Source organism: Podarcis tiliguerta (assembly GCF_965153285.1).
Source record: "Podarcis tiliguerta genome assembly, chromosome: 3".
In the NCBI taxonomy this organism is placed as follows: Eukaryota; Metazoa; Chordata; class Lepidosauria; order Squamata; family Lacertidae; genus Podarcis; species Podarcis tiliguerta.
In genome coordinates this window covers 561,722-630,381 of record NC_139536.1, presented here as the reverse complement: position 1 = coordinate 630,381, position 68,660 = coordinate 561,722, and the positions used below count along the sequence as shown (strand labels likewise).

Here is a 68,660-nt window from a genome sequence, read left to right as displayed (position 1 = left end):
CAGCAGTCTGATTGGTCCACAGGAGCCACCCAATCCACAACCTGATTGGCCTACAAGTGAATCCCAGAATTAGCCAATCACGTGGGGCCCATTGTGTAGGACCAATCAGACTGCTGCCTTTTGGATCCTATTCAACTCAGTGCATAACAGTGGGGGGGGGGTGGAGGGCATCCCTAGCAGGAAGGAGATGCAGGGGGAGAGCTGGCACCCTGGTGAGGAGGGGGGTATTGCTGGCATTGACCTGCTCAGCCCCAACCACTTGGCATTCCATGGGGGGGTCACCCTGGGTTGCTGTCGGTCCCAGAAGGCAGATGTAGGGCTTGTGTTGGGGCATCACACACAATGCCCCCTTTGTTCTACAGGACGCAGTCAGCCCCACACAAGGTTCTCCTCCCTGGTGGTGCTCGTGGGGGGTCTCGGGGTCAGAGTCATGTGACACCTGTGGGGCAGAACTTTAGCTGTCCAAGTCGGGTCACAGAGGAAGGGGGCAGCAGGGCCGTAGTTAGGGGGTGGTGAGGAAGGCCCCTGCCAGGGGTGTAGACGAGGCCCCCCAGCAAAATTGGCTTAAAAATATGTCCATAAATAAAAATATTGATAATTGCCTCGTAAGAAAAGGTTTTAAATAGAGGGTCTTTATATGACATGCGGGGGCCCTGTTTTCCCCTATTTTTTGGACGGTTCTGCCAGGAGTGCAAGATCACCTAGCTACGGCTCTGGGGGGCAGCTGCACTTTCTTCAAGACCCCCCCCCTCACTGCAAAGCCACTCTGCCCTCCTCGCCTTCCCCTCCCCCAGACCCACCTTCCCTTCTGAACTTCTCCCCACAGCATGCAAAGAAATGAACTTCCAAGCTCTGGTGGTGGGGCAGGCGGGGGGGGGCAGGGAAGAGAGCCTCATGAGTTGGAGGCATAATGTAACACATGTGACCGAGGGGTCTTCAAGGGGACGCTGGCGGAGGAGAGAGGGGCCCCCACCCACCACAGCTCTTGGCTGTAGTGCAGAAGGAGTGGTTTTTTTGAGGTGGGGGGGGGTCTCTGCTTGCTGGTTCCTCTGAGCTCAGGGCTAACCCTGCTTCACACCACCAGGAAACAGACTTGGATTCCTGCGTGATGCTGTTTTCAATGCTCCAAACTAAAAGGATGCACTTGAGCATGCAAAGAGTATATTTCTCCGTCTCTCTCACTCTTTCTCTGTTAGTCCCCTGAGATCATAGAATCATAGAAGAGTTGGAAGAGACCCCAAGGGCCATCGAGTCCAACCCCCTGTCAAGCAGGAAACACCATCAGAGCACTCCTGACATATGGTTGTCAAGCCTCTGCTTCAAGACCTCCAAAGAAGGAGACTCCACCACACTCCTTGGCAGCAAATTCCACTGTCGAACAGCTCTTACTGTCAGGAAGTTCTTCCTAATGTTTAGGTGGAATCTTCTTTCTTGTAGTTTGGATCCATTGCTCCGGGTCCGCTTCTCTGGAGCAGCAGAAAACAACCTTTCTCCCTCCTCTATGTGACATCCTTTTATATATTTGAACATGGCTATCATATCCCCCCTTAACCTCCTCTTCTCCAGGCTAAACATGCCCAGCTCCCTTAGCCGTTCCTCATAAGGCATCGTTTCCAGGCCTTTGACCATTTTGGTTGCCCTCCTCTGGACACGTTCCAGTTTGTCAGTGTCCTTCTTGAACTGTGGTGCCCAGAACTGGACACAGTACTCCAGGTGAGGTCTGACCAGAGCAGAATACAGTGGCACTATAACTTCCCTTGATCTAGACGCTATACTCCTATTGATGCAGCCCAGAATTGCATTGGCTTTTTTAGCTGCCGCGTCACACTGTTGGCTCATGCCAAGTTTGTGGTCAACCAAGACTCCTAGATCCTTTTCACATGTACTGCTCTCAAGCCAGGTGTCACCCATCTTGTATTTGTGCCTCTCATTTTTTTTGCCCAAGTGCAATACTTTACATTTCTCCCTGTTAAAATTCATCTTGTTTGTTTTGGCCCAGTTCTCTAATCTGTCAAGGTCGTTTTGAAGTGTAATCCTGTCCTCTGGGGTGTTAGCCACCCCTCCCAGTTTGGTGTCATCTGCAAATTTGATCAGGATGCCCTTGAGTCCATCATCCAAGTCGTTGATAAAGATGTTGAATAAGACCGGGCCCAAGACAGAACCCTGTGGCACCCCACTAGTCACTCTTCTCCAGGATGAAGAGGAACCATTGATGAGCACCCTTTGGGTCCGGTCAGTCAGCCAGTTGCAAATCCACTGAGTGGTAGCATAGTCAAGACCGCATTTTACCAGCTTCTTTACAAGAATATCATGGGGCACCTTGTCAAATGCCTTGCTGAAATCAAGGTAGGCTACATCAGGGATCAGGGAGCGATCCTGCGACTGCCACTTTTGACAGCATTGCAAGTCTCTTGCATGGTTATCAGGGCAGAAATGTAAAAGGTGCACACACACACACACACACCCTCCCCCAGCATGGAAGCACACTGATGCTGGCAGGGCCTGCCCAATACTTTGTGCTGCCTGAGGCAAAGGACAAGATGGCGTCTCCACAGCCCCTGTGTAGAATTCAACCAGCTCTGTCAATGGGGCAACTTCCTCCACCACACCTGTTGCCTGCAGGTGAAGGATGAGGGGGAGACTGCTGCCACCCCTTAGGAACTGCCGCCTGAAGCAACTGCCTCACTTTGCCTAATGGTAGGGTCAGCCCCACATTGAGGGAACAGCAGCACCCACCAAACCTCCTGCTGGCTGATGAAAAGTCCTTTGTCCAAGAGAAAAGGCAAGACTTGGTGTGGTTTGATAAGGGGGGGGGTTCATCTGGGAGATCATTTTAGCCCCTCACCCAAAAAACTCATGCACAATAAAATTATGGGGGTGGGGAGGAAACGGGGCCCACAACCCCCGCCCCACCTCGGCTCCTCCTCACTTCTGATCATCCCTTCTGCTACTCTGCAAACAGTAGCTGAGGGGCCTAAAAGCTATTAGGAGGGCGGAGGTATTTTATGGCAAGCCCCACCAGAGATTGAAGCCCTGCTCCCTGCGCAATAACAGCCCAAGCAGGGCGCGCAACACACACACACACACCCCTCTCCTGCTTCCTCCCTTGAGGCCAAACATCACATCGCCCCACAATAAAAGTCAAACATTGAAGTCGTGTCCACTGGCAAATCCCAGCTGGCAGAGCAGAGCGAGTGGTGTGTGGCTTGTCTATGGCCTGCACATTCTCTCCCCCCCCCCGCCTCCCCCCCCCCCAGCTCCAGAGGCCAGAGGAAGTGGGGGCCACTGGCTCTGCCGGGCCTTCTCCTGCTCTCCCCCTGAACTTTTGCAGCAAGACAGGCCAGCGAGAGCCAAGAGCTGATTGCGGCCAAGGAGGAGCCAAGCAGAAAGTGGGCCGGGGGGGGCTGTTTGGGGCAAGGGAAAGAGCCCCCTCCATCAGAGAGAGAGAGAGAGAGAGAGAGAGAGAGAGAGAGAGAGAGAGAAGCTTGACTCCGCTGGTCCCTGGGACTTTCTTCTCAAAACAACCCATTTCCCAAGACTGGGCCTGCAATCCCAGAATGGCGGACTTGGAAGGGGCCTCAAGACTTGACTATAAATGGCTCGGATGCTCCAACAGAACAGCACACACTGCTCCACTCTGCCCAGTGTGACCCTTTGACCTCTGGTCAGGGCCTGGCATGCGCAGGAACACAGGCAGCTGCCCTTTTGCCCAGTCAGCCCATTGGTTCTCCTGGCCCAGCCTTGCCCACACTGACCAGGCGGGGAGCCTATTCCTAGCGCTGTGAACTGCCCGGAGACCTCTGGGTATAGGGGGGGTATGACAACAACAACAACAACAACGGCTGCTGCTGCTGGAGAGGGAGGGCAGGGAGAGGCCTGGGTCCTCTTGCCAGCTCCCCAGAGGCATTGGGCATTGGGTGGGCAGGATGCTGGACCTTCTTTGGTTCATTGGCTCTCCATATCGACTGCAGAACCTCCATGCCCAGAGGCAGTCTACCTCGGAATGCCAGACAGTGGGGAACACAATTGTTCTTATCTCTCAATTTGTGACTGGCTGTCTACACGCCATACTTCTAAAGGACATGGCTTCCTCCCCGCTGCAAGAACCCAGGGAACCATAGTTCTCTAAGGGCACTGGGACTTGTAGCTCCAGAGGGCTGCCTCACCTCACAGGCAGAAGACTGGCCTTCCTGGGGAATGGGGCAGGGGGGTCGCTTAGCCTCCTGGCAGCCTGAGCTAGGTCAGCCTCTCCCGCAGGCCTCCGAGGTCCCCCGTGGGATGACCCCCGCCTTCCCGCCTCGTGGTCTTCGCGCCTGGTGGGTCTGGGGTCCCGGGAGAGCCTGGCGGGACAGGCGTGGGACGGACGGAGGGTCTTGTCCCCGAGGGATCGATGGGGATGAAAGAGATCCCAGAAGCGATCTTGGCGGGCAGGAGCCAGCCGGGGGAGGTCTAAGAAACAAAGGCTTCCCTGTCTCAGACGTGACACACACCCCTTGGGACCGTCCAGACGGATTGCTGCCTGGCAACTCTCCTGGCCAGTGACGTGGGACGGCTGGGGTGGGACGGGGGCCAGGAATCCCCCCGGAGCAGCGGCGGCGGCGGCGGGGCTGCCCCGACGGGGCCCCCGCGGCGTGGTGGGTCGTGTCCAGCCGCCCCGTGGCAGGCACCTCGCTCGGTAGCCGCGCCGCGCGTCCTCCCGGGGGCCGTGCGGGCTGGCTGCCGGCCCGCGCCCGCCCCCTCCCCGCGCCTCCTCCCCACCCCTCCTCCTCCTCCCGGCCCCGACAGTAACGAGAAGCAGATGTCGGCAGCCGCAGCGAGGAGGGCGCGGAGCGGAGGGGGCGGCCCGAAGGAGCGGTGGCCGGGCGCTGGCTGCTGGCGAGGCGAGGGGGCGAGCTGGGGGGCTAGCCGAGGCCAGCCCGGGCCGAGGGAGCGGGGAAGCCCGCGATGGGCGGCGGCGGCGGCGGGGCGGGGGGGCCCAGGCCGGCCAGGCAGGAAGTCGGGGGGGAGTGAGCCAGCCCGCTAGCAGTGCGAAGTTTGCAAAACTGTCCTTGCGCGCCCAGGCGGAGCCCAGAGCCAGCGCAGCACCAGAAGGGAGTCCCGGGCTGGCGTCGGGGGCCCCGCCATGCGCAGCTGACCACCCTCGCCGGGACCCCCAAGCACCAGGATGGCCGGCCCCGGGGCCGCCGCCGCCGCCTCGTGGCTCTGCCTCTGGTGGGGCCTGCTGGCCGGACCCGCGGGCACCATGAACTACCCGCCCCGCTACAGCCTCTACACGGGCGCAGGGCTGCCCTTCGCCGCGCACGTCCAGGGCGGCGGGCAGGCGGCCAACGGAGGGGCGCGCGTGGCCAGTCGCCACAGGTAAGCCGGCGCGCGGGGGGGCAGAAACCGAGAGAGGGAGGGAGAAGCGGGCCGGGGGGGGGGCATCCAGCCCCGCGGTGCCTGCACTGGCTGGCAGCCGCGCTCGCCTCGGAATTCGCGCATGGCTCTCCCTCGCGGGGTTCATGCCAAGCAGCCGCCAAGAGAGCGAGGGGCGCCGGAGGCTGGAAGTCCCGGACCAGCTCGAAGGGGAGGGAAGACCGAGCAGGACTCGGGGCTTCTTGAACATCCTACGCCCCCCCCCTCCCAGGTCCTGCCAGGGGTTCTGGAGGGCCTTGTGCTGCCAAGGGGATGGTGGGGGGCTCTATGGGGTCGTGCCAACAGGCCTTAGAACCCGTCGCCATGAAGAGATGCCCCCCCCAGCCCCGAGCCAGGCTCCTCCCGGGCGGTGGGGGATGGGCTGCGGGTGCTGAGCCGGGGCGTGTCCGCGGGGACTTGGGACGTGGCTGCTTCGGAGTCCGGGCAGGGGACGGTGCGCCCCGGGGGGGGGGGGGGTGAGACTCCCTGAAGGACTCTGCGGGAGAGGCGAGGCGAAGGTTTGGGTGGGTGCTAGGTTTGGGAGAAGGGGGGCTGTCGGGAAAGCCAGTCGGTGGGGCGGGGGGCACGGGGGGCACGTTGCAAGTCTGAGGCTGCAACCCCAACAGCCGGAGTGGGAGGCGGCGGCAGCATCGCCTCCGGGGAGACAGGAGAAGCGACAAGGGAGGGGGCGGGATGCCGCCAAAGGGGCTCTTCTCTGTAGGCCACCTTCACCCCCCCCCCCTCGGTCTTTCTTAGTACTCCGGGAGATTCCCAGACCAACCCAGGAGCGGGGGAGGGGGAGGGTCTTTCCCAGATTTCTCCTCGCCAGGCCCCTCCTCGTGGGCAGGTTTGGGGGCTCCCGAGATTAGGGATTCGCGACGGGATGCAAAGCAGCTATTCAGACCCTCCAAATAGCGCTGCTGCAGCAACAGGTAAAACCAGCCAGGAATAGGACCAGGAGGAGCACCCGATCCCTCGCTCCCCTGCCGAATCACTGGGGTCTCCAGGGGAGTCACTGCTAGACCCCACCCCCTTGGGTTTGTGTTCACCGGGAATTGTATTCCAGTTGAGGTCAGACTCTCCCTGTTGAACTTCTGCCACCTATTGAAGACTTCTAAAAAATAAAATAAAAAATCCAGCAGGCATTTTAATTGAAGCCTGCTTTTATAGTTTTACCTTTTTCGTGTCTCGTTTCTTGCGCTCTGCTTCGAGACAGTTTCAGCCAAGCAGTATAAATTGTTTAAAAGGAATGAAGCGAGGAGGTTGTGCGCAGACTTGAAACCAAAATAGCAGCTAGACGGAAGTCGAACTGTCTCGGACCTCAAAGGTTTGGCAGAGCCGAGGGGCTTGAACCGTCCTCCAGAAATCCCCAAAGGATGAGGGCGATACCTCCGGGGGCGCCTCTGAGACTCCCCCACCCCAATGGAGAAAGAGAGTCAGAGACACAGGCTGGGTTGAGGCTTGCGAGGGGCTGCCCCACCCACGAAATTAACCCCACCCCCGTTTTGGCTGCGGTGCAGGAAGAGCACTCTGCACACCCTCAGAGGCGCCCCCTGTGATTATTCCACGCGGAAAGCCTTCTGGGGCTCACCCAGCAAAAAATGCTGGAAAGGGGACTTCCTGTGAGGCAGCAGTCGGGAAGGTGAGGAGGTGAGGCCGGCAAATATTAACCAGCTGCCGGGAAGCCTTAATGTTGGCTCAGATCAGGGTCAGCTCGGAAGGCCTGGAGGCAATTTCTCTGGCCTCTTCCCAGCTGCGTGTGTCCCCCCCCCGCCCATCCCAGCCAGGCCACCCCTCCCTGATCAAAGGTCCCTGGACAAGGGAGACCAAGGCAGGCCGGAAATGTCTCCTGGAGGCAACAGCCCCAATTCTGCCAGCACCCAGCCGTGACCAGGTGGTGACTGGTGCCCATTGGGACTGGGGGGGGGGGAGGTGGAGAGGCCAGGTGGGCAGAGCCTGGACCAGTGAGAGGCGGGGCTAACTCATCATAGCTTTGACCCCATCCTCTTCCCCCATGCTGATTTTTAGGAGGGCCAAAAGGAGGCAGAGGAGGACGCTGAGAGGCCGGGGCTTGTGAGAGCCATTGTGGTGCGTGGTTAGAGTGTCAAACTAGGACCTTCGGCCACGGATCTCGCCGGGTGTGACCTTGTGGGCCGGTCCCTTCCTTTCTCAGCCTCACCTTCCTCACAGGGTTCTCGTGGGGATTAATTGAGAAGAGATCTTGAGATCCTTCGAGGAAAGAAGATGATATATCTAAGTGCAGAAGGAAAGAGCAGGCAGGGGCTGGTGGGGAGGGGCCCCATTCCCCCTATGGACCAGCCCCCAATGGCTGCAAGTGCGCATGGATGGAGGGGGTGGCCGTGGAGCAATGCCCCCCCTTTATGCGTCCTCTGCCAGAAAAGAGCCGCCTTCATCCCGTGGAGAGAAGCAAGGGAGATTCCCAGCTGAAGCCACATCCTCTGTTGCCCAAGATCCTGATCATCTCCGAGAAACGGCTTGGAGACGCCTTCCCTGCTCCTGTGGGACAACCCCTTCTAAGCGAAGTCCCAGGCTGCATCGGTGGGGCCTGCTCCCTGAAGAACTTCCACTCCGATGCCTCTGCCCCATCCTTGCCCCATCTCCCCTCTGCTCAGGACCCTTCTCGTTAGGACAATGGGCCAGCTAGGCCAGCATCCTGTTCTCACAGTGGCCAGCCAGATGCCTGTAGGAAACCTGTAAGCAGGATTTGAGCACAAGAGAGGCATTGTGGACCTCAGGGTCCATAAATAGCAGCACCCTAGAGGTCCCAGTCCTTAAGGAAGTCAGATTAGCCTCAACCAGGGCCAGGGCCTTCTCAGTGGTGGCTCCGGCCTGGTGGAATGCTCTGCCTCATAAGACCCCTGCAGGATCTGATTTCTTTCCGCAGGGCCGGTAAGCCAGAGTTGTTCCGCCTGCCCTTTGGCTTGGAATCAATTTACGGTAATCCCCTTCCCCTCTTTCCTTTTTCCTTCTGTGATGGAACTACTATTTGGGGACTTCCCTGGCTTTTTTCTGGCCCAGGTAGGACCAGTCTGGATAGTTGGCCTTGGTGAAGATTTGACATTTTCATCCCCAAAAAGTTTTGATTTGAGTTTCTACTGAAATGAGGCTGCATTTTAATCTTGTACTTAATTTTGTTTTTAAGTTGTATTTTAATCAATTGTTTTTATACCTGGTGTTAGCCGCCCTGAGCCTAGTCTTGGCTGGGGAGGGCGGGGTATAAATACAATTATTATTATTATTATTATTATTATTATTATTATTATTATTATTCTCCCCTCTTGCGGTTTCCAGCAACTGGGATTCAGAAGCATTGCTGCTTTTGACTGTGGCTGGTAGCGCTTAATAGTCCTCTCCTACTCCATGAGTTTGTCTAATCCTCTTTTAAAGCCATCCAAGCTGGTCGCCACCTCTGCTTCCTGTGGCAGGGAGTTCCACAGTCTAACTCAGTACTGCATGAAGAAGGACTTTATTTGGCCTGTCCTGAACCTTCCAACCTTCAGTTTCATTGACCATCTAGGAGTTCTAGTGTTATGAAAGAGGGAGGAAAAACCTTTCTCTTTCTAATTAATTAATTTAGTAAATCACTAAGCAGAAGAAGGAGTGGAGTTAATCTGGGATTGGGGAGGGCTTGATCCAGAGTGCAGGACCAAGAAGTCATTTTTTGCCATGAACCAGCTGGTTGGTTCCCAAGCCTTCACGTCTGGCTTGAGTTTAGCAAGTTAAAAGAGACGTGGTGTAGTGCATTTGGTACATCTTCTTTAGAATGAGCCTGTTGCATGTGGTCAGATAGATTTGCAGGTTTTGGAATTAAGACCAGAACCTCCTGGAACTCTTTGGCCACAGGCAATGTTGGGAAGAGAGTCCTGCGCGTGAGACACCAACCTTCTTCCATGATCCCTTCAGCTCTCTAAAAAACTGTCGCTTATTTTCATCCTAGCAGCAACTAGGAACTTCTGAAGTTTAAGTCACTGTGTGGTGGGAATTAAGAGCCACCTAATTAAACAGTAGTGATGTATAGAAGTGAGAGCTGGAAGGCATAAAGAAGGCTGATCGCCGAAGAATTGATGCTTTTGAATTCTGGTGCTGGAGGAGACTCTTGAGAGTCCCATGGACTGCGAGAAGATCAAACCTCTCCATTCTGAAGGAAATCAGCACTGAGTGCTCACTGGAAGGACAGATCGTGAAGCTGAAGCTCCAAGACTTTGGCCACCTCATGAGAAGAGAAGACTCCCTGGAAAAGACCCTGATGTTGGGAAAGAGGGAGGGCACAAGGAGAAGGGGGCGACAGAGGATGAGATGGTGGGACAGTGTTCTCCTAGCTACCAGCATGAGTCTGACCAAACTGCAGGAGGCAGTGGAAGACAGGAGTGCCTGGCGTGCTCTGGTCCAGGGGGTCACAAAGAGGCGGACACGACTAAATGACTCAACAACAAGAACAATAATGAACCAGTTCTCATGTCCTTGTCCAATGGGGGGGGGGAGGTTTCAGCCAGATGTCCCTTGGGGTCTCTTCCAACTCTACAATTCCATAATTAGTGTTGAAGCAACAGAAGATGGCAAAAGTAGGTTGAGAGAAAGATCCTTTTCAGACTTTCCCACCCAATTGTCTCTTGCCCATTTGCAGAAAAAGCCACAGCAATCAGCTCTTGGCCTTTCAGATGCAAAAGAATGGGGGGGGGGGTTAGATGTGGGATTTATTGAAGGAAAGGAAGGCAGGTCTAGTCCACCTCCACTGGACCCTGGAGAGGACTTGGGCGAAAACAGGGAGGGAGGGGGGACAACAGGTTATCCTGGACCACATCAAGGCCAAGGTCTCTCTCCACTGATGTCTCTGAATACTAGTTGCTGAGGGTCACAGTTGGGGGCTGCTGTTGCTGCGCTTGCATCCTGCTTGAGGCTGTGGTCCAAACCACTGAGCCTCTTGGGCTTGCCGATCAGAAGGTCGGCAGTTCGAATCCCCATGACTGAGCTCCTGTCACTCTGTCCCAACTTCTGCCAACCTGGCAGTTCGAAAGCACACCAGTGCAAGTAGATAAATAGGTACCGCTCCAGCGGGAAGGTAAACGGCGTTTCCGTGCGTTCTGGTTTCCATCACAGTGTCCCGTTGCACCAGAAGCGGTTTAGTGCTGCTGGCCACATGACCCGGAAAGCTGTCTGTGGACAAAGGCCAGCTCCCTTAGCCTGAAAGTGAGATGAGCGCCGCAACCCCACAGTCACCTTTGACTGTGCCTAACCGTCCAGGTGGCCTTTACCATACCTTTATACTTAGGGCTTTGGAAGTTTGGGTGTCCCATCTGTCAGGGTTGTGATTCCTGCATTGCAGGGGTTGGACTAGATGGCCCTTGGGGGTCCCTTCCAACTCTGCAATTCTATGATTCTGCTGTGTTCTAAGCTTGGAGGCGCCTCTGAAGCCCTGGATGCCAATGTTGGTGGGTGTGGAGACTAGCTGAGCATGGGAACAGGGAGGGGCCAGAGGTGGGTTTTCATGGCCAGGATGCGGCTCTGCTGAGGTGTTTCCTAGTCCAGGAGAGAGCACCACCAAGGCACAAGCCTTTGGCTGACCTCCCTTCCCTCCCGGCCTGAGCCACTGGAATTCAATTTCCGAAAAAGAGCTTGTGGTTCTTTGCCTCCAAGCCTCCAGGAGCAGCTCAGCTCTTCCATCCCAAGTGGGTTGGAGTCAAAGGGTTAGCCTATGGAACTCCCTCCCACAGGAGACACCAACTTGGATGGCTTTAAAAGAGGATTAGACATGTTTATGGAGGAGAGGGGCTATGCTCTGCCTCCAGAGGATTCTGAATGCCTGGGAACCACAGGAGGGGGAAAGTGATGCCCTTGTGCTCAGATCCTGCTGAAGGGTTGGCCACTGTGAGAAGAGGACGCTGGGCTCAATGGGCCATGGGCCTGATCCACCAGAGCAACACTTCTGTTCCTCTGTTCTTCAGCTCTCTGTGGTCAGGGTGGGGTCTGGGAGCAGAGCACACTCTGCATGTGTGCAGAGAACCTTGGCACTGAACCCAGGGCTTCTGGCACCTTGGCTCCTTTTCATCGCTGCCTTCCGTGTCCGCCTGCAACAGAGGCCTTCCTGGAATGTGGAGGTCTGGCGTGGGGCTTGCTCTGGGTCTGCTGCTGCCGGCTGGACCGAAACCAGTGTGGGGCAGGGGGGTCTTCCCAGTGCCAGCTGCAACCAGTCTCTCTCTCTGGCTCTCTCCCTGCTGCAGGAACTGGTGTGCCTACGTGGTCTCTCGCAGTGTGAGCTGCGTGGTGGAGGATGGCGTGGACACCTACGTCAAGCCAGATTACCAGCCGTGTGTCTGGGGGCAGCTCCAGTGCCCCCGCGTCATCACGTGAGTGTGGGGAAGCAGAACTGGAGGGGGGCACCGAGGGCTGCTGGTGGGCTGTGCTGCTGCTGGCTGCCTGGGTGGGGCACTGTGGGGTCACGGCCTCCGTGGGCAGATGGGGTGGGGTGGCGGATGCCTGTGGCTGCTGCCTGGCGCGTGCCCAGCCCATCAAGGAAGAGGCTCCCAGCAGGAGCCAGATGGCCCAGGCCTGCGGGGAGGGGGTCGCCTGCCCCCTGGTGGGCATCTTCAAGACTGCAGAAGGACGCGGCTCCTTCAGCTGCCCAGGAGAGGCAGGTGCGTCTGCCAGTCAGTGCCTGCAGAGGGACTCTCTGGCCTTCTCCTCTGCTGTGCTGATTTGGAGGGCAGAGTGTCCAGCCCCTCCAGTGTTGCGTTCCCAAAGCAAGGAAGGATTGGACTCTGATTAATAAAATACACACGAGGCTTGACCAGCAAGACTCTGGGAGGGGTGCGCGTAATAATTCTCTCCCCACCCTCCGGCCCAGGTCATTTTATTCAAAAAAGAACTTTTTACACAGTGTTCGTAAGAACCAATCAGATTTCCTCTGAGCATTTCAGAAAAACCCATGTGGGGACAAAGTCAGATCAGAAGAAATCCTGTTAACTACAAAGACTACTCTGAGCATGCTTACATAAAGGTAAAGGGACCCCTTACCATGAGGTCCAGTCGTGGCCGACTCTGGGGTTGTGGCACTCATCTGGCTTTACTGGCCGAGGAAACCGGCGTACAGCTTCCGGGTCATGTGGCCAGCAGGACTAAGCTGCTTCTGGCGAACCAGAGCAGTGCACGGAAACGCCGTTTACCTTCCCACCGGAGTGGTACCTATTTATCTACTTGCACTTTGAGGTGCTTTGAGAGTAAATAAAACAGGACTAGAGGAGGAATGCATTCAGCAAAACCCCGGAGGTCATAAACAGGCAGGAAAGGAAAGAGTATTTCCTTGTGAACTCTCTTCCTGGCCCTTAAGATCTACCTAAAGATTAACAAACTACATTAGAGCTACCTTCTATTTTTATGGCCCAGGATGCCTGATGAAGCAACTGGCCTGTGTGTAGAATGCTTATACATGCCTGTCAGGCAGAGAAATAGGACAGAGACGCAGAGGCGTGGATTGATCAGAAATCATATCCAAATGGCTCAAACCCAGTCAACGCAATGCTTTCATTGCTGACACAAATGGCTTGCTGCATATTTTTTATAATTCCTCATAGCAATCCCACCTGATCACTACACTCCAGTCACCTTCTCAATGGGACCAGCTCTCCAGAGACTCTTCCTCTTGAACCGGCAGGGCTACTGGGAAGGAAAGCTCTGATCCTAAACCTCCACTGCCTTGTGAGATATCTTTGGGAGGAGAAAAGGCTCAGGAGCGAAACCCTACAGAAATCCAGTCCCTGAGGCAGCTGGATGTTGTCTTGCGAGCCTCTTTCCAGCAACTCCTGCAGCCAAGCCCAGCCTCTCCCTCTGCTTTCCTTTGGCCCCCATCAGTGAGGCCGAGGGGGGGGGAGGGTCTTGTCATCTGGGCAGCCCAGGACCTCCAGACACAATGCCCAGGCTTGCATCCTAGTGCTCCCAATGCAGGGATTTTACTTCATCCCCAGAGGTATACTCCATTGTCTCTCAAGACAGATGGAGGCCCACTAGACCAGACCAAAAGCCTTTTTCAAAGAGGGCCAGATTTAATGAAGTGAACATGCGTGAGGGCCGACCAAAGTTGTTGAGCTGTTTTTAGGATTGAAGTTGTTTTTTAGGATTTCACCCCAGGACATATACTGCCATGGGGCCTGGATTAAATGGACTGATGGGCCAGAATAGGCCCCCAAAACGGACTTTGGACATGCCTGGAGTAATCGAACTGTAGAACTGGAAGGTGTGGTAATGTTGTAGATAGTAGGAGAGGATATATTGATTTAATATAATCCTTTCTCTCTCATGCTAGTGAGCTGGTAGCAGAGTAGATTCCCCTGTATATTGCAGGAAACTAGTTGGTAGATTCATTAGAATCTCTTGGGTTAAGCAATCCAGTCTGGCTTATCCAGGATGGATTTGTTCCTGGTAAATTCCCCTTTTATTCCCTCTTAAAAAGAATAAAGACACAACAGTCTTCTCTTAAAAGTAACAAGAAGTTTACTTACATCCAGTTCACAGTATGATCCTGAAGGCAGACTTTAGTTTGTAATTACAGAAGAGAGGATTGAGCCCATGTGCTGCTGGCTGAGGGCCAGCAGACAGCAAAAGAGCATCAAGAGAGCAGCATCAAGATCAGCCCTTTTATGGGGTCTCCCAGGGTCACACCCATCTACCTGGTCACACGCAGGGGGAGGTTGCTCCAGACCAGGTGTGACAGGAAGTCCTCCTGGCTGGAGCAACATCCCCCTGTGGGTCCACTCTGGCCAAACAGGAAATGTTGTAATTGACTGCTTTCTGTGATGTCACATCCCACAGAAGGAACCCCCAAAGGTCATGCAGCCCAACCCCCTGCAATGCAGGAACCACCGTTAAAGCATCTGTGGCAGAAGGCCACTCAACCTCTGCTTTAAAACCTCCAATGCTTTCTAGAATTGTAGAGTTGGAAGGGAATCACACCTGAAGAATCCCTAACTGGCAGCTATCTGACACACTTGCTCCTTGCCCTGGGCATGTGGCTGGCACCCAGGGCACCCCTTGCCCCCAGTCCCAGTCCGGACAACAGGTGCTTTTCTTTCTCCCAACCAGCAGGTATCGAAGCTTCGTCCGCCCTCGCTACAAAGTGGCCTACAAGACTGTCTCGGACATGGAGTGGCGCTGCTGCCCCGGCTACTCGGGTGACGACTGCGCCGAAGGTGGGGTGCCACCCACCACCCCCCGCCCACGAACTCAGCCCGTCCGTCCCAACCTCTCCGGCTTCAGCAACACGCTCAGCGGTCTTGGCGGAGAAGGTACCCCGGGCAGGATATATATGTGTGTGAATTCCTGGGTGCAGAGCTCTAAGTTTGGGGCATGTACTCTTTGGTGAGAGAACCCCAGCTCTTAGACCTCTAAAATATGCCCTTTAATGTGAGTTCCAAAGTTTCCCTCTCCCCCCAGCAAAGGAAAAAGACCACACACTTGTTAAGTTAAAAATGGTCAGGTTCATGTGCTTCAGAGAAGTTGCACAGGCAGTAAAAATTAGCTGTTAGAAAGTAGTGAAAGTTCCTAAATTATTGCCATAGGAACTCAAGAGTGGCTTGTGAGAGCCATGCGGTCTGAGCCGGAGCAACCAACTCAAACCTCTTCACTAGCAGACTGGCAGAACAATAAGTTTGATTAGCCACAAGGGAAGTGGAGCTAGCTAAGCCTGGCAGGACAGCTTACTCTATGGTATTAACACCTTCATGCCTTAATTAGACTCAAGCATGTTGGTTATGTGAGGCTGACCAACTCTTGGGAGATTTAAGCTCATAACCTCAGCTTGGAGGTTCGCTTTGAAAGAGGCATTTAGCAAATTCGGTCTGTGGAGCTGAGCCCAATTTTGTCTCTCCTGATCCAGGTGTTTCCATTCCTGCACATTCTCAAAGCATCTTTGCAAGACCTTAGATGGGAGCTCACCAGCAGCTCAGGATCAGCACAGTGTAGCTTAGTTCCCTTGCCTAGAGGGTCTGATTCCCTGCTGGGTGGAGCAGCTGCTTTGCCAGGTGCCAGATCTGAGAGGAGGTGTCCTAATGTGGCTCTCCTCTCTCTCTCTCTCTCTCTCTCTCTCTCTCTCTCTCTCTCTCTCTCTCTCTCCCTCTCTCTCCCTCTCTCTCTCTCCCCTCTCCCAGGGCACAGGGACTCTGAGAAGGTCCGGCAGCTGGAAGAGAAAGTCCAGCACTTGAGCAAACAGCTGCAGGACCTGCAGTCCACCATGGAGACCAGCAACACCAAACTGGCCGAGGACGTCCGCCGGGCCGTCGAGTCCTCCTTGAACGGCAAGCAGCCGGCGGACGCAGCCGCCCACCCGGAAATGAAGGAGACCCTCAACGAGATCCAGCGCCACCTGCAGCGCCTCGACAACCGCATCTCCAACCATGAGAACGGGCAGGGGGTGGCCCAGGGAGGCGGGACAGACGTCCACGGCGAGGTCCTGCGGGAGGTGGAGCGCACCATCCACGAAACCTGCTCCTCCTGCGTGACGGGCATCTTCGACCTGCGGCAGCAGCGGGAGGAAGACCAGGACCGCATGCGGGCTCTGGAGAAGCTGGTGGCCTCCGTGGACCAGCGGAACCGGGATGCTGTGGACACCGTCCGGCAACACGTCAGCCGCCTGGCCTCTCAGCCGCCCGAGGATTGCTGCGCCCGGGCTGAGAGCAGGGTGAGTGGGATGGAGCGGCGCCTCGACAGCATGACGGAGGCCCTCTCTGCCCTCAGTGAGCACCTGGCCGGGCGGAGGACACCCCCGCCGCCTCCGTGGAGCGTGGACCGGCGCATGTCGGAGGTGGAGAGCAGGGTCAACACCACGCAGCGCAGCCTGGAGGAGCACTTTGGGGACCTCCAGATCATGCTGGAAGGGGCGGACGAGCGGCTGCGCCGGGCGGAGGGCCAGCTGGACTCGGCGTTCTCCCGCCTGAACGACTTCCAGAGCCACGTGGGGCGGGCGCTGGCCAACCTGTCGAGGGACGTGGGCGCCCTGAAGGACAGCAGCCTGCAGCAGCAGGGGGCCCTGGAGCGGGTGCACAGCACGGCCCACGCCTGCACACAGATCTGCGCCCCTGCGGGCAACCAGGACTCTCAGATCAGCACCATCCTGAGCGAGCTGGAGCGGAGGCTGCTGGACACGGAGGGGCAGCTGCGCGTCCTGGGCAGCAGCCTCCACCAGCTGGACGTCTCGGGGAAGCTGCGCAGCCTGCAGGGTCTGGTGGGCTCCCACAGCGACGCCCTCAGCCGACTGGCAGGGGAGGTGGGCGAGCTGGAGAACCGCATGGTGGTCTCCGTCAGCGCCGGCCCCCCCGAGCTGGTTCTCCAGGCCAACCGGACCCGCCAGCGTCTGGAGGAGCTGGAGAAGGAGGTCCGGGGGCTGGAGCAGCTCTCCTGCGGACAGGAGTGCGCCGAGTTGCGCGAGGAGGTGGGCCAGCTGCGGTCCGAGGTGGAGGTCTGCCAGGCCGCCTGCCAGCCTCCCGGGCGGCGCCCTGACCTGGGCAGCGGTGGCGGCAAGGAGGCAGGGGACGCCTCCCGGCCGCTGGACGGCTTCAGCGTGATCGGGGGCAGCTCCAGCGTCCACCTGCAGTCCTTGCAGGGCGAGCTGTCGGAGGTCATCCTGGGCTTCAGCTCCCTGAACGAGACGCTGGCCGGGCTGCAGGCCACCGTGGAGAAGCACCAGACGGACATCCACGAACTGGGCACCACCAAGGACCACATCATCGCCGAGATCAACCGGGTGCAGCAGGAGGTGACGGAGCACGTCAGCGAGAGCGAGGAGCGCTTCCAGGTGCTGGGGCGCGAGGTGCAGCGCTTTGGGGGCGCCCTGCGCGTGGAGGCCTCCGACTGCCGGCGGGCTTCCGGGGGACTGGCGGAGAGGCTGGCCAAGCTGGAGGGGGCCTGCGAGAGGCTGGAGACCGTCTCCGGGAGCCTGCGCAAGATCAAGGAGGGGCTGGACAAGCACGTCTCGGCCCTGTGGGGCTGCCTGCGGGAGGTGAACGGGACGCTGCAGACCCACGGAGCCCTCCTGGACAAGATCCACGGCAGCCAGCTGGGCACCATCCACCGCCGGCTCAGCACCCTCAACGGCTCCCTCCAGACCTTGCAGGGGCAGCTGCATGGCCTCACCCTGCAGGATTTCACAGGTACAGACTCCGGGGCGGACGGCAGGGGGCAGGGGGGTCCTCTCGCCTCTGTCTCTGCCTAGACAGCTCATGTTCTTCTCCATCCGCAGGACCTCCAGGGCCCCCTGGACTGGAGGGCCCCATGGGGAGGCAGGGGCCCGTAGGCCCAGTTGGGCCCCCTGGCAAGGACGGACGGACCGGCTCTGTCGGGCCTCCAGGTGAGCAGCTGGCCAGGCTGAGTTTTTGCATCATGGTGTCTGACAGTGGAGCAGCAAGATGACCTTCTGGGTCCCTTCCTATGGTTCTGGGCCTCCCTCGAAAGGGGGTTGGGCTAGATGACCTTTGGGAATCCCTTTCAACTCTACAATTTGGGGGTTGCTTGGCTTCCCAGAGCCCATTGTGTCCCAACACGCCCCCTTTCCTTGCCCTGGGAGCACCAGGGGATCGGGGCCTTTGGAAGGTCACAAGAGTCTCCCCAGAACAATTCACCCTCCATGTGCTGCAGTGGGCTGCTGCCCTCTCCTGGACAGAGGGGGAGGTGCACTGGGAGGGGGTCCATGCTGGGTTGCTCTGCCCCGTCTGAGACTGTGAGCTGCATGAGTGGCAGCTGCTAACCCCACAGCCCCCCCCCCTCCACCAGAGGCCTTCTCCACCACCTCAGGTGTGCACACCTGCCTGGTTGACCACACATGCCCCCCCCAGCCTCCCTTCTGGAGAGCACCCAGTCTTGTCTCTAGGGGGTTGGGGGCTCCATTCACTAATAGCTCCAGGCCTGCTTGTTGCAGAAGCAGGAGAGGGGCTTCTTGGTGGTGGCTCCTGGCATCTTGGGAACTCCCTGCCTTGAGAAGGTCAACTGGCTCACTCCTTGCTGTCTTTCCACCAGCAGCTAAAGACTCCCTTATTCCAACAGGCATTTGGGAGCTGACTATTTTATTTTATTTTTAAAGGAAAGGGCTTGTAATACTGCCGGACTGTTTTTACCGTATTGGCCTAAATATAAGCCTCACTTTTCCCCCAAGTTCCAACCGTGAAAAGTTAAAGTACGGCTTATATTTACAACCTTACAGTATGCAGCTAAGAGCACAGGGCAAACAGCTCCAGGAGTGCCGCAAAGCGGCGCCCGCCCCACGCATAGCCCCCCGTCTTCTTTCCCCGGGAAGGGAGAGAGCGAGGAAGGGAAAAGGCTGCTGGCAAGGCAGCCCAACTCCTGCCCCCCCCCGCCCCCCAGTACGCAGCCGGGAGCAGCGAGGAAGGGAGCAGCTTATATTGGGGGGCTTTTTCTTTTTTTCTCCCCCCTCCAATTTTAAAGCTGCAGCTTATATTCGGGTGCAGCTTATATTCTGGCCAATATGGTAGTATCTGTATCTTAAGAGATTTGTTTTCATTCTGTTAAGGTTTAATTACTTTTTAACAATGATCCGTGATATGTTTTTAGCTTTGCATCTCTTACCTGTGACTTAATTTGTGCAAGCCGCCTTGAATCCTGGCCTGGGATCAAAGGCGGGATCAGAATGAATATAATAACAATAGCAATTAATGAATTAACAAGTGGGATGGGGATGACCCCTCCCACCTCTCCCTTGTCCCCTGTGAGTCTCACCCGTCTTCCCTTGTCTCTTGCAGGTCTCCCCGGAGAACAAGGTAATGACAGATGTGGGGGCTGGAGGTGGGGCAGGGGTGTGTGGAAGTGCTGCTGCTCCTGTCCACTGCAGGGGCGGGGGGAGAGATAACTGGTGTCCTCTCAATGCCACTGGGTTCCAGCAGCCAGCACAGCCAGTCATCTCTGTTGGGATACTGCTGGGGAGACGGGGGCATCAGGCAGGCCCCCAGCTGGCTCCAGCCACCGGCCAGCAGCCGGACGATCGCCGGTCTCCCTTGGAACAGCATCAATGAGTGACAAGAGCCTCAGATACGTTTAGAGCCCCTTGCACGCTCTGTCAGCAGAGAGAATAAATCTTCTCACAGCAGATGAGGCGGACAGAGAAATGTGCAAGCCTAATTACAGCATTTTATTCAGCATAGTTCAGGAACAAAGAAAAAACATGTCTGCTTCCCTTCGTCTCCAGCAAAACAGCAGGAACACAAAAGCTATATACAAATGGAAGTTCCCAGCAAGTGCTGGAAGTAAACAGGCAGGTGACACACAAGAGTCATGCCTGTTCCCTTTTAAAGTGGAACGCAACTATATCCTAACAATCTCACCAGGCCTCCACATACCCTGTTCCCTCCTCTGTGAAGAAGCTGCATGCCAGGCAGCGTCTGGGTGGGGGGGTGAGCCTTGGGACTTCAGGCAGAGCCTTAGAGTGAGCTCAGGGCTACCTAGCAATAGCTCCCCAGGGAGGCGAACGGGGGTCTGAACACAGCTGCCCTCCCCAAGAGCTTGCAAAATGGGCCCCGGGGTGAATCTACACACAGAAAAAAACACACTACAAATAAAAGCCAGAATTTCAATCGTTAAAACAAAAGAAAGAAAGAAAACGCTATGGAAGATTCGCTTTGAATTTTTTTGCTCTCCAGCGCCATCTGGTGTTGCAGGTTTATAACACATTCAAAATGCTGTTTTTTTGACTAATGTGGCTGAGTCCCCAGGTCCCTGCTGTGAGGAGTGGCTGGACAGATGGACAGGCCTGGCTGCCAGTGTCCTGATTTATTTAGTTGTTTATTTCATAAAATTATAAATTTCTTGATTGTAAAAGAAGAAGAAAATCACATCAAATAGGCTTACAAAAAAGACAAAGCAATAAAATTACCATAAGGAAAATAAACGGCAGTAATTTAAGACATCTGAAAAGTTAAAAACAGATTAAAAACAGGGTTGCATCAACTTTCTAAACACCTGGGCAGGCTTGTCTAAGCAAGGATGTTTTTAGCCGGTGCCAAAAAGAGTCCTGCCAGGGTGCCAACCTGATCAAGAGGCAGGGAGTTCCGAAGTGCAGGTGGTGCCCACTAAGAGACTGAATTCGTACAAAGGCAGAACAGGTGTTATGAGGGAAGCAGGCGCATGCAGAGTGAGTTGCCAGCACAGAAACCAGCCAGTTCTTGAGAGCCAGTTCTTGGGTGGTCAATGCAGGGAGAAAGGGAGAAGTCCCTGAAAGTTTTTCTGTCCCCCCTCCCCCCCCTCCCCGTCCACTTGCAGGCCTGCCTGGTCCACCCGGAACGACGCCCAAGGTCTCCTTCACTGCAGCACTGACCGCCCGCCACGTGGAGACGGGGACCATCGCCTTCGACCGGGTGCTGCTGAACGACGGGGACGCCTACGACCCAAAATCTGGTCAGTGAGGGGCTGGGAAATGCAGGAAGAAGATGGGGCTTGGGGTTGGAGGGCCTCAGAAAGACAGGTGTGTGGGAAAGTTGATGGTGGCAGGAGAGGATGTGTTGTTTATTAATATCCTTCCTAACTTAGAGTTACATTCCCCTTTTTACATGCACAGCAGATAGGTGGTTGCAGGCTCGTGATAGCTGGTTGCAGGCTTGTGTGAGCCTCTCACTATTATACAATTCGGTCTGCCTCAGATTGAATTGTACAATCTTGTTAAGTTTCCTTGAATTCCTCTTTAAAGAATAAAGATGCCACAATCTTGTTTAAAGTCAATAAAAAGAAGTTTACTTACATCAGTTCACAGTTGGATCCCTGAAGGCAGACTTAGTTACAAATATATACACGTGGCTCTATCCCATAGGGAGAAATGATCCCAGTGAGGAGCTAGCAGGGCAGTCCTAGCTAGAAGCTGGTCAAACGTAGAAGGGAAATGAAAAAGAGAGAGAGTGGCAGCGTGCCTTGTCCTTTTGTTACCTGGACAGGTGAGGTCACTTCCAACTCTAAGCTAAAGGTAAAGGTACCCCTGCCCGTACGAGCCAGTCGTGTCCGACTCTAGGGTTGTGCGCCCATCTCACTTAAGAGGCCGGGGCCCAACGCTGTCCAAAGACACTTCCGGGTCATGTGGCCAGCGTGACAAGCTGCATCTGGCGAGCCAGCACCAGCGCAACGCACGGAAACGCCAGTTACCTTCCCGCTAGTAAGCGGCCCCTATTTATCTACTTGGACCCGGGAGTGCTTTCGAACTGCTAGGTTGGCAGGCGCTGGGACCGAGCAACGGGAGCGCACCCCGCCGCGGGGATTCGAACCGCCAACCATGCGATCGGCAAGTCCTAGGTGCTGAGGTTTTACCCACAGCGCCACCCGCGTCCCGCTTTCCACCTCTAGTCACATGCAAAAGGAAGGATGCTCCAGCCCAGGAGGAACAGGAAGTTTTGACTGGCTGGACCAAACATTCCCTCGCATGTCTTCTCTAGCATTACAAGGAATGTTGTACTTGGCTGCTCCCAGCTTCCTGCAATGAACTAGCAGCTCACTAGTGTGAGTGAGGAAGGATAATAGTGAATCAACATATCCTCTCTTACTATCCTCAACATTCCCACATTCCCGCACCCACAGGTGCTCTGGTGTGACTCTGCTGACTTGCACCAGGGTGTCAGTCTTAAACGGGTCGTTCTGGGATCCAAACGGAAGCTGCCATCGCCTTCTGTGATCTGGGATGGTAAAAGAGGGCAGGTGGGGAGGGATGGGCATTTGGCTGGACACCCAGAGAGGAGGATGCTGGACTTGATGGACCCCTGGCCTGATCCAGTGGCCTTTCCTAAAGTTCTGATGTTCTCAGGGGTTGAAGAACTAGAGCTCCCAAAGCCAGGGAGGGTGCTTGGGGTGGGGGGCAAGGCAGGTGGGAGGACCAATGCCAGGCACCCATAACGAACCTCTCCCCCCCCCCAGGAATTTTCACCGCTCCGTTTCCTGGCCGCTACCTGGTCAGCGCCATCCTGACCGGCCACCGGGGGGAGAAGATCGAGGCGGTCCTCTCCCGCTCCAACCAGGCCATTGCCCGCAGCGACTCGGCCGGCTACCAGCCCGAAGGCCTGGAGAACAAGCCGGTGGCCGAGAGGCAGCCCAGCACCGGAGCGCTGGCCGTCTTCACCCTCGTCGTCCCCATGGAGGCCGGAGAAACGCTCTGCGTGGACCTGGTCTCCGGCCGGCTGGCCCGCTCCTCGGACGAGCCACTGACTGTCTTCAGCGCAGCCCTGCTCTATGAGGATGACTTGGGGGTCTAGGCGGCTTCTGGGCTGGGGAAGGGGGCTGCCTGAAGCAGCGCCTCCCTCCAGCCTGGGAAGGGAGAGCTGAGGACCCCTCCACACTGCCCTCTTGCAGCCCCGGCCAAGCCTCCCCTCCTCCCACCTCTGGGCCAACACCGCAGGGAGGGTGTCCCTTGCAGCCGCCAGGCTCTCCTCTTGCTGGCACCCCCTGCCCCTTGGCCTCCCTGCCCCCCATGGGGCGCCACAAAGCTTGCAAGACTCTCTCTCTTCCCAAGGCAGTGTGGGGAGCAGCGAGTGAGTCCAGAAGGCAGAATTCTGCCCTCTGCCCACTCAGCTCCCCAGGCCTGGCGGGGGTGGTGTGCCGCTGCCCAGGCCAACAGAAAGTGCCACCTCAATGCCAGCTGCCTCCGTGGCCCAGCGGGAATGAAAAAGTCCCCTTTGTTATTTATCTGTGTCTGTCGTACCCCAGAGAAAGGACCCCTCCGTCCTCACGCCACTGCCCCCCCCACCAGCCGGCTTGCCCCCTTGGCTCTCTGTCACAGCTTTGCCACCGCTGGGGCTGCCTCTTCTCGCCACGTCCACTGCAGAGCTGCTCAGATGCCAATGTTATGCCAGGCTTGCCATGGATGGGCCAGACACGGGAGCCCCACCCCAAGGAGCCAACACCGCCATTTACGTGAGACGAGGAGGCGAGGCCCCTTCGCAGGACTGCGGGGAGGGAGGAGGGGGGCGGGCGGAGGAGGAGGAGGAGGAAGGGGCCTCACTCCAGCCCCGTCTCCTGTGTGGGTCACCCTTCATGTATATGCTGTGTAAAGGCCCAACTCAGCTATCAATATAATTATTGAATAAAGAAACACAACTTTTTTAAAAAAACCACAACACCAACCACGGCCCTGTGCTTTCTCTGTCATCTGGGGACCATTCATTCACTCGCTGTTTTTATTTATATGCTGTTTTTCCACACACAAAAATATGTCACGCTTAAACAAAGAAAGCAGGAATGCATTTCAAAGCCAAACGATGCAAACATCCGTTTCATAACAACATAGCAAAACAACACACTGCCAAATGTAATATGAAAAAAGGCATTTCAGTACCAGAAAGATAACAAGATTGCATAAACCACACACCCAAGAGCAAAAATAACAAGGAGGCTTTGCAGTTCTGCGTTGGGCCTTGGAATGAACAGCAGCCACTGGCACAGAGGCTTCCAAGGACAAGGGGGACGTTGGTGGGTGTCTCCCTTGCACCCCAAAAGGGCACCACCTCCCTCAGCCACTGCTGCCACCGTCCTCCCATCTGGAACCATCCGTGCCACGTGGCGTTTTAACAGAGCAACACAGAGTCGAAACCCGGGACTCGGCTACATTAGTAAAGAAAAAACATTCTATGTGCGTTAAAACACTGTGACACCAGATGGCGCCGTAGAGCAGAAAACTTTTCTGCACAATTTTACATAGATCATGATAAAACAAAAAATAAACGAACCCTAATTTCTGACTTATTTTTAGCCCACAGTCAGAATTTCAACCAGAGCAGGAGGGGGATATTAGCAGATGCCACACTCTGGGCTTAGGTCTCAGGTATTTTGGCTGCAGGCGGGCAGAGGTCTTTACTGAATGAGGCTGGACTTCGCTGGGGGGGGGTCACAAGAACAGCTTAAGTGGCCATCTTTTGACAGCTGGTGGGATGGCTGGGCAGGGGAAGAGGTGTTGTGTTGCGAAGGATTGGACCCTGATTAAAACAAAACACACAAGGCTTGGCCAGCAAGGCTCTGGGAGGAAGTGCCAATAATAATTCCTCTCCACCCCTTGGCCCAGGTCGTTTTATTCACAAAAGAACTTTTAGCACAGCGCTTGTAATAACCAATCAGATTTCCTCTGAGCATTTCAAAAACCCCAGGTGAGACAAAGATCAGAAGAAAACCTTTTAACTACAAAAGACTACTTTGAGCATGCATCTGAGAGTATATAAAACAGGACTAGAGGAGGAATGCATTCAGCAAAACCCCAGAGGTCATAAACAGGCAGGAAAGGAAAGAAGGATGGCAAGGAAAGAGTATTTCCTTGTGAACTCTCTTCCTGGCCCTTAAGATCTACCTAAAGATTAACAAACTACATCAGAGTTACCTACTAACTTTATGACTCAGGATGCCTGATGAAGCAACTGGCCTGTGTTCCAGAATGCTTATATGTGCCTGTCAGGTGTAGAGAAAGCAAAGGGCAGAGGTGGAGAGGCTTGTGGGATTCGATCAGAAACTATTGTCACTGAATCAAACCCAGTCAACGCCATGCTTTCATTGCTGACACAATGGCTTATAATTTCATAATTCCTCATAGCAATCCCACCTGACCCCCACAAAGAGGGAGGGGCATTTGGCTTCCTCTGGGCACAGTGGGGTGAGCCTGCATGTGGGTCACTTGGCTCCAGGGGGTCTCCCTCACAGGGGCTGAGGGAGCAATGGACGGATGGCTGCTCTCCTCTGGGATTGGGCTGGACCCCCAGGCTGAGATTTACGGCCCAGAACCAGTGCTAGAAACTCAGATAGATAAGCGAGGCACCAAATGGCTCCCTAAACCAGGGTTACAGACGCCAAAACAAAACGTCCCTAGTTGCCATTTGGGGGCCGGACGGCTCAAAAGTCATGTTTTTCGATAAGACTTTTCCACCCCTGAAATTCATTCTGATTGTGCAGATAAAATACAACTGCTGGAATTCTTCAGGATGTGCTGAGTCTGTGTGTGAAAACGGTCACGAACCAAGGATTGCCAGGGATGCACCTCCAGGTGGTGGAGACGTCGGGCATCATCCTGGCACCTGGACATCTTCACTGGGTCGCAAGAGGCCGATAGCCAGGTGCAAAATGTGCCTGGCGAATTTCAGACACTGCCCAGGACCCTCTGATGATGATGTCAGACACCAACCACTTGTTCATGAGTCACAGAAAGAGACAGAGGCAGGATTCAATCTCTTTCCTCAGTGAATATGCCGTATTTTTCATTTTATAGGACGCACCAGACGATAAGACGCACCTAGTTTGGGGGGGAGGAAACAAGAAGAAAAAAATTCTGAACCCCAGAAGCCAGAACAGCAAGAGGGATCTGGCTTCTGGAATAGCCTCTTGCTGTGCTGGCTTCAGGGACAGCCTGTGAAGCCTCTGCAGGGGAGTGGGGTGAAGGCACCCCGCTGTCCTGCGGAGGCTTTGCGCAGTGCTCCGTCTCCCTGTTCTGGCTTTGGACTTAGCCGCGCAGCCTGCATTCGCTCCATAACATGCTCACACATTTTCCCTTACCTTTTAGAAGGGAAAAAGTGCGTCCTATAGAGTGAAAAATACGGTATATCTGAAGGTGGCCTTCCACTCCAGTCTTCTGGCCATGGAAGGATTGAGAATCAGCCTTTTGGAAGTTGATGCCCAACTTAAAACAGTTAATTTTAAACTGCTATTTCACCAACTACCCACCTCTTGCGTTTCTGCTCTTTCCACCGGCGAACAAGGCAGCACCTCCCTCAGCCGGCCTCCAGGACATTTAAATGCCATCGCAGCCTTGGCCTGATGCAAAGGATCCTTATTTCTTCCCTTCCCTACCTTCACAGCCCACCTTCCTTCTGGGGGTGGAACCCAGGGAGGCGCAGACCGGGGTGGGGGGCTTGGTGGGCGTCTCCCATCCAGGCACTGACCAGACTCAGACCTGCTTAGCTTCAGAGAGGTGCTGGCTCTCCCTTCAGAAAAACAAGTGGTCCTTTGACTGTCCTTTATTGGAGCTTTTTATACAGAGGTTGGGGGGGGGCAAATATCAGGGATTCGTTAGCTGTGGTACCTGCATTGCAGGGGGTTGGGCTGAATGACCTTTGGGGGTCCCTTCCACCTCTGCCGTTCTGATTCAAACATGCGACTCTCTCCCCTATTCACAACCCCACATATATAACCCTCAAAGCCCTCTGGGGCCTTGCCTGCCCACACCTGACTTTTTTCTCTGCCCTTTGACCCTGAGGATACCAGCCCCCTTTGACTTCCCCCCTTACCCCCCCATGCCACCCTAAGCACCTGTGTCAAGTCCTCTTCTCCCCTCCAAGCTCCCCTTTTCTGTGAAGTCCTTGCCCCAAGGCCCCTATCCATGCACTGGCTCCCGGTGGAGTACAGGATCAGGTTCAAGGTGCTGGTTTTATCCTTCAAAGCCCTATACGGCCCAGGACCCTCGTACCTATGGGACCGCCTCTCCTGATATGTCCCACGGAGGACCTTACAGTCTTCAAACAAAAACATCTTGGAGGTCCCAGGCCACAGGGAGGTTAGGCTGGCCTCAACCAGAGCCAGTGTGGTGTAGTGGTTAAGAGCAGAGGACTCGTAATCTGGGGAACGGGGTTCGCTTCCCCGCTCCTCCACATGCAGCTGCTGGGTGACCTTGGACTAGTCCCACTTCTGTGAAGTCTCTCAGCCCCACTCACCTCACAGAGTGTTTATTGTGGGGGGAGAAAGGGAAAGGAGATTGTGAGCTGCTTTGAGACTCCTTAGGGTAGTGATAAAGCGGGATATCAAATCCAAACTCTTCAGGGCTTTTTCGGCCGTGGCCCCGATCTGGTGGAATGCTCTGTCCCAAGAGACTAGGGCCCTGCGGGACTTGACATCTTTCCTCAGGGCCTGCAAGACAGAGCTGTTCCACCAAGCCTTTGGCCAGGGCACGGCCTGACTCCCTCTCTCCTTCTGTAACCCTAATAGAACTCTAGCCCAATGGCTGCCATTATTTTGATTTTGAATTGATTTTAGAATGAATTGATTTTAGAATGCTTTGTTACTTTTATTGTTGTTAGAGCTCTGAGCCCGGCTTCGGCTGGGGAGGGTGGGATATAAATTGTTGTTGTTGTTGTTGTTGTTGTTGTTGTTGTTGTTGTTGTTGTTGTTGTTGTTGTTGTTATCCAGAACGCGGCCGATCCTTCCCTCCCCGGCTCCCGACACCCCTTCCACTTGGCACCTCAAGAGTTGCGCCCGCGTGGCTTTCAGGCCCCTTCCCGGACACGACCCACGGAAGGGGGCACCCAGGAAGAGAAAGCCTTGCTGCCCAGCCAGGACAAAGACACCCCCCCCCCATCTCTTGGTGCGGGTCCTGCGTCCGCAAGAGGCGGCGGGGCAGAGATGGAGGGGGCTGGGGGGGCGCTGCAGCCAGGCTTCCCTGTCAGGCGTCAGGAGGCGCCCCCCCCCCCAGCCCTGCCGACACGATTCAGAGTTTACCTTGGAAACCAGGAGTGACTAAGATGCTAAATCTTTTCAGAGGCGCTGCAGCCCTTGTCGTCTCTCTTTCAGAGCAGGCGGAACATGCATTGTTCGTTCCCCGAGGCAATTTCAGCTCCGCAAAAGCTATTCTTCTCGGGGGTTTTTATTTAATGTTTGATTGAAGTGCTTTGCTTTCAGGCTGTGTTTGAAGTCGTGGTTTCCCAAGCAGCCGGAACGGAGCCGGAACGGAGGAGGCAGGAGTGGCCGCCGGCTTGGCACGGAGAGGGATTAGCGCGCCCCGGATGGCACGCAACGCGGCACCCACCCAGCAGCCCAGCTTGGGGGGCTCCTCAGTTGGTCCCCCCCCTTCCATAGCTGTCAACTTTTCCCTTTTCTTGCGAGGAATCCTATTCGGAATAAGGGAATTTCCCTTAAAAAAAGGGAAACGTGGACAGCTATGCCCTTCCCCGCCTGTCCTGGAGGGGTGAATCTTGGGCCGCAATGCAGCCCTTTCTGATTGAGTCATTAGGCGCGTTTCAAAACCAGTGTCTTACTTCATCTATTTTTCTTCAGGTGAGAGTCCGGGGCAGGAGGAGGGCAGAGGCCCCCTTAAAAAGAAAAAGGAAGAACTAGACTAAAAGCTCCCCCCCCCCCCGCAACCCGTTTTGTGGAGCATAAGTTATGTTATTTATTTATATTCTTTACATGGTTCTTGTAAGAGGATCAGGGCTACTTACACCTGAGAAAAAGATCATCATCATCTATTATTTGTATCCCAACCATCTGGCTGGGTTTCCCCAGCCACTCTGGGCAGCTTCCAAAGAAGAAGAAATGGTCTCTTATGACCAGTGCTTTTGTGGGGGATGGGGTGGATCTTTGTTCATTTACTGTATTTATTTTTCCTGATTTGAACTATAAAATGGTGATTTTCTTGAGTCAAAATGAGAGTACCCTAAACATTTTTTTACTAGAAAAAAAGCACTGCTTATGACCAGATGGAACCTGAAGCCACAGCAGAGTCTAAGTTGGGGGACCTGGTGTGCACCCTCCAACATTTCTCTGGTGCTTTTTCTCTAGCAAAAGAGGTGCTGGAACTCGCCATGAAAGCCTCCCTCATTCCCCTAGAGCAGGGGTAGGCAACCTAAGGCCCAGGGGCCGGATCCGGCCCAATCGCCTTCTAAATCTGGCCCGCAGGCGGTCTGGGAATCAGCGTGTTTTTACGTGAGTAGAATGTGTGCTTTTATTTAAAATGCACCTCTGGGTTATTTGTGGGGCATAGGAATTCGTTCATTTTCCTTCTTCAAAATATAGTCCTGCCCCCCACCAGGTCTGGGGGGCAGTGGACTGGCCAATGGCTGAAAAAGGTTGCAGACCCTGGCTTAGAGGAGGTGCTGCAACAGAGCACCTGTGAGCTCTGGCTGGGGGAAAATGCCCTGGGAACGTCCTATTCCACACCCTCCAACGTTTCTCCCATGAAAATAGGGACATCCTAAGGGGGGGGGGGGCAGAGACATCACTTTGCAAACAAAGGTCTGTATAGTTCAAGCTCTAATTTTCCCAGTAGTGATGTATGGAAATGAGAGCTGGACTATAAAGAAGGCTGATCGCCGAAGAATGGATGCTTTTGAATTATGGTGCTGGAGGAGACTCTTGAGAGTCCCATGGACTGCAAGAAGATCAAACGCATCCATTCTGAAGGAAATCAGCCCTGAGTGTTCACTGGAAGGACAGATCCTGAGGCTGAGGCTCCAAGACTTTGGCCACTCATGAGAAGAGAAGACTCACTGGAAAAGACCCTGATGTTGGGAAAGATGGAGGGCGCAAGGAGAAGGGGACGACAGAGGACGAGATGGTTAGACAGTGTTCTCGAAGCTACCAGCATGAGTCTGACCCAACTGCGGGAGGCAGTGGAAGACAGAAGTGCCTGGCGTGCTCTGGTCCAGGGGGTCACGAAGAGGCGGACACGACTAAACGACTAAACAACAACAACCGAAAAATGGGAGAATCTGGGATCAAACCAGAAACTGGGACATTTTCTGTAAATCTGGGGTGGTGGGGAGAGACACACTTGGGGGAGGGGCCTGCTGGTGCCCCTGTGGCATTGCTGGGCTCCAATTGCCATCAGCCCTAATCACTGGCCTGCTGGCTGCAGAGACTTCTGGGAGTTGGAGTCCATCAACATCTGGAAGGCCCCACGATCCTGCCTTAGCTGGAGAACGTAAGAACGTAAGAAGAGCCTTTAGCTGGATCAGGCCAGCGGATCATCTAGTCTGGCACCCTCTTCCCACAGTGCCAGCCAGATGCCCTTTGTGGGAAACCAGCAAGCAGGATTCAAACTCTGTGCTGCGTGACGAAGGGCTTCCTTCTCTCTCTCCTGAATCTCCCCTCCTTCAGCTTCACTCAATATCCACATGTTCCAGCATTATGAGAGGGGAAGAAAAACATTTCTGCAGCCACTTTCTCCAGGCCTAATTTTATATCACGTCACCTCTTCCTGGCCTTTTCTCTAAACCGAAAAGTCCCAAACGCTGCAGCTTTTGCTCTCTCCCCTTGGTCACTTTGAACCTTTTGTGAATCTACAATCTCCTGTTTGAGGTGAGGTGACCAGAACGGCACACTGTCGCCGCACCTGGAGAGCTGGAGGAGACAGAATAGGGACCAGCAGCAGCCGCCCCCCGCATGCCCAAATCGCAGAGGAGGAGGCAGGGGCACACTGTTCCCTGAACTAATTTTATTTTCCACATTGAGCAGGACGAGACAAGGCAGATTGGGGGGTGTCCCCCTTTCACAGTGACTCTGCCCACTGCAGCCATCAGCTCCCAGAGAAGGCAGTTGTGGGGGGAGAGGAAGGGGCACACGAGAGCCTTGGCCAAGCACTGGGGGCAGGGGGCTGAGGACATCCAGGCTGGGGGGCCCCTGCTGAAAAGCATTTCGAGGGGGGAGAGAGGCTGCGGGGGCTCCCTCTCAGCTGCGGCTCCAGTCTTTGGGGTCAAAGGGAGGGTCTTCCTCCGCGGTGCCAGGAGCTTAGAAGTCTTCGTCCCAGCCAGAAAACTCCTCTTCGGGCTGCTGCTGCCGGGAGACCGAGAAGCGCTTGAAGTTGACGTAGGGGGAGCCCTGGAGGAGGGGGGGGAAGGAGGCAGTGGTGAGGGTGGACGGCAGCAGGAGGGGAGTCCTTGCTGCCCCAAAAGAGCCCCTTGCCCCCACCCAATACCTGCTTGAGCAGAATGGTGGTGGGGGCCTCGATCTGACGCAGCGCCAGCTTTTTCCAGGAGAGGGAGCTGAACCACCTGCGGCCGGAAGGCAAGGCAAGGGTCAGCGGGGTGGAAGATTCAGATCAATTAAAACCCTTCTTCACCCAACACATAGTCAAAACTGGACCAATGGTCTGATAAGTATAATTGTTTAATTGTTCAAAATAACTCTGTACGTGTACGGTGGCACCTTGGTAGTCAAACGGCTCCCAAACAAATCGGCTCCCCAAAGCCGCAAAACCAGAAGTGAGTGTTCTGGTTTGTGAACGTTTTTTGGAAGCCAAATATCTGACTCGGCTTCTGCAGCTTCCGATTGAGTGCAGGAAGTTCCTGCAGCCAATCGGAAGCCGTGCCTTGGTTTTTGAACGGTTTCGGGAGTCAAATAGACTCCCGGAATGGATTAAGTTTGAGAACCAAGGTACCACTGTACTGCTAAGCATAGCATGGTATGAAAGTTCCATGGAGCTGAACTAAACCTCTCAGAGTGCCTAAAGAGTTAATCATCAGGTGAGAATGCATCTCTGGTAGCTCTCAGGAGGTGTTTAACTTAGGTCACATGAAGCATTCAGTTACAAGTCTCCCTTTTGGGTGTGTTAGTCTTTGTTCCAAAAGCAGCTAAGGATCCTCTCTGTTTAGGGACACAGCCTCCGGCTAATGCAGACTGGATCTGGAGAGGCAAAGCTTTGATTTCAGCTCTGAAGGAAGATATTTCATATTTCTAAGATGTTCTATCTGCGCTAGGATCAGCACACGATATTATGCAACTACAGTGGTGCCCCGCAAGACGAATGCCTCGCAAGACAGAAAACCCGCTAGACGAAAGGGTTTTCTGTTTTGGAGGTGCTTCGCAAAATGAATTTCCTATGGGCTTGCTTCGCAAGACGAAAATGTCTTGCGAGTTCCTGCGATTTTTTTCCGCTCCCCACCCCCTTTTTCTAAGGCACTAAGCTGCTAATAGCCTTTTAGCAGCTAATCCGCTAATCCCTTAAGCCTTTAATAGCCGCTAATAGCCGCTAAACCGCTAATAGCGCTAATCCGCTAATAGGGTTGTTTCGCAAGACGAAAAAACCGCTAGACGAAGAGACTCGCGGAACGGATTCTTTTCGTCTTGCGAGGCACCACTGTATCTGGATGTAACGTTATCGATTTAAGTTTGTTTTGCTGTGAGTTCTGTTAGTAAAGCTTTTGAACCATATTTTTCACCTGGACAATTTTTATTTCAGTAACAGTCAGTTTTGATTCATCCTATGGCTTCCAAATGTGCCATATCAATAACCACAATATGGTCTGACTCAGCCTAAGGCAGCTTCCTAGGTCCCCGCCCCTCGCCCTGGTGCTGGCTGGGGCTGATGGGAGTTGTAGTTCACAACAGCTGGAAGGCGCCAGGTGCAGGAAGGCCAAAGGAAGGAAGAGAAACCCTCGGCCTCTCCTGCGCCTCCTGCTGGCAGAGACAGGCACTGCAGCTTCTGCCCTGTGGACTCACCTGTGCTTACGGATGCCACGGATGCCGCTGCTGGTATTGCCCAGGCGCTGCCCTGGCCGGCGCCTGCCATAAAGACCGGGGGGGGGGGGAGAAGAAGAAGAGGTTCAGCTTCATTCCTTTGCACATGACGCATGCACTTTCCATGCGATAAGAGGGGAGGCCCCCCTGCAGCTGGGGGGGAGACACACCTGCACAGCTTGGCCACGAGGGAGCAGGCAGACTCGCTCACAAACACCGGGAAGGAGAAGATGCCGTCCATGATCTTGCTGTAGATCTTCTGAGGCTCCGCACTGTGGAAGGGGGGCCTTGGGGTTGGGGAGACAGGGGAAGCCGGCGTGAATTTTCTTCTATCAATGACACCGTTGCAGAATCTAAGGGGGCTTTTACTTGGGCAGCGGCCTCTGGGAACCCCTAAAAGCAGAATCCAGGGGCAGCGCAAGCCGGTGCAGGACGCTCCGTGGGGCCTCCGAGGAGTCTGCCTCCCCCTCCCACTCAGCTGCCCCACAGCTGAGGGGGAGGCAGTGGGCCAACCATTTGGGGAGTACGGAGCGTGCAAGCGCCACATCCGCTGTGTCTCTCCCAGGAAAGATGCGTGGCCTGCGCCACGGTGAGTGCCACCTGGCATTCTGTCACCCCCCTCAGTGGTGACACCTGGGGCGGACTGCCCCCACCCCCCTTTCTCCACCCCCGTCCAGGGGTCTACGAGTTACAGTTAGAAGAAGAAGAAGAAGAGTTTGGATTTGATATCCCGCTTTATCACTCCCCTTCAGGAGTCTCAAAGCGGCTCACATTCTCCTTTTCCCTTCATCCCCACAACAAACACTCTGTGAGGTGAGTGGGGCTGAGAGACTTCAGAGAAGTGTGACTGGCCCAAGGTCACCCAGCAGCTGCAGGTGGAGGAGCGGAGACGCCAACCCAGTTCCCCAGATTACGAGTCTATCGCTCTTAACCACTACACCACACTGGCTCTCAGGCATTCTCTCACCTTCTCTGCGCTTCACACATGCAGAGAAATTAAGTCACCTTCCCAAAGAAGCAAGCCTGCTTGACCAGAGCTGGGTGCCTGGTTCTGAGAGAAGATCAGGGTGACTCCTCTCTCTCTAGCTCAAGGCCAAGAGTTTGTCCTTTGGAAACGTTCTCGGCTCATCGTTAACACAGTTCTCAGAAGGAGATTCTCCAAATCCCCGTTTTCACGTTTCTTCCTATCTACGTTACCTATCTGTGTATGTCCAGGGTTGGCCTGCCCCATTTCACTGCTTTGGTCCGGCCCATGGGTGGGCAAACAAAGTCCCGGGGGCCGGATCCGGCCCACTCGCCTTCTCAATCCGGCCCACGGAATCAGCGTGTTTTTACATACCGTATTTTTCACTCCATAACACGTGCTTCCCCCTCCAGCCCCGACAAGCTCTTGCTTAGCTGCGCGCAGCCTCCTCAGCCTGGGAGAGGCTGCGCATGGCTATCCCATAAGCCACGACAGCGCTGTGATCCCGCTGGCTGTCCTGACTTCTTGCTTAGCTGCGTGCAGCTTCCCCGGCCGGGAGAGGCTGCACACGGCTATCCCATAAGCCAGGACAGCAAGCGGGATCACTGCACAGCGATCCCACTTGCTGTCCTGGCTTAAGGGATTCAGAACATTTTTTTTCTTGTTTTCCTCTTCCAAAAACTAGGTGCTTCTTATGGTCTGGTGCGTCTTATAGAGCAAAAAATACGGTAAGTAGAATGTGGGTTATTTGTAGGGCATAGGAATTTGTTCATTATTTCCCCCCCAAAAAATATAGTCCGGGCGCCCACAAGGTCTGAGGGACAGTGGACCGGCCCCCTGCTGAAAAAGTTTGCTGGTCAAAACTGAGGCAGGTGGGTTCTAGCGAGATCTCACAAGATTTCAAGGAGATCTTGTGAGATTTTGGCAAGATCCTACGGAGCGCACAAGATCGAGCAAACTTCTGCTACCTCTCGCCAGGAGCCGTTATCGCAGTGGGGCTGCCTTTGGGGTTGCTGCCTCTTGGGGTTCCCCACCTGCAGTGGCTGCCTCAGCCTGACCCATGGGGGGGGGGGTCAGCCCTGAATATGTTGATGCACCCAAAAGCCAGAAGGTGATGCTGAGCGCCTCTGTGGCCCCCAAAGCCACTCCCTGACCCCCCAAGGATTCCCCTTCCTTGCAACTGGCTCCCATCCCTCCCCCAAAACCACAAGAGATCCCTCTGCACCAACTAGAAGGAGCTGAGCGGGAGGGTGCTGTGGCAATCTGGGGTGCCCCCCCTTGCAGCACTGTAGCCCCTTCCCCTGCTGGGCTCAGCTGGCAGCTCTGGGTCCCCCCAAACTTTAGGGTGTACCCACTGCTTTGTCCTTCCTGTGTTTTCTCCCCACCACCCTGGCCCACAGCTGCTGCTGGAAGTGAGGAGAACACAGCACTAGCCCCCCCCCCCAATAATCTTGTCCTCCGTGTCTCACCGCCCGACAAGCATCTCAAAGATGAGGACGCCCAGGGTCCAAAAGTCCACGGCAAAGTCGTGCCCTTCGTGGCGGAGGATCTCGGGAGCCAGGTACTCAGGGGTCCCGCAGAAGGAGTAGGTCTTCTCCCCCCTCCTCAGCGCCTTGGCAAAGCCAAAGTCCACCTGCAGAGAAACAGGGGGGTTAAGAAGAAAGCGGCTGGATCAGGCCCAGGAGTCCAGCATCCTGTTCTCACGGTTGCTGACCAGATGCCCCAATGGGAGCAAGCACTCTCCCGTTGTGCCCCCACTGTCTGGTATTCAGAGGTAGACTGCACCTGAGTCTGGAGGCTCTGCTATCGCAGTCGTTGTCCTGATGGATCATGCCAATGATCCTCTCTCTCAGTGGCCGACGAGGGGCCCCAATGGGACACCAATAATGCAGAGAGAGAGAGTTATGCTGACACACACACCCCGATACCGCCCGGACCTCTTACTTGAAGACGGCTGGACTTATTCCAAATAAGTGTGCAGAGGGATGCACTGTTACTGGGTAATGTCAAAACCAATTTTATTGGAGCGGAAGCTGCCCACTCGGCCAGACGTAGGAAGGGTTTATCCTCAACCGACAGGTGTGTCCACACACAGGTGTAGGGGGGGGAATGGCAAGCTGTGAGGTCAGCTTTGCATAACCGTGGCTAATGCAACCACCCTTCCATTGCCAAGCGAGTTGGGCATCTCTGTCCCTGCCCCTTCTCACTGCTGGCATCAATGCCGCCCTTCCCAAGTGGGCGCTCTGCCCCATGGAGGGTGGTGGCGTTACCTGTGGGGACCGAAAAGGGGGCAGGGGGCTGCGGCAGGTGTAAATGACTATCAGGCATTGGAAAAGCTGGTATCGCTGGATCAAGATGATCAGTTAAACTAAATGGTTTCAATTGTATTTTTGAATAAAGGTGGGATTCATGGTTACTGTTTTGAATTTCGCTGTGCTCTTATTTTCCTTAAGGGTCATGCAAACCCACTACCTGTATTCTGAATCATAGAACTGTAGAGTTAAAAGGGTTCTCAAGGGTCGTCTAGCGCAACCCCTTACAATACGGGAATCTCAACACTTTTTAGAGGGGAGGGGGCCCTGGAGCCAAGTGGGTGGGGGCCTGAAAAAGTTTGGGAGTCACTGGTCTAGAGGGCATTTTCTTCCTACTGAACGAGATGTCAGGACCAGGGCTATTTTTTCACATGGAACGTTTGCCTGGTGAAAAGCACCTCTGAGCACATGCAGAGTGTGCTCCCCTTTGCCATCGCCAATGGCCCATCCCTCCACCCTCAGAGGTCAGGGGGGGCTTGTTCTGAGGTGCCCACCTGTCCAGAAACCCCTCTGTGCCGCCCTCCCCCTCTGTTACCAGCTTGACGTAGCCCTTGGCATCCAGCATCAAGTTCTCTGGCTTCAGGTCACGATACACGACCCCCTGGGCATGCAGGTAGTCCAGGGCCTCGACCACGCAGGCGGAGCAGAAGACGGCCACCGGCTCCGAGAAGCAGCGGCTGGGGGGCGAGAGGAGGCGGAGCCAGGCTCAGAGGCAGGACAGCTGCTTGGCATGCAGATGGACTCAGGCTCCGTCCCCAGAGGCCCTGGGCAGGGCTGGGGTCCCAGGAAGGCCATTGCTGCCAGGCCGTGTAGGCAATACTGAGCTTGGTGGAAGTAAGCCAGCTTTCTTGTTCCTGCTTAAACCAACCCTTTAATTCAGAACGAGGAGGACTAGAGTCTTGCTTTGCCTTTAGCTGAATAGGCCAGCGACAGGGCAGCTGCTTTAGCATGTAGAAGGTCTGCCTGCGACTCAGTCTCCTGCAGCTGCAGGCAGGGCTGGAAAAGGCTCTCTGAGTGAAGCTGCTGCAGATACTGAACTGGAGGGACTCAGAGTCTCGTAGAATTGTAGGGATGGGAAGTACCCAAAGGTCATCTATGCCAACCCCCTGAAATTCAAAGGGTCTCCAGTGGTGAAAGGTCGGTTCTTAGGATCAGGCATGATCAGTGTGGGATGTAATTCACTGGGAGAAGTCAAGTACAACATTCTGTGTAATACTAGAGAAGATATGTGAGGGAATGTTTGGTCCGGCCAGTCAAAACTTCCTGTTCCTCCTGGCTGGAGCATCCTTCCTTTGCATGTTGGTGCTGACCTTGAAAGCCCTAAATGGCCTCGATCCAGTATATCTGAAGGAGCGTCTCCACTCCCATCATCCAGGCCGGACACTGAGGTCCAGCTCCGAGGGCCTTCTGGCGGTTCCCTCCGTGCGAGAAGCCAAGTTACAGGGAACCAGGCAGAGGGCCTTCTCGGTGGTGGCACCCTCCCACCAGTTGTCAGAGAGAAAAATAACTACCAAACCTTTAGAAGACATCTGAAGGCAGCCCTGTTTAGGTAAGCTTTTAATGTTTAATAGATTATTGTATTTTAGTGTTTTGTTGGAAGCTGCCCAGAGTGGCTGGGGAAACCCAGCCAGATGGGCGGGGAATAAATATTATTATTGTTGTTGTTGTTGTTGGTGGTGGTGGTGGTGGGCGTGACCTAACCTGTCCAGGTAACAAAAGCACAATTCACACAGCACTCTCCCTCTTTTCCTTCTTTTCCATCTTCCTTTTGTCGGATAAACTGCTGGCTGCCAGCCAAGCAGTCCCTCAGGTCATCTCCCTTATGGGGTAAATCTGTCTTTATACCTTTGTAACTTTAAGCCTTACGCCTGCCTTCAGGGATCTGTGCTCTGCCTGATCATGAGTAAACTATCTTTTTATTGCTTATGAATAAGATGGTGGCGTCTTTATTCTTTTAAGAGGGATTCAGGAGAACTTATGAGCCTGCAACCGGCTATCTGCTGTGCATGTAAAAAGGGGAATGTAGACTCTGCTCAGTAAAGGTACTTGCTAGTGCAAATTAGGAAGGATATAAATAAAGAATCTATCCTCTCCTGCCACCCTGAACATTCCCACAATCAGGAGAGGTTAATAACTGTTAGCTCCATTATTGGTGCCACCAGGACTCCCTGCAAGGATGCTTTTGCTCTCCTCCCCAAACCCCTGCAAGAAACTCCCAGGGTTAAATCCAGCACTGTAATGCCCCCCCAGGGCCCCTCCTGCCAATGGGGACAGCTTGGGCTTGGGCTTGAGGGGGCGGGGCCTTCTCCCCTGGGGGCGGGGCTTCTAGCGGCCAGGAGGTGGAGCTACTGCCCAGGGCCCCCCTCTGCCATTCTATGGTTCCATTCTATGATTTGTCCCAAGCAGCCTCCTTTCCAGTTCTCAGCCCCCACCATAGCTGTCAACTTACAGATTTGAAAATAAGGGACCAGCAGCCTCAAAAATAAGGGATCAGCAGCCAAAATAAGGGATTTTCCAAGGGGCACAGGTCTGTTCAACTTCTGAGCCCCTCCGAGGCAAAGGCAGAAAGCCCAGCCAGCAGCCAAACGAAGCCTCAAGCGGTGGTTCCCACAGCGCAGCAACCCGGCAAAGGGGATGCAGCAAGGAAAACCACCGTCACCTCTCCGCTGGGAAGCGCTGAGCAAAGGCGAGTCCCCAGGCAAGGCGGCCAATTTGATTGGCATAAGGCATGCAAGCTCCACCCCCCAGTCGTTCTTAGACTCCTTATTGGGTGAGCAACGCAGCCAAGCAACACAGCTGGAGCCTCCCTCCTCCCTGGCCGGCAGGGAGGGAGGGAGAGGAGCTGCTTTCTTTGAAACCCGGGAAATTTAAGGGACATCATCAATAAGGGACAGCAGCGGGACACGGCGCTGGGATAAGGGACTGTCCCGCCAAATAAGGGATGCTTGACAGCTATGCCCCCCCTCCCGTTGGCATAGCCTGCCCCACATCCCCGCCCCTGCCTCTACTTACGCCTCGCGCAGCTTGGCCCACAACTCGCCCCCCTGGCAGAACTCCAGCAGCAGGTAGACATGGCGACTGTCCCGGAAGGTGGCAAACAGCCTGCAGGGGGGAGAGCAATAGAAGAAAGACAGTCACAGAAATGAGAAATTGCACAAAACAAATGAAATACCAAGAAAATCCCTGAAACGAGAAGTAATCAACTAGAAATATTATCTTGTGGAAATAAACTAAATAATAAGAAAAATAAAAAAGCTTAAGGAAAAAATGAGAAAAACCAAAAATCGAACAAAGCCTTAACGGGATGCCAGCTACAAACCTCGTTCCACTGAACTATTCAGTTTCCTCAGAAGGAAAGAGAAAAATCATAAACTTTAAATGACCAAAATTCAAAAAAAGGGTAGAACCCCCCCCCCAAAAAAATTCTGAAGTATTATAATCCTAGCTCAGCCTAGGTGAAGCAAAGCGCAGTAATAAAGGATTGAGGACTCAAAAGTACAAATAGTGAATTTACGAAAAAGGTTTGAAAACCTAAATGGCAAGTTTTAAACAAAGCCCAGCTTGAAGAAAGCAAAGCACAGTAATAAAGGGTTGAGGACTCAGCTGTGAAAATTCTAGTGCTGCCCCAGGAACCGGCAGATATAAAACACAATAAAAGACCCAACAGTAAAAGCTTCCCTAGACAGGGCTGCCTCCTAAAAGTCGGGCAGTTATTCATCATTTGATGGGAGGACCTCCTTGGGCCGGATCCAGCAGCCAGGCCCTTCCTGTGTTCCTGTGGAACCTCCAGCTCCAGGGACAGTCTACCTGGATCCCGAGGCCCTTAGGGGTATTTGGCCACTGCGAGAACAGGAGGCTGGGCTGCTGCCGCTGCAGGGATCGTCTGACGTCCATCTCTGTGGACTCCGGGCCCCAGCCCCCCACCCCCTGCCCCACGCTGGAGACGGGGAGTGGGAAGAGGAAGGCGCCAGCACCTGACGATGAAGGGGCATCGGCTCTGCCGGAGGACCTTCTTCTCCATCAGGACGTGCTCCTGCTGCCGCTTCTGCACCACGTGGTCCTTCCGCAGGCGCTTGAGGGCAAAGAAGAGCTCCTGGCCCTCCTCCACACGCCGGACCTGCGAGGTGGGCAGGGAGGGGAGAGAGGGAGAAGTGGGGGGCCGCTGGCACACTTCCGTCGGCAGAGCGCGAGACTCTTAAATTCAGGGTTCAAGCCCCACGGAGGGCAAAAGACCCCTGCATTGGACCAGATTGCCCTTGTGGGGTCATCTAGAACTTTACAATTCTAGGATCCCATTGATTGCCGGCTGGTGAGGCTCGCTGACCCCCGGAAAAGCAAAAAAATGACCTTTTCCTGTTAGGCAAAGATCATAAGATGACCAGATTCTGTGTAGGCACAGACCATCCCCCGACCCAAACTACTTTCATTAAGGAAATCCCCAAACTCGGTTCCATGGGCGACTCTGGGTCATCTCTCTGCAGTAGCTTATCTTAAAGTTTTAAGTGTCTATATGCTTATCACATTTATAAATTTTAAACTTATTGTTGTACATTGTTTTAAATGTTTGTTTTCCTTCTGGGATTGGACCCCCGAGTGTGTTTTATAAGCTGGTCTCCGACCGCAATAAATTATCAAAAAATTCTAGGATTCTTCAAGCCTTGTTGGAAGATTCAGGATAGATGAAAGGAAGTCCTTCTTCACATGTCGAACTGGGGAACTCCCCGCTGCAGGAGGCAGGGAGGACCAGCAACCTGGATGGCTTGGGAGGAGGATGGGATACATTCATAGAGGAAGAGAGGACTGTCGATGGCCGGTAGCCAGGAGGCCGCCATGCTTGTGAATCCCAGTTGCTGGAAACTCCAGGGGGGCAGAGCTGCTCTTGAACCCAGGTCCTGCCGAGAGGCGTCTGGTCAACCCCTGTGAGAACAGGATGCTGGACCAGATGGGCCACTGGCCGGATCCATCAAGCCCTTCTTAGGTTCTTTCTCTTGTCCCCGCCCTGGTGGTGGCACAGCCAGACCCCAGCAGGGCACTGGAGGTGGCATCGCCCAGGACGGGCATTTGGTGGAAGGATAAAGGAAGGATCCGTCCAGAGCAGAACCAAAGATCTGCAGAGTCGGAGGGACCCTGAGGGTCATCCAGTCCAATAAGCAGGAGTCACAGCTGGAGAACCGCTGGCCAGATGGCCACCCAACCTCTGCTAGAACCCCTCCAAGGAAGGACCCAATCCTCCCCCAGCCCTTTGTATAGCATTCTCTCTTACAATTTAGAATACTCACTTTTACGTCCTTAAGATATCAATGACTTCCCTTCTTCTCTTTCCACGGTTCATTTTACATATCATAATTCCCTGCATATTTTACAAAAACTATACCGTTCACTATTCCATTATTGCACCCATCAAAACTTATTTGCGCTGTTGAATTTATCTTAATGCTGTCAACCTTTTCAGCCGTACACAATTATTTCCTATACAGTACATTCCAAAACCTTTTCCAATCTTCTCTGAATGTTATGTTCTTTTTGTTCTCCTACTCTATATGTTAAGCCTGCCAGCTGCGCATATTCCACCAGTTTAAGCTGCCATTCTTCTTTAGTTGGGGCCTCACTCATTCTCCATTTCTGGGCTAAGAAAACACGGGTCGCAGTAGTAGCATACATAAATAACCTTTTTGGACACCTGGGAATTTCAGTCTGAATTATCCCCAACAGAAAAGACTCAGGTTTTTTTTTTGGGGGGGGGAAGTACTTTTAAACATTTTTCTTCCAATTCATTCTTGCTCCTTTCCCAATACTCTTTTATCCACCTTCCTCCCGCAGACCTTACCAGCTCCACGGTGCCAAAGCCCCCAGTGCCCAAGATGACTGGCTTCCCTCGCTGATCCCCGTCTTCGTAGAAAACAGGGAGCAGGTCCTGGAGCTGCAGGGGGTTCTGAGCTCCCTCCAGGAAGGACCCCCTGCAGAGAGAGAGAGAGAGAGAGAGAGAGAGAGAGAGAGAGAGAGACTGGGTGCCCAGCAGCCACGAAATCTCGCTGGAGGCTTTCCCTCCCCGGGGAGTGAAGATTCAGGTCCCTCCTCTGTGTGGGAAATGAAGAGGTCCCTCGCTCTCGTTGCCACCATGGCTAGCTGGAACAGCTATGCCCCAGACGCCCAGCCCCTGGGAAGGGCAGTTGCCGGTGCCCCTGCTTGTGGGCCCTTCGCTGGCCCCTTGCCAAGCCCCTCCCCACGTCTGCCGCCAGCCCTGCAGTGGCGACCCAGAGGCAGAAGAGACACAGGAGCAGAGACAACTCGAGCTCAACAGTGCTGACACCGGCTGGCAGCAACGCCACTCCAGGGCTTCAAGGTGTCTGTCCACCTGGCCCGACCCACAGATGCCGAGCTTGGCTGGAGGTCAGGATGAAAAACAGCTGCAGCTTCCCTGGGCCTCCAGTGAGGGACCCCACCTTGCTGTGGAGGGGGTCTTTCAAAAACAGGCAACCCCAGAGGGCTGGCCACTAGCCAGGCAAGGCGAGGCACCTGCCCAGGCTCAGGAACGCAGGGAGAAAGTGGCCAGGCAGGGGGAAGGCTGCCCTGGCACTCCCCACCTGGACAGAGGGCAAAGGGCCTGGCGTCTGCCTGGGAGAGTTGGAAGGGGCCCAAGGGGTCAAACTAGTCCAAAATGTGGGCTTCTTTCTTTCTCCACATCTGGGCTCCCTGGACCACCACAGGGGCCCCCATCAGCCCTGATGCCCCCACCCAAACCGCAGGAGTTTGAGCACTGACCGTCTGGGCTCAGAGAAGGGGGGAGCCTCCTGTGCAGCCGTTTCCCTGCGGGGAGGGGGAAGAAAAGGCGAAATCAGCAAAGTGAAAGGTCCCTTCCCAACCCTCCCAGCTCTTCCCAAACATGCGCCCACAAACACCCCCAGGCCCAAAGGAGCCCCACCCCCCACCCCAAACCACCCTTCCTAACTTTTGGCGACTCTCTTCCCCCAGCCTCTTCCCGGGTCAAGCGAGTCGTCGTCCTCTAGGGCCCCAAAGAGCCCGCTCTGTCCCAAAGGGGGTGAATTGAGTACACAGGCAAAGTACAGAAATCGGGTCACAGAATCATAGGAATGCAGAGTTGGGAGGGACCTCGGGGGGTCATCTAGTCCAGCCCCCTGCAATGCAGGAATGGGGCTCAAACCCACGTCCCTGAGATTAAGAGTCTCGTGCTCTACCGACTGAGGGTCACTTAAGCAGTTCTCAGATGGACTCTACCTCTTGGCAACATCCGCCAAAGGGACTGAGCCCATTCGTCTTGGCAGCGTGGTGTAGCGGTTAGAGCGCCAGACTAGAAGCTGGGAGAAACCAGGGTTCAAGTCCCCATGAAGCTCAGTGGGGGTGACTTGGGCCAGTCGCTGCCTCTCTCAGCCTAACCTCCCTCACAGGGTCGTTGTGGGGATAAAATGAGGAAGGGGAGAGCCATGCGTGGCTCCTTGGAGGAGAAATTGGGATATGAATGAGTTGCTCTGGGATGCCACCACAGCTCAAGGGGCATGACAGGATCCTGGACTGGGGCCTCGGGTGAACCCTTGGCAAGGAAGAGGAAGGACCTTGATGGGACCCCGCAGGCAGAGCCCACCCAATTCCACAGGAGGAACCCCCATCCCAGGTCCTGCCTGAAGGACGGGGCAGCCGGAAAGGGGTCAGAGGCCCCAAACACCCCCTTGCAAGGTGTCGGAAGACCCTAAATGCAGACCTCACAACCCTGGGACTTAGTATCCACCATCTGAGAGAGTTCAACAGCCCAAGCCACATTCCCACCCCCCTGACGTAGTTTTATTAGATTCCGCAAGAAGAACAGAACATGGCGATGGGCCTCCGAGGACACATGGCAACTTGTGGAACGAGGCCTCTGTTTGAAAACCACATCGATTTGGAAATTAAACGCAATTAAACAGACATTTGGTGCTTCTGCCGGGAGTGGGTGGGATTGCTGAATATTGATTGTTGCTTCTTGTATAAATAAGGGAAAACAATAAAATATGTTTGGGGGGGGGAGAACGAAGAGCATGCAGGCAAGACCAAGCGCCTGCTGGAGGAGAGGGACTGGGAGCCACATCTTTCCGTCTCTCAAGCCCCATTATTATTTTGCCTATTGAATGCTGGATGTTGCTTATGTAACCTTGGTATATTTCTAGTATTGAAACATGTTTTTCGTATGCTGTTGCATTGGCCATTGTGTTGTTTTGCTGTGTTATTACGAAATGGCTTCTTGCACAGTTTGGTTGTGTTCCTGATTCACACATAGAGCATGATTTTCAGCAACAAAGAAAATGAATGAATGACATAAAGGAAGGAAGGAAGGAAGGAAGGAAGGAAGGAAGGAAGGAAGGAAGGAAGGAAGGGGGGCCAGAATCTCTTCCTGCAAAGTCTTGCTGAACCCCAAAGACAGGTTGTGTATGCCTGCAGCTTCTACACACCGAGGGCCAGGGGACCCCAGATTTGGGTGGGGAGGGGTCTTGACACGGAGAGAGGAAGGAGGAGAGGAAGGCAACTCCTTCCACATAGAAGCCCCTTTAAAGGGGAGCCACATACTTACGTCTCTTGGCTGCACATGGGGCTCAGTTCCTGAAAGTCCCTGTGGGGAAAGGCAGGAGAGAGAGGAGATGTCAGTTTGAGATCCGCTTGGAGGCCCACCTGGGCTCAGGTGCAGACCAGGAAGGCCAAAGGGGGCGCTGGTTCTCAGCTCCTTCCTGGCAGTCAGGGTTGAAGGCAAAGGCGGATTTGGGAGTCCAGAGACCTTTGACCTTCAGTTTTCTGACTGAGTTTCAAACACCCATCCATGCAAATAGCTGAGAGCTGCGCCATTGGGGGAACTGTTATAAGCTCAGTGGCTCCCAAAGGCTTTCAAGCCCCCATCCCCCTGGCTCCATAAACTCACCCCCAGTGCCCCCGACCCTATTAAAAAGCATTATTCAGAAGAACAGCACTTTGCACGGCCCACTAAGGAAGGTACTAGCACAGCGGAATTCAAAGCAGCAACAATTAATTGCGCATTTATCGAAATCCCAATTCAAAGTACTTAGTTTAACTCGACAAAACGGATGAACTCAGTTCCGTGAGACCAGTTTTGCAAAGCCTGGTACTCAGTTAAACCTCCAGCGCCCGCCTGCTGCCCCCTTCCCTCCTAGCACCCCCCAGGGAATCCCCTAGGGAATCATTGCCATAGCTGAATTTGGGGTTCAGAAGAAGCTGGGGTGCACATGGATGGGGGACCCTCCTGAACTGTGAGGATGACCCCAAGCAGCCCCCTCGGCCCCTCCCTCCTCCCCACAGACGGGCTCAACCGGATCCTGCCTTACTCCTTGGCAATGGCAATGCAGGTGACCTCCTCCTGGGCCCGGCAGCTGGCTGTCCGGCGGATGTTGCTGCAAGAGAGGAGAAGAAGCAGCAGAGAAGGCCGTTCCCAGGGAGAGAAAAAGACAGAAGAATTAAGTCTACGCCAGGGATATTTTTAGGGGGGGGGGTGGCGCTGTGGGTTAAACCACGGAGCCTAGGACTTGCCGATCAGAAGGTCGGCGGTTCGAATCCCCGCAACGGGGTGAGCTCCCGTTGCTCAGTCCCTGCTCCTGCCAACCTAGCAGTTCGAAAGTAAGTCAAAGTGCAAGTAGATAAATAGGTACCGCTCTGGTGGGAAGGTAAACGGCATTTCCGTGCGCTGCTCTGGTTCGGCAGAAGCGGCTTAGTCATGCTGGCCACATGACCCGGAAGCTGTATGCCGGCTCCCTCGTCCAGTAAAGCGAGATGAGCGCCGCAACCCCAGAGTCGTCCGTGACTGGACCTAATGGTCAGGGGTCCCTTTACCTTTACCTGTGGCTTTATTCACAACTGCCTGCCAGGAAGGTGGGTCCTCTTCAAAACAGAGGGCCGCCAACCCCCCTGCTTGACCGCTTACCGCAAAGGTTTTCAACCTTTTTTAAATTTTTTTATAATAATATTTTATTGAAATTTTCACAAAAATAAAAATAAAAAAGAAAAATACAAAAGTAAAAAACAATTAAAAACAATTCAATCCTTCATAACATATCTTGCATTTGCTTGTTTCTCGGACCTCCCCACACCTCCCCTCTTTGTATTCCAATTCAATTTGTTTATTCAGCAAATCCTTTCCCTCTTTACCTTTATCTTAATCTTAATCTTAATATATTATAGGTTTTCAACCTTTCTGGGTCCACGGCTGCCTTGACCAACTTCTTTCTTTCTGCGGCACCCCTGGGTTGCGCCACCCCTTGCCTGCAGAGCAGACAGCCCCTCCCTTGTGGCGTGTTCTCACTCCTTGGGAGTCCTCTGGGCAGCCGCTGCTGCCGCCCCTGGTTTCTGAGCTGCACCCCCCCACCCGCCCCAAAGAGAGGTGCCTGCAGCACCCCTGACCATCATTTAGGGCACCCAAGGGTGCCAAGAAGGCGCACGGGTTGAAAACCACTGGCTTACCGGATGAGGGACAGCTCCCCAAAGTGGTCCCCGGCCTTCAGGACTCGGATGTGCTCCTCTTTCCCCTCCACGCTCCTTGTCACCTCCACCTGCAGATCCCAGAGAGTGCATGAAGCAGACTGGCAGGTGTGGGGCTGGCCTCCCCAGCTCCCTGCTGCCCCATGGTCAGTCGCCCTGGCATGGATGTGGCTGGCCAGGGACTTCCCTGGAGGTCACTGCAGGAGGCCTGGCTATCCTGCTGCTCTTTGGAAGGGACCTCCGAGGGTCATCCAGTCCAGCCCCCGAAATGCAGAGACTCTCGACCCTGCCAGAGCTCACATGCAAGAGACCAGCTGGGGCAGAGGCTGGGGGGAGAGGTTCTGGGGCTCTTGAGAGGCACACCCTCAGCCCCACACATGTGGAAGGATGTCAGTGAAGTTGTGGGTGGCGACACTGGGCATTCCCTCTTCAAGAAACTCTGGGGTGGAGCGGGGAGGACGAACTGGGACCCACCTGTCCACTGAGAATGAAGAAAAAGGTCCTCCCCTCATCTCCTTCCTGGATGATCATTTCATCCTGGGCGAAGGTGCGCTGGAGGGGGCAGAGAAAGGGGTGCTGCAGCTGGGCACCAGGTTACCCACAAGGTCGCCTCACCCCACTTGTGAGCCCCACTTGGCCGCTTCGATCGGTGGCACTGGAGCTGCCACAGGTGCCGCGGAATACCCATTCCACCTTCGTAAGAACCTGCGGAACTCCCTGCTCCTTGACGCTAAACAGACGCCTTCACTGTACTCCTTTTGACGCCTATTTTTGATTAGACAAACTCACCCAGATGCAAATAAAGAACAAAAACAGAACAAATCAATAACTCCCGGTCCCCCACACAGTTTATAAAGGATATAGGATGTCAATCAGCCCAAGGCCTGGTTGAAGAGGAACGGTTTTGCCTGGTGTATAATGAAGGTGCCAAGTGAGTTTCCCTGGGGAGAGCATTTCACAAATGGGGAGCCACTGCAAAGAAGGCCCTGTTCTCATGTTGCTGTGAATTTTTCTTGTTTTAGTGATTTAACTTTTGGTATTTTAAAGTATTGTTGTAGATTTTTCTGGATTTTAAAAATGTTTTTATAAACCGCTCTGAGGTTGTTTCCCCCCCCCCCTTATTTCTTTTATGAAATGAAGAAATAGGCATGCACAGAGAGAGGGGAAGGAGAAGCAGAGTCTGTGTGCCCACTGCCCATCCGTCTTGGCACTGGAGACCACAACTTTGGCAAGCTGCAGAGCAGGGCACTGACCTCCCATGCCAGGCCAGTAGCAGAGGCCCCCCCGCACCCGACATTTGATGCCCAGAGCCAGATGGAGCAGCAGCTGAATCCTACTGGGCATTTGACAGTGGCAAAGGAGGCCCTGGACGTGCCAAGGCCAGGCCTTCTGTGCCACCCCCCTCTCCTCTCCTCTGCCCACCCCCTGAAGCAACAGGCTCCTTCTGCCCAAGATAAGGACCAGCCCTTGTTACCTCCTCTGCAGAGTCCAGCAGCTGGGACAGGGCAGCATCTGACAGGCCTTGGAGAGGCTTCACCCTGGAAGAGAAAACAGAAATGCCCCGGATATCCCAGACGTGGAATCATAGAGTCGGAAGGGGCCCTCAGGGGTCATCTAGTCCAACCCGCTAGGATGCAGGAATCGCAACGAAAGAATCCCCCAGGCCAAAGGCAGCCTGCAAGCCCCAACATCAGGTGGGGTTGCCCAAATGTGGCGAGGAAATGCACTCGCCACATGCTCAGAGGTGCTCTCTCTTTACTGGGCAGTCAGTTCTCAAGCCCTAAAGGGAGCCCATCTGCCCTCAGGCCGCTGGTTTGTCCTCTGTCCCCACACCATCCCAGGCAGGCAGCAACCAGACCCCATGATGGGCGCTGCGGAAGAAGGAGGTGTGTGATTGTGTGTTTTTTTTGAGAGAGAGAGGTTTCACAACAGGTTTGCCCAGAGAAGGGAGCACCAGATTCCTGCTTGGAACAGCCGGGGGGGGGCTGTCCAGCTGCTTGAGGGGGGCTCCCTGGCCACCCTCACCTCCGCAGGCCGGCCAGCACCTCTGCCCTCTGCCGCTTGGCATTCTCGGTGATGATGGTGCGGTACGTCTGCCGGTCGATGGCCCATAGCTCCACCAGGGTGAGCGCTGGGGGGAGAAAAGCAGGGCTGGGGTTGCATTGAGGAGACAGGAGACCCCGACCCCCCCCCCCCGGACATCTAAGCCCCTCCCTGCCAGGCAACTCTGCACTGGCCCCGTTTGGAAAGCAAGAAGAGGCAAACCGCCCCCTGAAGAAAATGTGCGGCTGAATAGCTTAAGAAGAGCCTGCTGGTTCTAGGAATCTTGGTAGACTGCCTCTGGAGCTGGAGGTTAATAATAATAATAATAATAATAATAATAATAATAATAATAATATATTTATATCCCACCCTCCCCAGCCAAAGCCAGGCTCAGAGCGGCTAACAACAGTAAAATAATACAGCATTCTAAAATCAATTTATTATGAAATCAGTTCAAATCAAATTAATGGCAATCATTGGGCTGGAGTTCTGTGAGGATTACCGAAGGAAGGGGTCAGAGTGTGCTCTGGCCAAAGGCGTTGTGGAACAGCTCTGTCTTGCAGGCCCTGCGGAAAGATGTCAAGTCCCGCAGGGCCCTGGTCTCTTGGGACAGAGCGTTCCACCAAGTCGGGGCCACAGCCGAAAAAGCCCTGGCTCTAGTTGAGGCCAGCCTAACCTCCCTGTGGCCTCGGACCTCCAAGATGTTTTTGTTTGAAGACCGTAAGGTCCTCCGTGGGACATACCAGGAGAGGCGGTCCCGTGGGTATGAGGTTCCTGGGCTGTATAGGGCTTTAAAGGTTAAAACCAGTACCTTAAACCTGATCCTGTACTCCACCGGGAGCCAGGGCAAAGGGGGCCCCCATCTAGTCCATCACCCTGTTCTCACTGTGGCCGACCAGATGCCACAAAGGGAAACCTGCAAGCGGCATCTGAGCACAAGAACATCTCTCCTCTCCTGCAACTCTGCACTGGCCCCGTTAGGAAAGCAAGAAGAGGCAAGCCGGCTGTCAAGGGGTGTGGCGGTTGCTCGAGAGTAACCAGGCAAGACTCTGACCTATTCTTGGGGCAAACTATTTACAGTGAAGAGCGTCGTAAGTTCATGTCTGGCTCAATCGCTAGCAGTATCTGGGAGTGGTCGGTTTTTGTACCTCCCCTAGCATAAAAGTCGCGTCACCCCCAGCCTTTTCTGCCCCTCCCTGCGCCAAAGACTACTGCGCAGAATGGGCGCTGGCAAGGGCACACTTCCCGCCTCTCCAGCTTGCTCAGGCTCAGTGTTAAGGCTCTCCTTAGCATCCCCTTGCCCCTGCAATTCTTCCCCACTGGAGGTAGGGCTTCCCTCCTCCCCGGAAGAGATATTTTCGGAGGCTCCCGTTAACACAACTGTCCTTCTATCTCTTGCCTCTGAGTTGATGGCAGTTCCCTGACACTGCCCCCAGAAGAAAATGTCTGGCTGAATAGCTTAAGAAGAGCCTGCTGGTTCTAGGAATCTTGGTAGACTGCCTCTGGAGCTGGAGGTTCCATTAGACCCTCAGAAGGGCCCTGCTGGATCAGGACAAAGGGGGCCCCATCTAGTCCACCACCCTGTTCTCACTGTGGCCGACCAGATGCCACAAAGGGAAACCTGAAAGAGGCATCTCCTCTCCTGCAGTTTCCAGAAACTGGGATTCGGACGCACGGCTGCCTTTCAGAGGCGCCCCCACGACCCCCACGCCAGCGAGCCAAGGGGCCTGCCTGCCCACATCGCTTGCCCCGATACCTGCCCAGGGTGGGGGCCTCCCCAGCGCAAGAATGCCCCCTGCTGCACCACGCGCCTCTCCCCACTCCTGGCAAAGCGCAACTGACACATGCCAATGTCATAAATGCGCGCGAGGGTGTTGCGGAAGGGAACGGCAATTTCCAAGACGCGGCGTGGGCAGCTCTCTTGCCATTAACTTTCTCAAAAAAAAAAAAACCACCGTCGCATCTCGACTGGCAGCAGGCAGCATCACAAGAGGCCTGCCACGCTTCAGATGGATGGTAAACATGGCACCGGAAAGTCTTCGTTCCGGAACTAAAGCCAAGGGCTGAAACTTAAAAAGCAGGGCCTCCCCCCCCCCACAATGTTTCTGATTCCCCCCCCCCCCCAGCAATCTTCCAGAGACATGAGGGATGGGAGAAACAGGGGAGGCTGATGCAGCCTCTGCTCAATAGGTAGAGGATGCCATTGTATCATCGCTATGGCAACAGGACAAGGATGCCCCAGTCGGCTGGCTGGCAAAGGCAGGACCCACGGAGGAATTTGCCCGCCTCCTGGGCCCCAAACAGGCAAGAAAGCCGGCACTGGTGGGCAGGGATGGCTGCCCGGGGCAGAGACCCACTTGGGGCAGGCCCACCGCTAATGCAGGGGGCAGGGGGCTTGCTAAGTGGGTCAAGTCTTACCCAACACTTGGTTCCCTCCCGGCTCTCAGCCTAATTATTTCAGATAAGTGGAAACCGTTTCCCCAGCTGCTCCGCGTTATGAGGAGCTGTTACCGTCAAGTTATTACATAAAAGCTCACACTCCCCCTTTTGTAGCGCATTAAAAAACTTGAGTGGTATCTGGGGCACAAAAGCTTCTGCCTCAATATATTTGTTCATTTTTTAAGGCGCCGCAGGAGCCGGGATGACGTGCCGCGTTTGGGTTATTATTCTGGTTATTATTCTCTTAATTAAACCTTTTCAGGGAAGAGCAGCTGCGGCCACGGATGATGCCCTCGGCACCACACAGCCCCTGATCTACTCAGGGGATCCGACAAAAGGAACGACTTGTTCATGCAGCGCGGAGTGAAACTGCGGAACTCCCTCCCACTGGGGGAACCCATGGACTCCAACCAGGACGGCTGTAAGAGAGGATCAGGCAGATTCGTGGAGGAAGAGAGCGCGGCCCATGGCTAGCAGCCAGGATTACTATCGTTATTTATTAAATTTGTATTCTGCCCTACACCCGGGCAGGTCACAACATCTGGTACACAGGATGAGACCCTCCCTGCCTGCAGACTGTCTCCCCAGAGTGGAACATGCTCCGGTTGTCTCCCATTTGGACTATTGCCATGCGCTCTATGTGGGGCTACCTTTGAAGGTGACCCGGAAACTGCAACTAATCCAGAATGCAGCAGCTAGACTGGTGACTGGGAGCGGCCGCCGAGACCATATTACACCGGTCTTGAAAGACCTACACTGGCTCCCAGTATGTTTCTGGGCACAATTCAAAGTATTGATGCTGACCTTTAGAGCCCTAAACGGCCTCAAAGGCCCAGTAGACCTGAAGGAGCATCTCCACCCCCATCGTTCAGTCTGGACACAGAGATCCATCTCCGAGGGCCTTCTGGTGGTTCCCTCCCTGCGAGAAGCCAAGTTACAGGGAACCAGACAGAGGGCCTTCTCGGTGGTGGCGCCCTCCCTGTGGAACGCCCTCCCAGCAGATGTCAAGGAAATAAAGAACTATCTGACTTTCAGAAGGCATCTGAAGGCAGCTCTGTTCAGGGAAGCTTTTAATGTTTGATGCATTACTGTATTTTAATATTTTGTTGGAAGCCGCCCAGAGTGGCTGGGGAAGTCCAGCCAGATGGGTGGGGTATAAATAACAAATCATCATTATATTATTATTATTATTATTATTATTATTATTATTATATCACAATATCAAAACCCATAATAACAGCTATACTGTGCCTCCTCAGTTGAATCCCAGTTGCTGAAAGGCACAAGAGGACCAGATCCCGCTTGCCGAGATAGATGATGCTGATATTTACTTATATCCCACCTTTTCCCCCGACACGGAGTCAAGGAGGCTTACAGCTGAAACGGAAACAGCTAGATGGGCCACTGGCCTGATCCAGCCAGCTCTTCTCTTGCTCTTACACAGGGGTAGACAACCTAAGGCCTGGGGGCTGGATCCGGCCCAATCACCTTCTCAGTCTGGCCCACGGACGGTCTGGGAATCAGTGTATTTTTACATGTCCTTTTATTTAAAATGCATCTCTGGGTTATTTGTGGGGCATAGGAATTTGTTCATTATTTTTTTCAAAATACAGTCTGGCCCCCCACATGGTCTGAGGGACGGTGGACCGGCCCCCGGCTGGAAAAGGTTGCAGACCCCTGTGCACCTCCTGCCTTCTGGAGGGAGCAGGATTCAGAAAATCCCTCCCAGACACCCGGGAAAGTTGCAGTGGGACATGTGGGTGGGAAAGGGCAGGGTGGCCTGACCCACTCCAAGGGGTCAAGAGCAGCCGCAGCTGGTGTCAGGGGCAGAAGGGGGCAAGGAGGGTCCCAGGGACACCCCCCCCAACACACACGCATGCACACCGCCTTACCTGTGACGGTGGCCGTGCGCCGGCAGTTGTACAGCACAGCCAGCTCCCCAAAGACGTCCCCCGGGAGCAGGCGGCGGAGTTGGCGTCCTTTCTGCGTCACGCTCAGCTCCCCTTCTGCAACGGGAGAACAAGGGCGGGTTCACACATGCACACACAACACTCCTGTTCTCGCCACTTTGGAATCTCAGCACTTGTAGAAGCCGCTGCCGGGTGCCAGGTGGTTGGAAAATGTCTTGGGGGGCTGGGCAAAGGGTGGGAAAGAATCACAGAATGGTAGAGTTGGAAGGGACCCTGAGGGTCATCTAGTCTAACCCCCTGAAATGCCTCGGTCCAGTAGACCTGAAGGAGCGTCTCCACCCCCATCGTTCTGCCTAGACACTGAGGTCCAGCGCTGACGGCCTTCTGGAGGTTCCCTCCATGCAAGAAGCGAAGCCACAGGAAACCAGGCAGAGGGCCTTCTCGGTGGTGGCACCCTGCCTATGGAATGCCCTCCCACCAGATGTCAAGGAAATAAACAGCTGTCTGACTTTTAGAAGACATCTGAAGGCATGTTTAGGGAAGTTTTTAATGTGTGACATTTTAATGTATTTTTAATCTTTGTTGGAAGCCGCTGCCCAGAGTGGCTGGGGAAACCCAGCCAGATGGGCAGGGTACAAAATTATTATTATTATTATTATTATTATTATTATTATTATTATTATTATTCATCTCTGACAGGTGGACAGCTAACCTCTGCTTAAATTTCTCCAAGGAAAGAGAGGCCACCGCCTCTGCAAGGAGCACAGCTGTCAATGTTTCCCTTTTTTAAAGGGAATTCCTTTATTCCGAATAGGATTCCTCGCAAGAAAAGGGAAAAGTTGACAGCTGTGCAAAGGAGTCCACTCCACTGCCAAATGGGTTTTACTGCCAGGAAGTCCTTCAAATTTTTCTTGTAAGTTGAATCCATTGGTTCAAGCCCTCCCCTCTGGAGCGGGAGAAAACCAGTTTGCTCCATGAGACAACCCCTGAGATATTTGAAGATAGCTCTCATATCTCCCAAGAAAAGATCCCGGGAACTTCGGTTTCCCTTTGCAGGGACCCCCAGGGGTCATCCAGACCTACCCCACTGCAATGCAGGAATCCCAGCTGAAGAACCCCTGACAGGTGGCCATCCAACCTCAGCACCCGAAACAAACTACAGTTCCCGGGATTCTTTGGGGAAAGACAGGTGCTTAAGGGAAAGCACTCTGTAGCAGCTCAGGGGCACTCTCTTTTCCATCCATGGAGAAGGGCCTCGGAAGAGGAGCACGGTAGCCGCTTTGGTTTCCCAGCAGAGCCAGGAAATTGCTGCTGGTGTTCTTGTTAATTAAATGTGTATACGGCCCTATTCCCATAGATCTCTGGGTGGTTCACAACATAAAATCACAATATAAAAACCACAAAACACAGAATAAAAATAAGAACAAAAACATACACAAAAGAATCCCCAAAATACATTTTAAAAGGGCATCAGACGTCCATCAGAAAAAGGAACTTTTTCCGCCTAAAGGTGTCTAATGAAGGCGATTCCCCTTTAGAAAATCAAATGGAGCCCCTCTCCCTTTGGGGTGCTTCCAAACTCTAAAATTCTGTGATTTTATTGGTTTTAGGCAGGCGGGAAAAACCTCTTTGGCCCTGGGTGCAAGGAGGCGCAGCCAAAAATTTGGGGTGTGTGCGTGGAAGGGCCATCCCAACGCAGGCGCCCGGGGGGTGGGGGTGGCGCTGCCTGTGGATCATCCGCCCTCTCCTTTGGGTCTGGGGTCTTCCAAGCCAAGGAGGGCGGTGGGCTCTGGAGTGGGGGCCCTCTGCCGCCTGCTCACCAGCCACGATGTACATGGTGTGCCCGTCGTCCCCCTCTGCCACCACGGTGGCCCCAGGCTGGTGCTGCTCGGGCACAAAGCTCTCCACCAGCGGCTGGCTCTTCCCGTCCCCCAGGCACCGGAGGAATTCGCTGCGCTTGACCGCGTCCAGGATCAGGCCGGTGTCCCTGGGGAGGGAAGAGGAGGGAGTTGGTGGCCACCCCAGAATCACAAGCTGGAAGAGGATGTGTGGGTGGCTATGAGCCACAACAGCTCAGCCAGTTCTCATGTCCTCCTCATCTCCAGCCTGAGCAGAGCAGCCCCACCTGGCCAGGCCACCCAAGGCTTACCTGGGGGACTTGGGAATGCAGGGCAGCTGCCAGTCGCCATCGGAGTCCAGGGGCTCAGGGACTATGCCGTGGCCTCGGCTGCCCCTGCGGGCGTCTTCCACCGGGGACTGGTCCAGAGCACTCTCACCCGCGGGGTCCCTGGCCTCCTCCGAGTCCTCAGCTGCGGCCAAAGAGGAAGCAAGAAATGATAAAATTGTAACTTATTTTAAGGTAAAGGTAAAGGGACCCCTGCTCAGCATGGTTCATAGCTTCTCTGAGTTATTCAAGCCCCTCAGTGATCCATGAAGGGGTTCCAAAATTCAAAAGCATCAATTGATGCTTTTGAATTATGGTGCTGGAGGAGAGTGTTGAGAGTCCCACGGACTGCAAGAAGATCAAACCTCTCCATTCTGAAGGAAATCAGCCCTGAGTGCTCACTGGAAGGACAGATCCCGAAGCTGAGGCTCCAAGACTTTGGCCACCTCGTGAGAAGAGAAGACTCCCTGGAAATTACCCTGATGTTGGGAAAGATGGATTGGTTGGGAGGGGCCTGAGTCCGAAAGCCTGGAGAGCCGAGGCTGCCCATCACTGTGGACAACATGGAGCCGAACAGACTGAGGATCTGACTCAGTGTAAGGCGGCTTCCCGTGCTTCTGAAATCATAGAATTGCAGAGCTGGAAGAGACCCCCAAAGGTCATCCATTCCAACCCCCTGCAATGCAGGAATCTCAGCTAAAGCATCCATGACAGGTGGCCATCCAATCTCTGCTTAGAAACCTCCAAGGAAGGAGAGACCACAACCTCCTGAGGGAGACTGATCCACTATTGAACAGCTCTATCAGAAAATTCTTCCTAATGATTAGTTGGAATCTCCTTTCTTGTAACTTGAAGCCATGGGTTCGAGTCCTGCCCTCCAGAGCAAGAGAAAACAAGCTTGCGCCATCTTTCATGGGACAGCCCTTGAGATATTTTAAAATGGCTCTCCTCTCAGTCTCCTCTTTCCCAGGCTCAACATACCCAGCTCCTTCAACCGCTCCTCATCAGGCTTGGTTTCTGTGCCCCCCCCCAAAAAAAACCTCTCCTTGGTGTGCCGTTGAGGGGAGTTCTGCATTTGGGGGCAGCCTCAGTAGGGGCTCCTATGCCTTAAAGACCTATGGGGCAGGAAGAGCCGTGGGTCAGGCACCTGTTGAACGTAATGCTCCAAAGAACATCAGAAGCGTCTGCCAGGTCAGGCCAAAGGGGACAGCCCCTATGAGAGGGGGGGAGTCTCTGCCCCAAGGCAGAGGCAGCCTAGAAATCCAGACAAAGGAGCCAGAGGCATCAAAGACAGTCGCTGCTTTGACTGCAAGGCAAGGTCGGGGGGGGCAGATTACGTGGGGCACCCCCTAGGTGGCAGGCTGGGTGACGGACAGATCTGACCCACAGGAAGAGATTTAGGAAGAGCCACTTGGCAGCAGAAGGGGCGCCCTTGGAAGGTGGTGGATTCTCCTTGGTCACAGATTCCTGCATCGCAGGGGGGTGGGCTGGATGACCCTTGGAGATCCCTTCCAGCTTATCAGTTCTACCGTTCTGTGATCCACTGCAGATCTTTACACAGACATCCGTCACTCAGGGATTCTTGAGCTGCAATTCCGGAATTGCAAGGGGTTGGGCGAGGGGGCGCTTGAGGGTCCCGACTCCCAAACCCCAAGATCCTGAGACATGCCCATCCCCCCCCGGGGAGCCCTCCTGCACAAGCCCCATTGAGATGAACGGGAGCCCATGACGCCGTGCTTGTGCAGGAGAACTTCCTGGCAGATCAGGTCCCATTGTGATGAACGGGAAGGCGCCAGAGGTCTCGGAATCCCAGAAGGATCTTCCATGACTTCTGTGCGGAGGGCAAGATTCTTCCACAACCTGTTGCTCTTTCCGTGGAACTCCAGAGAGAGAGAGAGAGGCGGAAAGGGGGCGCCCCCACCTCTTTCTGGGGCCCCCCCTCCTCTGACCCACACAACCCCCCCCCTGTCCCGGGTCTCCTTACCAGCCTGGGGCAGCGCCACGCTCTCCAGGAATTCTTTCTCCTCTTGCAGGCGCAGATCCCTCAGGTGAAGATCCATCTCCTTTTTTCGGGCGGGGGGGGGGCAGATTTCAAAAGGCGTCAACTCCGTTTTCTTCGAGGCTGTCAGGAAACAGAAGAGTGCTGGGGAGGGTGAAGAAGACGCCCCCCCAGTAGTTCCCCACTGCCACTGATGCCAGCTGGGGGGGCAGTGGCACCATTTATGCCAGGGACCCTCATCTCCCCAGGAATCTCTGGGACACCCAGCCAGGTATGGGGCATGGGAGTCTCCAGCAGCAGCGCCCCACAGGCTCTCTCCGTCCCGCCAGCACCCAGAGCGCCCCACGCAGTCCCCCTGCCCCACACTCCGTGCCACCCTCCCCAAGGCGGCACCTGTAGCCCAGCTCTCAAGCGCTGCCAAGCGCCCGGGTGCCTCCGCTCTGCCGCCGCTCCAGCTGCCGAGTGAGGGGCTGGTGGGCGAATGAGTCACCCCAGTTTCTGTGGGAGGGGGGAGGGGGGCAAGGGGGCGTGCCAACATCCTCGCTTGGGCATGGCTGCCGCGCCGCTAGCTCCCTGCCCTCTGAGCTCCTCCGCCAAACATGATGCCAACCTGTTGCCAGGGCAACCAGCCCAATTCCAGCGCCTTTCACTCAAGCGCAGGATTCTCCCCAGAGAATGCGGGGTGGGGGGGAGGGGGAGGGCAAAGCAAAGTGGGGGGAGCTGGGGGGGCTGGTGGAGGGGGGCATCCGTCCTGGACTGGGGGGGGGAGCAGGGGGGGCAAACTCTATCGCTGATTTAATAGGAGTGGGAAGGGAAGGGGGGGTGTTTAGTGGAGCCAAACACTTTCCCCATTCAGTCATATCGCAGAATCAGAGCATTGTGAATACGAAGGGGCCCGGGGGTCATCTAGTCCAACCCCCTAACTTATCCTAAAACACCCACCACCACAGAGAGAAAGGCAAGGCAGGGGTGACCCAGGAGACACAGCAAATCCTCTCCCCCCCCCAAGAGGCACCTGTATGCCAGCAGGTGGCTTGAGGCAACCCTGAGGCAAGTGGCAGATGCCAGGCTGACGTGCCAGGGCCACAGAGGCAGCCACAATTCGGGGTCTCAGCCTGGCCACCCCCTCCAGAGTTTATTCCGAGAGAGAAAACGGCGCAGGAGACTTCCAGAAGTCAGCCCAAAGGAAGGGCCAGCGGTCGCTCCGGCGCAGAGCACCTTCTTGGCATCTAGAAGGTTGCCAGCTCACAGGGCCAGGAAGTGCCCCCTACCTGGAACCCTGGGAGAGCTGCTGCTGCTGCTGCTGCGGTCAGTGTGGACAAGACTGAGAGGCTTGACTTAGCTGAAGGCAGCTGCCTACGAGGTAGCAAAGGAGAAGAGGGTGCCTCTGAGCATGTCAGAAGCACGAGAGCTGTGGGGCAACCAGGTGGCACCTTCCAGGGATCTGGAAGGGGTTTTACGGGGGGGGGGGGCTAAGTCCCAGTGCCTCCTGTCAGAAACAGATCTGGCCCTGGCTGGGCAGGCAGATGAAACTCCGCTTGGGACCAACTGGATGCCCTCAAAGGAGCCCTCAAAGCTCTGCTCAGCTCTCCGCCTCTGGGCCAGGCCAGGTGTGAGGGGGCACCTCCATGCCCTCCAACCTTTCTCCAGTGATAACAGGGACACCCCATTCTACATCAGGAAGCATCTTCTGCCTTTCATCATATACACACAGCGATCTGTGGCCTCTCTGCGTCCCTCACAGGGTTGTTGTAAAGGGAAATGTGTGAGCGAAGTGATCATGTGCAATGCCCTTAAACACAGATAAATGGAATGAAATAAAACTGTGAGCTGCCTTGAGGCTGCCAGGGGAAAAGGTGGAATATATTAATAACACTAATACTAATGGAAACTATGAGAATGAGCGTTTCCTTCATCTGGAGCACGGAAGTTATTTTCAGGAGAAACAGGACTCCACTTCCCCACCTACACACCCAGCCACCACTTTGAATTGTTCTCTGTGGAGGAGGAGGAGGAGGAAAAAAGGAAAACCAAGATATTCCGGGATCAAATCAGAAACTGGGACAGCTTCTGTAACTCCGGGGCTGTCCCTGGAAAATTGGGACATTTGGAGGGTCTTGCACCCCCACCCAGAAGAACATGAGGAGACCCTGCTGGATCAGGCCAGGGTCCCGTCTAATCCTGGTCTCACAGTGGCTGACGGGATGCCTGTTAAAAAGGTCAAGGACCCCTGGACGGTGAAGTCCAGTCGAAGGCGACTCTGGGGTTGTGGCGCTCATCTCGCTTTCAGGCCGAGGGAGCCGGCGTTTGTCCACAGACAGATTTCTGGGTCATGTGGCCAGCAGGACTAAACCACTTCTGGTGCAACGGGACACCGTGACGGCAACCAGAGCGCATGAAAACGCCATTTACCTTCCCACCACAGTGGTACCTATTTATCTACTTGCACTGGCCTGCTTTCAAACAGCTAGATCTCTCAGCAGCCTTTGACACCATCGACCATAACATCCTTCTGGACCGTCTTGAGGGGCTGGGAGCTGGGGGCACTGTCATACAGTGGTTCCGCTCCTTCCTCCTGGGCCGGGTTCAGAAAGTGGGGGGGGGATGAGTGTTCAGACCCCTGGGCTCTCACTTGTGGGGTGCCTCAGGGTTCCGCCCTCTCCCCCATGCTTTTCAACATCTACATGCAGCCACTGGGAGAGATCATCAGGAGGTTTGGGCTGGGTGTTCATCAGTATGCGGATGATACCCAGCTCTACCTCTCTTTCAAATCAGAACCAGTGAAGGCGGTGAAGGTCCTGTGTGAGTGTCTGGAGGCGGTTGGAGGATGGATGGCGGCTAACAGATTGAGGTTGAATCCTGACAAGACAGAAGTACTGTTCTTGGGAGGACAGGAGGTGGGCGGGTGTGGAGGACTCCCTGGTCCTGAATGGGGTCACTGTGCCCCTGAAGGACCAGGTGTGCAGCCTGGGAGTCATTTTGGACTCACAGCTGACATGGAGGCGAAGGTCAATTCTGTGTCCAGGGCAGCTGTCTACCAGCTCCACCTGGCACGCAGGCTGAGACCCTACCTGCCCACAGGCTGTCTTGACAGAGTGGTGCATGCTCTGGTTATCTCCCGCTTGGACTACTGCCATGCGCTCTACGTGGGGCTACCTTTGAAGGTGACCCGGAAACTACAACTAGACCAGAATGCGGCAGCTAGACTGGGGACTGGGAGCAGCCACCGGGACCACGTAACACCGGTCCTGAGAGATCTGCATTGGCTCCCAGTACGTTTCCGAGCACAATTCAAAGTGTTGGTGCTGACCTTTAAAGCCCTAAACGGCCTCAGTTCAGTATCCCTGAAGGAGCGTCTCCATCCCCATCGTTCAGCCCGGACACTGAGGTCCAGCTCCGAGGGCCTTCTGGCGGCTCCCTCCCTGCGAGAAGCAAAGCTACAGGAAACCAGGCCTTCTGGGTGGTGGCACCCGCCCTGTGGAATACCCTGTTGGCTATTTGCGGTTTAGTAGCGCTGCAGAGAGCTTGCTGGGGAGACCATGCATTAAAAAGGGACTCAAAAAGTACTTAAACAAGGTTTTAATTACAAAAACAAAAACTCCTTAAACACTAAATACATCAACCACAAACGTGACCCAACCACCAACCCATCCCCCAGGGTGCTGCTCCTTATATACTAGACCCAATTCCTGACGCAGCTTAATCAATGCAACTCAGCAGCACCTGCTATGTTTCACAGCTGTAAAGCTGGGTCTCGTTATTTTGCTCTGGCCCCTTAAAGACATACACATCGAGTGGAACAGTGATGAACCTTTACATTTCAAGAAACCATTCAACACACCTTTCCACCAGATGTCAAAGAGAAAAATAACTACCTGACATTCAGAAGACATCTGAAGGCAGCCCTGTTCAGGGAAGTTTTTAATATTTAATGCTGTATTGTTTTTAACGCTCGATTGGGAGCCGCCCAGAGTGGCTGGGGAAACTCAGCCAGATGGGCGGTGTATAAATAATAAAATTATTTATTATTATTATTATTATTATTATTATTATTATTATTATTATTATATTGGAATTTATTTCATCCTTCCTCCGTCTTCAGCTTCACTGGATGTCTGTACGTTTCAGTGTTAGGAAAGAGGAGGGAGAACAACTTTCCTCTCTCCACACCTTGTGTAATTTTTGAGACTTCTAACATGTCACCTCTTACTGAGAGCTTGACAAAATTCAGGACGGCTGGAGCTTGGTTTTGAGGATGCCCAGCTGGGCAGGGGCTGGAAGCTGCCCGGTGTGCCTTGTGCCCTGAGAGAGCAGCGCTGGGTCTCCTCCTCTGGGCGTGAGCTTGCTAAGCCGGCTCTGAGTTCCAGTTCTCCGTCAGGAGGACTGAAATCCCCTCTGGCCCCAAAGGCTTTCTGGGAAATTGTATATAATGAGTTAAAGAAAATGTTTAAAAGTACTTTTGTTAAAAAACCAGAAGCCTTTTTACTGGGTGAAGGGATTCTAAGTGAAGATAAAAAACTGTTTATGTGTGCAACAACCGCGGTAAGAATTCTTTTAGCCCAAAAATGGAAACAACAAGAAGTACCAATGGAAGAAAAGGGGTAGAGGAAGATGATGGACTTTGCGGAACTGGCGAAGCTGACGGGAAAAATCCAAAACCGGCAGGATCAAGTATTCTAAAAGGACTGGAGTAAATTTATACGATATTTGAAAGATTATTGTAAGCAATTAACATTGCTTGCTGGGCTGTCTGAAGACTTGTAATGAGAAATTTTCTACCTTTCTACATCTGTTTAAATTTTGAGTCATTCTGTAATGAGTGCAATTAGAATTGGAAAATGATATAAATTTAATTTTGAAAGCCACGAGGCGGGAGGGAAGGAAGCTGATAGGCGGTAAAGTGGATAATGATGATGTGAATGCATATAATTAAATGGAAAATAAATAAAAATTATTTAGAGAGAAATGCCCCTCTGCCCCCTCCCCAGGCTCCCAGCTGCTTGCCTTCTGTTGCTTGGACCAGGGCAGAGACCTTTTAATGGAAGGCTCTTGGCTGAGACTCCCTCCCCCTGGGAAAACCAAGCTGTGGGGGCACCCCCCCTACACATAAGGGCTTTCCTGCACATCCAAGGAGAATGTCTCAGAGACACACAGGGGAGACCCCAAGACCCCTGGAAACATTGGGGAGGGGACACCTGCCCCCCACCCGAGAGACCGCCAGCCACTTCTGGGAATCTCAGCTCCAAAGTCTGAGCCACATGCGCCTCTGAAGAGCCCTGCAGCAGTGGCTGGATCAGGCCCAAAGGGGCCCCTCTAGTCCAGCCTCCCAGCCCCCCAGACGCCCCTTCGGAAGCCCAGGAACGGGGTGCAAAGGCAACAGGCCTCCCCTCCCCGCCTAGTCGCCCCCAGTCCCCTGCCTCTGACGCTGGAGGGCGAGAGTCTGCCCCGGGGTGGAAGCGGGGTGCCCTCTCTCCCCCCTGCGCCCACCCTGCCCTCTTCCCCCAGCCCCCCAGCCCCATTCCCTGCCCTGAGCAAACCTGGGGGGGTGCCATGTCAGCGCTGGAATCTTCCAAGTGTCCCTGAGCTCCTGGCCGGACACACCCTGCCTGCAAGTTAGGCATTAACTCGGGAGGTGGACTGCCTCTCCTCCCCCTCAGAGATGCCTCTCCAGGAAGAACTGCCTCCGCTGGCGGCAAGGAAAGGGTGCCATGCACACAGTGGGGCCCCCACAAATGGCAGAACCAGGAAGGGGTTGCCATGACCAAGCCCAGAGGGGGTGGCTCAAGCTGGCAAGGGGTCCCAGCTCCCTTCTGACTGCAGCAAGGCAGGGGGTCCTGCCCCACAGCTCCACTGACATTGTCCAGCCCGCCCTGCGCTCCAGATGAGAACCTGGTCTGTCCAGTCCAGCAGTCTGCTCTCACCACGGACAACCCAACACCCATTGTGGGAAACCTGCAAGCAGGATTCGAACACAAGACCAACTCTCCCGTCCTGCGGTTTCCAGCAAGTGGAATTCCAGAAGCATCACTGCCTCCGACCGCAAGGAGCTTTACTGCCACACTGCATGAAAAAGTCCTTCCTTTTACCTGTCCTGAATCTTCCAGTGTGCTTTGCAGGCTTGGGAAAGGGTCTTTTCTGTGGTGGCTCCTCAAATGTGCAACTCTCTTCCAACTGAGCTGCGTCTGGCTCAAATCTCTCTGCTACTTAAGTCCCATCTTTTTCTGCAGGTGCCGGCAGGAAGGGAGGCCTGATTGCTGCTGCAACTGCTTCTGCTTGCAATTGCTCTTCCCGGCTGTTAAGGATTTCATGGTCTTTACGTGTTTTTTATTTGCTTGCCTGTTGTAATTCTGAGACTTGGGGGATATAAAATAACCAAACAAACAAATAAAAAGGGCAGGCAGCCTAAAGCACACAGATAATATAGTCAAGTGTCCAATATAAACAAATAGCATCCTAAAAAGGTGCTGGCTACTCTCTCAGTTATGAGCATTTTTGGTAAGACAATATATTTTCAATTTCATTGTTCTGCATGGGACAATGACAATAAAGATATCGTATATCGTATATATTCTCATTTGTCCCACTGCCTTGCAGTGCATCTCCAGAAGAAGAAAAGGCTCCGGAGTGAATCCTACGCAAATCCAGAGTGGAGTCCCTAAGGCGGTTGGGGGGCGCCTTGTGCGCCTCCTTCCGGCAATTCATGCAGCCAAACTGGTGCCAAATATCTTGCTCTGCTTTCCTTTGGACCACATCAGGGAGGGTGAGAGGGGGGGGGTCTTGTCGCCAGGGCAGCCCTGGACCTCCAGACACACAGCCCAGATCCCTTGGGTGATGCCATTTCTCCCTTCTCTCCCGGGACAGACAGGTGCCAGCAACCATATTCTCACCACCGCCATATATTATGCATGCTGTTCTTCTGTATTCTGTTATTCAACAAGTTCATCTGTCTCCATGTGTGTTTTCTAAGGTTCAAAAGCCCAAATTGCTTCCGTTACTCCTTTCAGCGGGGAGAAAGAACAGGGAAGGGATGGCTGCCACTGCCGCTTCCTAGAAATCCCAAAACGGTGCACGGATCTCTCAGGCAACCGTTCCTTTTCCAACCTCCTTCCTCTTTCTTGTTGGGGAAATCGCTCTGTTAGCTTCACCAGGGTTGCCACAAGACAGCCAGAGGGCTCAGCACCAGTGGGTTGGACTACAGGACCCTTCAGGTTTAGGATTCTCTGTTTCTCTGCTCCCTTCCTCAGAGGGAGGGAGGCACCTGAGTTTTCTGGATCAGGCACAGAGATGTCTATGGCCGACCGAGATGCCTTTGGGCCTGTCTCTCAGCACACGCAGATCGGCAGAGACGGCACACAGCAATGTCTGGTGAATTTAATGCCAATTTCCCCCCTTTAAGAAGTAGCCAATGGACTATTATGTATGACTTTTGTGCAATTGCACTAGATGCTCAGGGTTACTTGAATATGCAAAGTGTTTCCAGTTTCAGATAACCAGACTTCAGCTTTTGACCAAGGATGCTCAAGGAACGAAGACTTAATTAACAGCTCACGGCTGATTTGATGGTGCAAAAATGTTTTGCTCCTTTTTGTTTTGGTTTTGTACATGAGTTGGACATTGTGAAAACAAACTTTCAATATAATAATGGTTGAGGGTTTTGTATGTAATAAAGTTTTATAGTTGAAATTTAACTAGTATTTCTAATCGTTTCTAAAAATGAGAATTGTATTGGATACTTCATTTTTTATAATCTTTCCTTTAGAGAAGCTCTCAAGCTAAGTGAAAACTAATAAAAGTGTAAAAGTAAAAAAAGAAGAAGAAGAAGCAATGTCTGGTGAGCTTTCCTACCTGAACACAACTCTGGTCTTTAGGCTCTCCTGCAGATCCAATTCATTTCCATGGGGCTTGCTTTTTCCCCTCGTATCTCGGGCAACTTGGGAGGCAGTTCTGGAATGATCGGGGGGCACGGGGAGGTGTGAGGTGTGCTTACATTTTTATTGTTGAGTAACTAAACTCTGTATAGTTAAAGCTCTGGTTTTCCCAGTAGTGATGTATGGAAGTGAGAGCTGGGCCATCAAGAAGGCTGATTGCCAAAAAATGGATGCTTTTGAATTCTGGTGCTGGAGGAGACTCTTGAGAGTCCCATGGACTGCAAGAAGATCAAATGCATCCATTCTGAAGGAAATCAGCCCTGAGTTCTCACTGGAAGGACAGATCCTGAAGCTGAGGCTCCAAGACTGTGGCCACCTCATGAGAAGAGAAGACCCTGGAAAAGACCCTGATGTTGGGGAAGATGGAGGGCACAAGGAGAAGGGGACAGCAGAGGACGAGATGGTGGGACAGTGTTTTCGAAGCTACCAGCATGAGTTTGACCAAACTGTGGGAGGCAGTGGAAGACAGGAGTGCCTGGCGTGCTCTGGTCCATGGGGCCATGAAGAGTCGGACACGACTGAACAACTAAACAACTAAACAACAACAAACCCTCTACAAAAATGAACATTAAATCAAAACAGAGAGGAGCAAATGCATGCCTAGAGGCTGGCACAGTCACCGTGTCCACAGACAAGAAGATGCAGAACAGGAGCTTTTTCTTCCACGGTTGAAGAGAGTTTTAAAAGGTGTTGATCGCCATCCATTTCATTTCTGCAAGTTATGCAGCCGTGCCGCACAGAGCAGAAATCTAAATTAGCCGCCGCTCTCTTGGAGGAGAGGATCTTGCGGGTCAATTTTTCAGCAGTTGCTCCTTGCCATAATTTCTGGTGCCAGGGAGCCAAAGTCAAGTAGGCAGCCACCCTCTCGTTCTCCACTGAGACCTCCTGAGCATCATAAAGTCTTGGGATTTAGCATCAGCCCTGACCCTTTCCGAGTTGCCGATTCCAAGAAACGGGATCTCATTCCTGTACGTTAACAACCCCTTTTTATTGCCAGGGTCTGTCTGCATAGCTAGTTGTTTGAATAAGTTGAAATAATAATAATAATAATAATAATAATAATAATAATAATAATTGCTAGTTGCTTGTTTGCATGCAAGTTTGGGAGCAGAGCTAAGCTCCTTTTTGCCCTCAAGCACAATTTGATGGATCCAGAAGACCAAAAAAATTACTTATTCCTTATTTATTTTTATTTTATTTAAATTTCTACACCACTTAAAACCTTTAAGAGGTTTACAAAAGCATAAAGCATTAGCATAAAGAAGTGTTTAGAGCCATTCAAAATATTATTAAAATCAAATAATAACAATAATAATAATAGTTTATTATTTGTTCCCTGCCTATCTGACTGGGTTGCTACTCTGGGCAACTTCCAGCATATATAAAAACACAGTAAAACATTAAACCTTAAAAAGCTTCCCTATACAGGGCTGCCTTCAGATATTTCCTAAATGTTATAAAAATATTATAACCAGAACAAACTTAGTTGGTCTCTAAGGTGCTACTGGACAATTTTTTTATTTATTTCAACTGCATCAGACCAACATGGCTACCTACCTGACTCCTTACTCATCTCCTTAACATCTGATGGGAGGGCATTCCACAGAGTGGGCGCCACTACCGAGAAGGCCCGCTACTGAGAAGATAAAACACGTGTAATGTTGTTGTTGTTGTTGTTGTTGTTGTTGTTGTTGTTGTTATTTTATCTGTATCCTGCCCACCTGACTGCGTTGCCCCAGCCACTCTGGGCGGCTTCTACATGTAACTTCTACATGTGTGGATAGACTTTTCTAAACAGAAAGGTTTTGAGCAGGTGCTGAGACAGTGAAGGCACCGGCTTGAGGTCAACAGGCAGGGAGTTCCCAAGCGCAGTTGCTGCGCTATCAGAAGATCCATTCCTTACAAGCGCAAAGTGGATCTGATGTTGCACCTGTTACCAGTGCCAGCTCAAAGCACTTGCGGGGCTCATGGGGAGTAAGGCGACCTCCCAAGGGCTATATAAACCGACCTTGAACTTGACTCAGCTGCAAATGGGGAGCCAGTGCGGATCTCCAAGCACTGAGCTGCGTGCTGATTGGCTCTCACACCCGCCAGCGATCCTGCTGCAGCTTTCTGCACTGACCACAGCTCCTGGACCCAGTGCCAGGGAGGCCTCCCATAGGGTGCACTGCAGAACAGCTGTTCAGTATAAATCAATATTTTGCATCATTATTCCTTCATTGCAGCGGGTTGGGCTAGATGACCCTTGGAGCCCCTTCTCTTGTTTTTTTCTCCGCCTCCTCTAGAGAGATAGAAAGCAGAGGCAGGCAGTTGGCTTGTGACTGGCCTGAGCTGCTGGCCCTGCGACAGGCTGGCAAGGGAGAGAGCCTTCCCTGCGCCCTTTGGATAGGAACAAGGTCCCCTCGGGTCATGCAAAAGCTTCTGTGCTGAGAGGCGGGAAAGTCTAGAGCTCCCCCTAGGGAGGAAAGAGAAGCAGCAGAGAGATCAGCTTCTGGCCATTGCATTTGCAGAAGATCCGCTGCAGCAGGAAATCCAGTTTTGTGTTTCCTTTGGCGATCCCTCGTAGCCAAGTAAACACGGTTTTAACAAGGAGTCCGTAAGTGACTGTGGAGGCCAATTCTGGATCCACACATCCTTCCACAGTGGGGACATTGGTTTCCGGGCAGGAGTTGACCACGGTGAGGGATTGCCATGTGTGCCTTCCTCTTAGCACCTTTCTCCCTTGCGTCCTGAGTTTGAGCGTCTTCAAAGCCTAGGACACCTTTGGTCAAGGCTGTTCTCCAATTGGAGCGCTTGCAGGCCAGTGTTTCCCAATTGTGGGTGTTTATACTGCATTTTTTTAAAAAATGCCTTGAGACAAATTTTAAATCTCTTTTGGTTTAAACCTCTTTTGTTGACCACCAGCATTATGCTTTCCATTTTTAAGTTTGGAATAGAGTAGTTGCTTTGGAAGATGATAATCAGGCATCCGCACAACATGACCAGTCCAAGGAAGCTGATGTAGAAGAATCATTGCTTCTTTGCTTCTTCCAGTACAGTGGTATTAGTTCGCCTGTCTCCCCAAGTGATGTGTAATTTTTTGGGAAACACTGTTGGTGGGATCTTTCGAGGAGTTGAAGATGGCCTTTATAAGTGGTCCATGTTTCACAAGCATACAGTAAGGTTGGTAGTACAACAGCTTTGTAAACAAGCATTTTGGTTTCCTTGCAAATGTCCAGGTCCTCAAATACTCTGCCCTTCAATCAGGAGAAAGACGCACTTGCAGAGCTCAGGCGATGCTGGATTTCGGCATCAATGTTGTCCCTTGTGGAAAGATAACTGCCCAGGTGGGAGAAGTGATCAACATTTTCCAACATTACACAATTGAGTTGCATGTGTGGCGCTGCAGAGGGGTATTTTGTACTTGTCAGTGCAGCACTTTGGTTTTTGGGATGTTGAGCGACCGGCCAAGCTTTTCGTAAGCTTCTGCAAAGATATTAGGATGGTTTGGAGGTCATCCTCTGAGTATGCACACACTACATTGTCATCAGCATACTGAAGGTCTATGACGCAAGTTACAGTAACCTTACTCTTTGCTTTCAGCCCACTCAGATTAAAGAGCTTTCCATCTGTTCAGTATATGATTTCTACCCCAGTGGGGAGTTTCCCTTCGACAAAGTGTAGGATCATGGCAATGAAAATAATAAATAGAGTTGGGGCAATAACACAACCCTGTTTAACACCTGATCCCACTGTGAATGGTGCACTTTAAGAGCCATTGTTATCTGCGATTGTTGCTGTCATATTATTATGGAGGAGCCGAAGAATGTTCACAAATTTATCTGGGCAGCCAATTTTCGGAAGGACAGCCCACAGGG

General features: G+C 53.8%; 2 protein-coding genes across 5 annotated transcripts; one reads left to right on the top strand and one right to left on the bottom strand.

The window, feature by feature from the left end:
* The first annotated feature begins 4,960 nt into the window (after nt 1-4,960).
* Nucleotides 4,961-23,486, top strand: EMILIN1 (elastin microfibril interfacer 1). Of its 2 annotated transcripts, none has more exons than XM_083432538.1 (8): nt 4,961-5,358; nt 11,634-11,759; nt 14,488-14,690; nt 15,552-17,549; nt 17,639-17,746; nt 19,152-19,169; nt 20,665-20,799; nt 22,297-23,486. In XM_083432538.1, exons 1-8 carry the CDS (start codon nt 5,165-5,167, stop codon nt 22,629-22,631), a joined length of 3,117 nt encoding a protein of 1,038 aa, XP_083288664.1. In that variant the 5' UTR covers nt 4,961-5,164; the 3' UTR covers nt 22,632-23,486. The 2 variants fall into 2 exon arrangements, with proteins under 2 accessions (XP_083288664.1, XP_083288665.1); XM_083432539.1 differs by having other exon boundaries at nt 4,962-5,358; nt 14,491-14,690.
* Nucleotides 23,487-30,538: 7,052 nt separating this feature from the next.
* LOC310673856 (cGMP-dependent protein kinase 1-like) lies at nt 30,539-66,391 on the bottom strand. Of its 3 annotated transcripts, none has more exons than XM_083432597.1 (21): nt 66,361-66,391; nt 56,861-56,998; nt 54,862-55,021; nt 54,533-54,699; nt 52,695-52,808; nt 48,346-48,451; nt 47,795-47,858; nt 46,795-46,872; nt 46,303-46,391; nt 45,174-45,239; nt 44,411-44,449; nt 42,613-42,657; nt 41,678-41,807; nt 39,825-39,967; nt 38,863-38,952; nt 36,386-36,527; nt 35,008-35,171; nt 32,745-32,861; nt 32,557-32,619; nt 31,034-31,109; nt 30,539-30,936 (listed from the first exon to the last, which is right to left on the bottom strand). In XM_083432597.1, the coding sequence occupies exons 1-21, from the start codon at nt 66,374-66,376 to the stop codon at nt 30,847-30,849; spliced, it is 2,097 nt and encodes a 698-aa protein (XP_083288723.1). In that variant the 5' UTR covers nt 66,377-66,391; the 3' UTR covers nt 30,539-30,846. The 3 variants fall into 3 exon arrangements, with proteins under 3 accessions (XP_083288723.1, XP_083288724.1, XP_083288722.1); XM_083432598.1 differs by lacking the exon at nt 66,361-66,391 and adding an exon at nt 62,413-62,512; XM_083432596.1 differs by lacking the exon at nt 66,361-66,391 and adding an exon at nt 57,269-57,452.
* Nucleotides 66,392-68,660: the final 2,269 nt, after the last annotated feature.

Coding starts and splice junctions, on each gene's coding strand:
- EMILIN1 (XM_083432538.1), top strand. CDS start 5,165: ATGGCCGGCCCCGGGGCCGCCGCCGCCGCCTCGTGGCTCTGCCTCTGG. Junction 5,359..11,633: donor CGCGTGGCCAGTCGCCACAG/GTAAGCCGGCGC, acceptor TCCCTGCTGCAG/GAACTGGTGTGCCTACGTGG. Junction 11,760..14,487: donor CAGTGCCCCCGCGTCATCAC/GTGAGTGTGGGG, acceptor TCTCCCAACCAG/CAGGTATCGAAGCTTCGTCC.
- LOC310673856 (XM_083432596.1), bottom strand. CDS start 57,413: ATGTTGGCACGCCCCCTTGCCCCCCTCCCCCCTCCCACAGAAACTGGG. Junction 45,240..46,302: donor GGGGAGCTGTCCCTCATCCG/GTAAGCCAGTGG, acceptor CCTCTCTTGCAG/CAACATCCGCCGGACAGCCA. Junction 39,968..41,677: donor GCTTTGGCACCGTGGAGCTG/GTAAGGTCTGCG, acceptor CCCACCTCGCAG/GTCCGGCGTGTGGAGGAGGG.